General features: G+C 47.7%; 1 protein-coding gene across 2 annotated transcripts; it reads left to right on the forward strand.

The window, feature by feature from the left end:
- Positions 1-14653: 14653 nt before the first annotated feature.
- BAG3 (BAG cochaperone 3) lies at positions 14654-38652 on the forward strand. Of its 2 annotated transcripts, none has more exons than XM_043597702.1 (4): positions 14654-15190; positions 31338-31667; positions 32920-33324; positions 37288-38652. In XM_043597702.1, the coding sequence occupies exons 1-4, from the start codon at positions 15005-15007 to the stop codon at positions 38101-38103; spliced, it is 1737 nt and encodes a 578-aa protein (XP_043453637.1). In that variant the 5' UTR covers positions 14654-15004; the 3' UTR covers positions 38104-38652. The 2 variants fall into 2 exon arrangements, with proteins under 2 accessions (XP_043453637.1, XP_043453636.1); XM_043597701.1 differs by having other exon boundaries at positions 14655-15190; positions 37285-38652.
- The last annotated feature ends 25585 nt before the right edge of the window (positions 38653-64237 follow it).

The raw sequence follows: 64237 nt of genomic DNA on the forward strand, positions 1-64237 counted from the left end.
CAGTGAACAGTGATTTAATGTTATTTCCTTCACATCTTGTCTCTGGGCAACAGAACTATAGATGTTCTATTTTCTGTTTTTCTGCGTTGTCTGAATTACATATGAGTATGTTTTTGTTTTGGTGTTTTTTTCATTTATTTAGTTAGTTAGAGAGTGGGCACACACGCAAGAGGGAGAGGCAGAGAGAGACAGAGGGAGAGAGAGAGAATCCCAAGCAGGCTCCGTGCTGTCGGTGCTGAGCCTGACGTGGGGCTCGATCTCATGAGCTGTGAGATCATGACCCGAGTGGAAATCAGAAGTCAGGCTCTCAACGGACTGAGCCACCCAGGCGCCCCTATCAGTATGTATTTTGAAATGGAAATAAACAAAATAATTTCCCCACTTGGGAACAAAGTGATTCTTACAAGAGTCATTGCCATTTCTTGACCCCTTTTGGTACCAGGTAGGGAATTAATTCTGCCTTAGGTTATAATTCAATAGGAGTACAAGGTGATTTCATTCATTCCACAAATCTTTACTCAACATTGGCTTGTGTTAATGGATTTAGGTGGGCACGGGGAGACACCAGTTTATGGCCCGAGAGGGAGACAGGCATTAGACACATACTCCCACTAACAAGCGTGACCCTTGACAGTCCCATGGAGAAGGCACCCCATGCTAGGAGCACCTGTGTCTCTGAGGTTGGTCCCCTGCTTGGGTCTATTTCCACACATTTCCCCTCCCACAGGCCCTTCCTCCTTTTTCTACCTATTCAGACTTGACCTTGCTTTAGAATCCTGCTCAAATAAATCTTCAGTTCTTGTTCAAGGCCTCCCTGATTGCAGGGGCCCTCACTTCCTCCCTCCTTTCAGCATCTCCCCCCACCTGTGTTGAGTCACACACCACCTTGAAGCTAACGCCACTCACTAGTCATTGGATTAGTCACAGTCCTCCTGAGAAATAGCACCAACAGTGTGTGTATGTGAGTGTGTGTGTGTGTGTGTGTGTATGTGCATGTGTGTGTTGAGAGATTTATTCCATAACCATATGATTATGGAGGTGCGAGTCCAGAATCTGCAGGGGAGCAGTCTGGGGATGCAGAAAAGAGTTGCAGTCCCAGTCCAAAGGCAATCTGCTGGCAGAACTCCTTCTTGCTCAAGAGACTTAAGTCTTTGTTTTCTTAAGTCCCTCAGCTGATTGGATAAGGCCCACCCACATTGTAGAGGGGAATCAGCTTTACTCAAAGTCCACTGGTTAAACATTAATCTCATCCAGAAAACATCCTTACAGACACATCTGGAATAATGTTTGACCAAATGTCTGGGCACCATGGCCAAGTTGACACGTAAAACTAGCCATCACATCATAGTAGTGTTATTTCCCTAACTAGAGTCTACCATCTTGGAAGGCACAGGTTAGCTCTTGTATGTCTGAATCCTCCCACAGGACCTACTTCAGAGATTATTGTCAGGGAGCATTCAATAAATCCCCCAAGAGTGGAAGATAGAACAATGAGACTCACTTGACCAAGTGCGACTTGACATGAGACCTCATGCATCTTCTGAGAACAACAGAGGATGTGTGACCAACATCTGCTTAATCCCCAGAGTGCAAATCACAGGGCAGCAGTCCTCCCAAAGCACAGCACTGATCTGTTCTCTGCTCTGAAAATGACTCTTCAGCCAGACTCAGTCACACTTTCCAAGATAATAATAGATGTAGATAGAAGTGTGTGTTCAGGGGCGCCTGCGTGGCTCAGTCAGTTAGGCGTCGACATCGGCTCAGATCATGATCTTGTAGTTCGTAAGTTCTTGTGCTGCATCGGGCTCTGTGCTGACAGCTCGGAGCCTGGAGCCTGCTTCGGATTCTGTGTCTCCCTCTATCTCTGCCCCTCCCTCACTCGCACTCTGTCTCTCTCTCTCTCTCTCTCAAAAATAAACATTAAAAAAAAAAAAAGAAACGTTTATTCATTTGGATTTGAACTCAGCAGAGCCCCAGCAAGTGAAAGAAAGACAAAAGAACAACACAAAAGCTTATTGTGGCCTAGGAGAAATTTCTGACCCGCATCCTTGACCATCTTTTTATGACATATGTACGTGTTTCAAGCTTCATCTTTCTCTCGACCCTATTACTAATCCTATGCAAAAGTTCCACCTCTTACCTGTTCCCCCAACCCCAAAGCTTAGATCAGCCCCCCTGAGATCAACCAGGTTCAGAAGAAGGCTACTGCTTTCCCAGCCAGTTCATAGTTCAAGCTCAAATGTTCAATTCTAAACCCAGAAACCAGCTCTCAGGCTTCCCGTTGGTTCCCAAGCAGGCTGCTGCTTACACTGGAAGAAGGAGGGAGGCCTGGGCCAGAAATCTCAAGCAGCTGGGGAGTGGGTAGGTCCTCAAGCCATTTTTTAATGCCAGCCCCCATCTGTGTATACTTGCAATTATCTGGTTCCCATTTAAAATTCCTTCTGCATGTGTAAAAATCTTTCTCATTCCTCCTCGGTCCCAGTAGAAAAATGGGCAAAAGATAGGTACAGACTGTTCAAAGAAAAGAAATTCCAAATGTCTCTTAAACACATGAGAAGATGCTCAATTACACTCACAATAATAGAAATGCAAATTAAAAGTACAAGGAGAATATATCAGACTGGCGAAGATCAGAACATTAGATGATGCAGTCTGGTAAGATCGTGGGGAGACAGACCCCGTGGACACTGCTGATACAAGGCTCACCTTCTCTGACCTCCTTGGAGAGCAATTTGGCAAAACGTCTCAAATTTTAAAATGCACTGGTCCGATGACCAAGCACTTCCGCTTCCAGGTATTAATAGATAGATGTACTTGTACATTCATGCAAAATGACGTGTGCCCAAGAATATGCATTGCGGCATTGTTTGTAAGAGCAGAAGACCGGGAACTATCTAAAAGTCTACGAATAGAGGACCAGTTAAATAAATTGACTACCATACGCCACTTAAAGGAATAGGAAGGTCTGTATGGACTGATATGGAAAATTTTGAGTAAGGAGGGTGCCAGTGCACATGGTGTGCTAACATTTGTGAGTGGGAGAGCATATGTGCACATGTATGTTGGTAAATGCATGGAGGACCCCTGGAAGAATGTCCAGGAACCTGGAACACAGGCTGCTTCTAGGGCAGGAACCTGGGAGGCATCGGAAGGAAGGAGGTTTGTTTTTGACTCTGTACCTGCTATGGGTTGAATTGTGACCCATAAAATTGATATGTTGAAGTCCGAACCCTCAGTATCTCAAAATGTGACCTTCTTTGGAAATAGGGGCACTGCTGATGAAATGAGTTAAATTGAGGTCGTACAGGAGTAGGGTGGGTCTCTAATCCAATGTGACATGTATCCTTATACAAAGGGGAAATCTGGACACAGACAGGCACCCAGGCAGGACACCGTGTGACGATGAAGGCAGAGATTGAAGTGATTCTCAGCAAACCACGAGAAGCGGGAGAGAAGCATGGAACAGGTTTCCCCCTCCTGAGAAGCTACAAGCTCGGTCTTGGACGTCTAGTTTCCAGAACAGTGAGACAACAAATTTCCATTGTTCTAAACCACCCTGTTTGTAGTACTTTGCTACAGCAGCCTTGCCAAACTGGTACAGCATCCTTCGGTGCCTTGTGTGTTCTGTATCTTGCACGTGTGTTACCAACTTAAAAAACTGTTTTTTTCCCCATCACATAAATGTTTGTTCCTCCCAGAAACCTTGCCAGATTCACTGGGCTGGGTCAATTGCTCTGTCTTTTGGTCTCTACGAGTATTTTATCTCTGCGACATCATTTACCACATTGTAATATAATTTAATATTCACAGGGTTCTCACGTCCACAAAAAGAGCCAAGTCTACATTTTATTCATTATTAATTTTTTTTTCAACGTTTATTTATTTTTTGGGGACAGAGAGAGACAGAGCACGAACGGGGGAGGGGCAGAGAGAGAGGGAGACACAGAATCGGAAACAGGCTCCAGGCTCCGAGCCATCAGCCCAGAGCCCGACGCGGGGCTCGAACCCACGGACCGCGAGATCGTGACCTGGCTGAAGTCGGACGCTTAACTGACTGCGCCACCCAGGCGCCCCAGCATTTTATTCATTATTATACTCCTAGAGATTGGTCCTCAAATGTTTACTGGAGTGAATGACTAAATGGATAACCAGACATTTTCCCCTGCCTCCCTACATTTCCATCACTATTTATTGATTTTTGGCTTGATAAGCTACCGATTCATTTATATTTTGTCAGGGGGATGTGACTGAAACCTGACCCTGAAATTTGGAGGGTTTTGATTGGTAGAAGGAAAACACATCATTTAAAAACACACATAAGCGTCGGGGCGCCTGGGTGGTTCAGTCGGTTGAGCATCTGACTTCAACTTAGGTCATGATCTCACGGTTCATGGGTTCAAACCCCACATCGGGCTCACTGCTGTCAGCCTGTCAGCACAGAGATTGCTTCAGATCATCTGCCCCCCCTCTCTGTCCCTGCCCTGCTTGGACTCTCCCAAAAAAGAAATAAATATTAAAAAATAAAAAATAGGGCGCCTGGGTGGCGCAGTCAGTTAAGCGTCCGACTTCAGCCAGGTCACGATCTCGCGGTCCGTGAGTTCGAGCCCCGCGTCGGGCTCTGGACTGATGGCTCAGAGCCTGGAGCCTGTTTCCGATTCTGTGTCTCCCTCTCTCTCTGCCCCTCCCCCGTTCATGCTCTGTCTCTCTCTGTCCCAAAAATAAATAAACATTGAAAAAAAAATAAAATAAAAAATAAAAACATATAGGCCTCTGCACAGCAAAGGAAACAATCAACAAAACTAAAAGACAGCCTACGGAAGGGGAGAAGGTATATGCAAATCACATATCCGAGTAAAGGTTAGTATCCAAAATACATAAAGAACTTATACAACTCGACACCAAAAAAATGAATAATCTAATTTTAAAATGTGCAGAAGACATGAACAGATTTTTTCTCCAAAAAAGACATCCAGATGGCCAACAGACACATGAAGAGATGCTCAACATCACCCATCATCAGGGAAATGCAAGCCCAAACCACAATGAGATATCACCTCGCACCTGTCAGAATGGCTAAAATAAAAAACACAAGAACAACAAGTGTTGGTGAGGATGTGGAGAAAAAGGAATCCTCGTGCACTGTTGATAGGAATGCAAACTGGCACAGCCACTGTGGAAAACAGTATGGAGGTTCCTCAGAAAATTAAATAGGACTATCATATGGCCCAGTAAGTCTACTACTGGGTATTTACTCAAAGAATGTGAAAGGAAATTTGAAAAGATATACGCACCCCTGTGTTTATTGCAGCATTATTTACAGTAGCCAAATTATAGCAGCAGACCAAGTGTTCATCGATAGATGAACAGATAAAGGAAATGGGGTATATATACACAATGGAATATTACTCAGCCATAAAAAAGAATGAAATCTTGCCATTTGCAACAACATGGATGGATCTAGAGTATACTATGCTAAGTGAGATAAGTCAGTCAGAGAAAGACAAATACCATATGATTCACTCCTATGTGGAACTTAAGAAACAAAACAAACAAAGCAAAAAAGAGACAAAGTAAAAACAGACTCTTAACTCTAGAGAACAAGCAGATGGTTACCGGCGGTGAGGTGGTGGGAGGGATGGGTGAAATAGATATAGGGGATTCAGAGCACACTTATCATGGGACACCTGGGTGGCTCAGTTGGTTAAGTGTCTTAACTCTTGAGCTCAGCTCAGGTCATGATCTCACAGTTTGTGAGTTTGAGCCCCGCATCGGGCTCTGTGCTGATGGCCTGGAAACTGCTTGGGAATTCTCTTTCTCCCTCTCTCTGCCCCTCCCCAGCTTGTGCTAAACAACAAACAAACAAACAAACTTAAAAAAAAGAGTATACTTATGATGAACACTGAGTGATATATATACAATTATTGAATCACTACATTGTATACCTGAAACAAATATAACACTGCATGTTAACTATACTGAAATTAAAACTTTAAAATAAATACATAAGTAAATAAAAATAAAACCATATATAAGAAGCTCACTTCCAATGAGTTGAGAGTTTAATACCCTTCTGGGGAGATAGTAGTGCCTCAAACAGGAAGAGGGTTGATTTTTGCTTGGTGGGGAGACGAACAATTGAGAAAGGCTTCCTCCGTGCACCACTGTGCTTGATGAGGGGCAAATGAAACAATTTTTGGTCACGCTCCAAAGGGTGCTTCTCCAAAGGAAGCTACCTTTGAGTTGGGTGACAAAGACTGATAGTACGGCTGCTGTATGTGTTTTCCAAGGCTGCCTTAACAAAGTACCACGGGGCGCCCGGGTGGCTCAGTTGGTTAAACGTCCGACTTCAGCTCAGGTCATGATCTCACGGTTTGTGAGTTCGAGCTCAGAGCCTGGGGCTTGCTTCGTTCGGATTCTGTGTCTCCCTCTCTCTCTGCCCCTACCCCACTGACACACTCTCTCTCTCTCTCTCTCAAAAATAAATAAACATTAAAAAAAATTAAAAACAAAGTACCACCAAGTGGGTGGCTTAAAACAACAGAAATGTATTGTCTCACCATGTTCCAGAGGCTACAAGTTGGAAACTGAGGTTTGGGGAGGGCCATGCTCCCTCCGGAAGACTCTAGGGGAGGACCCTTCCTCTTCCATCGTCTGGTGTTTGCTGGAAGTCCCCGGTTCATAGACACAGCTCTCCAATCTTGACTTCATCTTTACCAGGCCTTCTCCCCATATGTCTCTGTGTCCAAATTTTCCTCTTATAAGGATACTGGTCATCATATTAGGGCCTGCCTAATCCAGTATGATGTCATCTTGAGCCCACCTACAAACTGTAAGGTCACATTCTGAGGTTCCTGGTGGATATGAATTTTGGGGGGAACACTATCCAACCTAGTACAGCCGTTCAGCTTGGACTTGCCAAGAATGGAGAAGAAGCAAATGGTAAAGGAGGGCTTAACCTTACGGTTATGCACAGGCCTTGGGATCAGACAGACTTGGTTTCAAACCCTGGCTCTCCCTGCTGGTCAGCTGTGTAAATGGGGGCCAGTTAGTCAACATCTCTAAGCCTATTTCTCATCTGTGCAATGGGTTTAATGCCTGTTAGGTTTGCTGGGCAAAATAAATAAGATCAGATCCTGACCTGCTTAGCACAGCACCTGATATGTTAAAAATTCAGCTTTCGGGGTACCTGGCTGGCTTAGTCAGTGGAGCATGTGACTCTTTTTTTTTTTTTTTTTAAGTTTATTTATTTATTTTGAGAGAGACAGAGACAGACAGCACAAGTAGGGGAGGGGCAGAGAGAGAGAGAGAGAGAGGAGAGAGAGAGAGAGAGAGAATCCCAAGCTCAGGGCTTAAACTCATGAAACTGTGAGATCATGACCTGAACTGAAGCCAGAGAAGGAAGCTCAACTGACAGAGCCACACAAGCGCCCCGATCACGTGACTCTTGATCTTGGAGTTGTAAGTTTCGGCCCCACATTGGGTGTAAAGAGTACTTAAAAAATAAAATCTGGGGCGCCTGGGTGGCTCAGTCGGTTGAGCGTCCGGCTTCGGCTCAGGTCATGAGCTCACAGTTTGTGGGTTCAAGCCCCATATTGGGCTCTGTGCTGACAGCTTAGAGCCTGGAGCCTGCTTCGGATTCTGTGTCTCCCTCTCTCTCTGCTCCTCTCCCGCTCATGCTCTGTCTCCCTCTCTCCTTCAAAAATAAATAAAAACATTACAACAATAAAATAAAATAAAATAAAATAAAATAAAATAAAATAAAATAAAATAAAATAAAATCTGGGGGCTCCTGGGTGGCTCAGTCGGTTAAGTGTCCGACTTTTGATTTGGGCTCAGGTCATGATCTCACAGTCGTGGGATTGAGCCCCAGCTCTGGCTCCACTCTGCGTGCAGCGTGCTTGGGATTCTTTCTCTCCTTCTGCCCCCCTCCCCCACCCATGTTCTCTCTCTCTCTCTCTCTCTCTCTCTCGCAAATAAAATAAATTCAAAATTTTTTAATCTATTTATTTTTTAAAGTTTATTTATTTGAGAAGGAAAGAGAGAAAGAGAGAGAACAAGTGAGAGAGGGGCAGAGAGAGAAGGGGATAGAGGATCCCAAGCGGGCTCTGTGCTGTCAGCAGAGAGCCCAATGTGGGGCTCGAATTCATGAACTGCGAGCTCATGACCTGAGCTGAAATAGGACATGTGACTGACTGAGCCACCCAGGCTTATTTTTTAAAAAATGAGGTCTTTTTTTGTTTGTTTGTTAAGTTTATTGATTTATTTTCAGAGAGAGAATATGTGTGCATGAGTGAGTGAGGGGCAGAGAAAGAGAGGGAGAGAAAGAATCTCAAGCAGGTTCCACACTGTCAGCACAGAGCCTGATGTGGGGCTTGGTCCCACGACCCTGGGATTGTGACCTGAGCCAAAATCAAGAGTCAGATGATTAACTGACTGAGCCACCCAGGCACCCCCAAAATAACATCTTTTAAAAAGTTTAGCTTTTGATGCTCGAGTCCCCATTTCCATGGCTTCTCCAATCCTTTCAGGAGAGTATGAAGACAAAGAGCAGAGCAACATAGTTTATGATGAAAGGCCCAGACCCTTGGTACAGAACGTACTCACCACAGGAGGTCAGAGGGCACAGGGCAACTGGACTTGAGCAGGTGGACTTTAACTTTTAATAACAAACAGATGCAAGGTTAGTGCTGAAATTTAAAATTCTCCAGCTAAGCCATACAGTTGGCCCTTGAACAACATGGGAGTTCGGGGTAGTGCCCCTGCGCGGTATGTAACTGTGTATAACTTTTGACTCCCCCAAAACGTAGCTACGAATAGCCTACTGTTGACCGGAAGCCTTACTGATAAGATAAACAGTCGATTAACACATATTTTTATGTCGTATGTATTCCATACTATAATTCTTACAATGCAGTGAGCTAGAGAAAAGAAAATGTTAAGAAAATCATAAGGAAGAGAAAATACATATACAATCCTGTACTGTGTCTACTGAAAAAAAATCCGTGTCTAACTAGACCCACGCAGTTCAAACCCATGCTGTTCTAGAGCCAACTGTATCCGTTTTTTTCCCCTCCCCCTCCGCCCAGGTATATTTTTAGAGCTTGCCATCAAGGCCTTTATAGCGTCTTCTATTCCCTCTCTGCTCTAACACCTACTGCCTGTGGCTTCTCTCCCCTGATGCACTTGGCCATCAGGACATTTGAGAGAGGTCACAGCTTCCATCCAGGTGTCCCTGGCTTTCCTCGTCTAGGCTGCCCACAGCAGAAGGGTTACACTGGGAGGGGTTGACTGGTGAAGCTGTGCGTGGCTGCATGAGCTGATTTCTGATAACATCCCAACAGCCAACAAAAATGATCTGGGATGATCAGCACTGCACAGATCAGGGAGAACTGGCTGTTCTCTTATGCCGGCCCATGTGTTCCATTAGAAATGGATTAAATTGTTCAGACACTGAAATCTTCTAGGTGACATTTGCATTTGGAACTCACCCTTATAGCCAGCTGTGAGTCTACCCTCTGTGACCTGTGCCGTGAGTCAGGCAGGCCCGGCCCAGCCCAGCCCGGCCCGGCCCGGTCATCCAGGGGCCTGACTTGTGCTCTGCCACAGCAGGCTGGTTGCTGTTCTTGTTTTCTCAGCACTGAGACAAACTTTGTTTCTGAATTGTAGCTTTTTAAATGTTTTCCTTGGTGACTGGTAGGTCTAAGCCATGATCCACTTATATTTACTGAGTGCCTGGTTAGTAGTGTGGGCTCTAGAATCAACTGCCTGAATTCAAACCCCACCTTTACAAATCATGAGCTTTGTGACACTGAGCAACTTACATAAGCAGCTCTAAACCTTAACTGCTTCATCTGCAAAGGGAGAATCATAATAATACCCTCCCGTAGGTCTGTGGAGAGGCCTGTTCCAGGTTTGGTTCCTCTGAAGCAGACTGAGACAGAAGTTAGCAAGCAAGGCTTCTTGAGGGAGTCCTTTTAAGAGCAACCCAGCAACCCCTGTAAAAGGGAGAGCGGGAAGCAGGAATGGGCAGAGAGAGCTGAGCTCTGATGCAGTCCCAAGGAAAGTGGCAAGAAACCCAGAGAATACTCTGGAAATGGGAGAGCTTGTTAGCCCTACCCTGAGTTGAACCAAAAAGGGCAGGGCCCTACAGCCCCTCAGTAGATCAGTCCCTGGACGCAGTTTTCGTCAGCTAAGCCAGTCCCCAAAGGACAAATGAGATCCGTCTTCCTGTAGTATTCTCAGCATCTGGGGGAATATGTTCTTCATTCCTGAAAGGGGACCGCAGTCTCCCCAACAAACGTTAGATGAGATGACCCACACGAAGCTCGTAAGGCCACGACCGGCCTGCAGTAAATACTTAGTAAGTGGCAGCCATTACATTTACTGTTGTTTTTGTAACTGTTATTTGCCAGGCACTGTACCAGAGGCTGGGACACAGCGACTGTTAGGATTCTGCTCCTGCCCTCCAGAAACTCAATCCACAGGCAGACCAGACCAGCAAATAAGCATTTGCGGCACAGTGCGCTTGGTAGGGCAGCACAGGACTCGTAGAAGAGCATGTGGAAGGGACACGTGACCCAGACAGGGAGAGGGAAGGAAGAGTGACGCCAAAGGTGATGCCTGGAGACGAAGAGTTGTCAGCCAGGCAAGGGACTTGCAGGTGCTGGGGGTGGGGAAGAAGGCGGAGCAAGCAGCGTGTGCAGACGAGGGAAGCGTGTGCCTGGTACAGTTCGGCTCGGCCAGAGGTTTGTGTACACCAGGCCGAGGAGTGTGGACGTGGATACAGAGATGGCAATGGGAGCCATGAGATCATGCTAATCAGAGGAAGCACATGGTCCATTCGTGCTTGAACAAGATCACCCTGGCTGCCATGTGGGCAAGGGATTGGGCCTGGACAAAATGAGAGGCCACCGCCTGCGTCCAGATGAGAGATTAGGGTGACCTGGGCCATACTGGTGGTACCGAGGAAATATTGCACAGAGTCAAGGGATATTGAGGAGGTGGAATCGACAGGTTTGGTGATGACCGGGTGGTAAGAGAGCAAGAGGACCATTGCTTAAGCTTCTGACCTGGGCAATCCACAGAAGCCCTGGTGTCTTAGTCCATTCAGGCTGCTATAACAGAATACCAGAGACTGGGTGGCTTATAACGAACAGAAAGTTTATTTCTCACCGCTCTGGAGGATGAGAAGTCTAAGATCAAGGCGTCAGCAGAGCTGGTGCCTGGTTCATAGACAGCCACCTTCTCACTCGGTCCTTTTGTGCTGACAGAGGAGCAGGGAGCTCTCTAGGGTCTTTCTCGCTCTCTCTTTAAAGTTTATTTATTTGTTTTGAGAGAGAGAGAGAGAGAGAGAAAGCGTGAGCTGGGGAGGGGCAGAGAGAGACAGGGAGAGAGAGAGAGACAGAGACAGAGACAGAGACAGAGAGAAATACCAAGCAGGCTCCATACCATCAGTGCAGAGCCTGATGCGGGGCTCAAACCCACGAACCGTGATATCATAACCTGAGCCAAAGTTGGATGCATAACTGACTCAGCCACCAAGGTGCGCCTCTGGGGTCTCCTTTATAAGTGTACTAACCTACTAACCCCAACTATGAGAGTTTCCCCTTCATGACCTAATCATTTCCCAAAGGCCCACCTCCAAATAGCATCACATTGGGAAATAGGTTTCAACATATGAATTTTGGAGGAACACAAAGATTCAGTCTATAGAAACTGGGGAACTAATGTCCTAACATCTAGGGGAAAAAACCGCCACCATGGACAAACTCCTTGTTATTTGGAATGATTTGGGAGCTTCTTTGAGCCGGCTCACCAAGACCTATGGCTCCATTTTAGACAAACCCATTTGAAGCCCCTGATGGAGTACAAGTCTCAGACACAACTAAATTAATCCCAGAGGAAAACTGCTTCCTCTCTGCTTCTTGCTTAACAACAACAACAACAACAACAACAAAGCCAGTAAATAATGCTCTCAGTGTTTAAACTGTCACTGTAATGGAAAGCAAATTGAGCCAAGGAAAAAGAAATACAAACTCACTTTAAATTCACTTTGGATTCAATCTTCAATAAACATCAATATTTATTAAACTCGGGGCGCCTGGGTGGCGCAGCCGGTTAAGCGTCTGACTTCAGCCAGGTCACGATCTCGCGGTCCGGGAGTTCGAGCCCCACATCAAGCTCTGGGCTGATGGCTCAGAGCCTGGAGCCTGTTTCCGATTCTGTGTCTCCCTCTCTCTCTGCCCCTCCCCCGTTCATGCTCTGTCTCTCTCTGTCCCAAAAATAAAAATAAACGTTGAAAAAAAAATTTAAATAAAAAATTAAAAAAAAAATATTTATTAAACTCTGAGCCCAGCCCTGTGCTGAAAGCTTCGAATATATGGATAAAGTAGACACTGACCAGTAAACTTGAGGGTCCAGCTCCTTCAATAGTAATATTTCGTACTGTAAACTGATGCACTGGCATTTGGGTTTATACATTCACCTCTTATGTGTTTGGTGACTTGAGTCAGTCCCTGGGCCTTACTCACTTTGGAGCTTTCACAAAACTGGGTTTTGGATTTCAAAGCTGCCAACCAGACCCATGCAAATGGGAATCATTCCATTGGAAATGATCAGGAGGCCTCTCTTGACTTTGTCCCAAAAGGAGTAATTTGAGGCAGGGAGAGAGATTCCAGGATCTTCTCTGAATTCGAGTTGAAAAATTAGGCCCGAAAAGAAAAGAAAAGAAAAGAAAAGAAAAGAAAAGAAAAGAAAAGGAAAGAAAAGAAAAGAAAAGAAAAGAAAAGAAAAAGAAAAATTAGGCCCAATATTAGCCCAAAGTGATAAAAAACAAAACTCAACCAAGTAAATTTGAAGAGCTGATTGACTTTATTAAAAGATTCATGAATCAGGCAACATCCCATCTAGCAAATATAGAGATGCTTTGAGGAGTTGTACAAAATGGAAAGTTTTTTTTTTTTTTTAATTTTTTTTTTTTTTTAACGTTTTTATTTATTTTTGGGACAGAGAGAGACAGAGCATGAACGGGGTAGGGGCACAGAGAGAGGGAGACACAGAATCGGAAACAGGCTCCAGGCTCCGAGCCATCAGCCCAGAGCCTGACGCGGGGCTCGACTCACGGACCGCGAGATCGTGACCTGGCTGAAGTCAGACGCTCAACCGACTGCGCCACCCAGGCGCCCCCAAAATGGAAAGTTTTTATAAGAAGGAGGGTGGGGCAAGAAAGAAGCGGAAAAAAAAAAAAAGACTATTTCAGACATGATCATCTTCCCATAGGAGGAAGGGCGGGGGGGGGGGGGGGTCTTATGATTCAGATGACTTCATCTTTGAGGGACAGAGAAGCCCCAAGTGACAGATTGCTTCATTGTGCTTATCAGAAAATTCCTGATTGACAGGTTTAGGCTTATATTTCTGGGGGAACGTTGAAACTGAAATTAGGTTAGGCATTAAACCCTGGTTTGGTGACTTGGCCCAAACAATGTCATTTTGCGCCTGTGGTTTTCTTTTTAATGAGAGCAACTTCTCCAAATATTTCTGGGGAGGGGGATGAGTCTACCTAAGAATCTGAAACGGGGTCGCCTAGGTGGCTCAGTTGGTTGAGTGTCAGACTTCCACTCAGGTCATAGTGCCACAGTTTGTGGGTTCGAGCTCTGTGACCAGCTCTGTGCTGACAGCTCAGAGCCTGAAGTCTGCTTTGGACTCTGTGTCTACCTCTCTCTCTCTCTCTGCCCCTTCCCCGCTTGCGTGAGTGCACTGTCTCTCTCTCTTTCAAAACTAAATAAACATTTAAAAAATTAAAAAAAAAAAAAAAGAATCTGAAACGGAACTTTCCCCAAATTCTCCCTCTGGGAGCACATTCCCTCCCAGGGAATTGCTTGGTTTAGTTCACAAAAGCCTCCATCACTGAAGCAACCAAACAATTTTTCATGATTGGATTTGGTCCCTACCTCCCAAATGAAAGGTGAAGATTGAAGATAGCAAGAACCAAACTCTACCATAAAAAAGATCCACGCCCAAAACAATGTGATTTTTCTTTAACGTTGTTCATTGCAGTGATAGTTTGTACATTTGAGATGCAAGGTTTGGGAGCATAAAACCACAGTTGATGCAATCTTTCTTTAGGCTTCAAAAGAAGCCAGGTGAGTTTCTGTTTGCACTTCTATTTTCTCCCAGGCTTTGTTATGGTGTCAGATCAACATTCCAGAGCTCCTTAAGCCCTTGGAAAAAAAGTGATTAAAACGTAATTGAGACGCCAGTGTCCCCGAGTATCAGCATATAAGGGAGCAAAGCAGGGGGTGGGCGAGACTCTAGTTTAAAACAACTTTAAAGGCTCACGATGACTTTGTTTTTATAGGAAGGAGCGGCAGCAGGCACCCAGCAAGGCGAGTCCCAGTCCAGGGAACACCCACTCGGCTCCAGGCTGAGAGAGAGAGTCTGAAAACCGAAACCAGCCCAGCGCACACCGACGACGCCCCTGAGGCTGCCTGCCCCGCCGGCCAGTCTCTGCCCGGGGACACCCGCGCGGGCGGCAGGGCCAGGGTGGAGGGGGAGGAGGAGGGGACGGAGGAGGGAGAGGAAGGGGAGGAGGAGGAAGGAGTGGGGGAGGGGCGGTCGGCAGAGGCCCCGCCCACGCCCCGCCCCGCCCCGATTATAGCCGATGACTCAGGGCGGAGCTCCGCATCCAACCCGCTCGCCGCCAACTTCTCTGGATGGGACCAGAAGTTTCTAGCCGGCCAGTTGCTACCTCCCTTTATCTCCTTCCCCGTTGGCAGCGAGGAGGCTATTTCCAGACACTTCCACCCCTCTCGGGCCACGTCACCCCCTCCTTTAATTCATAAAGGTGCCCGGCGCCGGCTTCCCGGACACGTCGGCGGCGCGCACCGCTCTCGAGCCGGCCGCAGTCAGCGAGCGACTCCGCGCCTGGAGGCCCGGCACCCCACGACCAGGCACCCCGCGACCCGACACCCCGGCGGCCGCCCCTTCGGGCCGACCCCAACCCAACATGAGCGCTGCCACCCACTCGCCCATGGTGCAGATGGCGTCCGGCAGCGGCGCCGGCGACCGCGACCCCCTGCCCCCCGGCTGGGAAATCAAGATCGACCCACAGACCGGCTGGCCCTTCTTCGTGGACCACAACAGCCGCACCACGACGTGGAACGACCCGCGCGTGCCCCCCGAGGGCCCCAAGGTGAGCCGGCCAGCTCGGCGCCCCGGCCGGCGCCCCCCCTCGACGGCGAGCGGCGGGGACCGCTGCACCCGGCCGGGTTGCGGGGTCCCGGAGCGCACCTGCGGGTGGACGCCCGGGCTCGGCCTGCTGTGCCCCGACGAGCCCCCGCTCCGGCCCGCCCTTGGCCGGCGTCGGGGCGAGAGGGAGGCCCCGGAGGGGAGGAAATGTTTCCCCCCTCCGCTGCGTCTGGTTCCCGGGAAGTGCGACCCGCGCAGTGGCGCCAGGTGCCGTCCACCGGCCGGATCCGAGGGACCGAGGACCGGGTGGCTGGAGCGGGCCCGGGCTCCGGAGGGGCGGCCGGCCTGGTCACCTCTGGAGGCCCGGGCCAGGCCCCGCCGCCGCCTCTGCCGCCGCCCGCCGGGGCGGAGGTCCCGGTTTCCCTGCGGTCCGCGCTGCGGCGGACGCCGGCGAGGGGGCCCACTCGCCAGCTTGGGGGAGGTCTCGCAGGTGTCTTGTCTCCTAAAATTCCTCAATTTGCTCGAGGGGCATCTTAACTGGCTCAGGCACAGAGTGACTCAGGGAACTGATGTAAATATACTCCGCCGTTTTTATATCTGAAATTAAAATTGTTTTCTTCTTTGAAACGATTTTCAATAATATATTTTAGTATGATTTGTTGAAAAACAAGGCGTTCTTCTGCCAGGCAATTTCTGAACTAAAGATGTGAGACTGTCCCATGGTTGACCATTGCCTTAGGACATTGCCTCACGCTGGCGTGAGAATGGTTTTTGTTTTTGTTTTTTTTAATGGCATACATTCCCTTCCTTGTTATGGTATTAAAATACTTAGGATTTGTTTCCAGTAGATAACACAACAAATACAGAAACCCTTTCGTGAATGCAGCATACCTTATTTACATATATGCAGAAATATAAACTCTTTAGTCCTTAGGAGCATGAAAATTTGGAAATAGAAAGTTGGGATCAATCTGTTAACTTAAAAAATTACAACTAAGTGTGTTCCTCTTCCAATATTCCACCGATTTGTGCTTTTTCAAAATAAAAGTCTTGGCAAAAAGAAGTACACTTAAAGGGTAATGATATACTGTCTGGGCAAAATTTTAAAAAGCCATAAAGAGCTGGTCAGTTGTTTTGAAGATTTAAAAATTCACAAAATTAAAAATGCTTTATAATTATTTTAGAAGAAATATTTGTATCATCCACTTTCATTTCTAAATGACAAACATTGATAAAAATCTGGTGCCAACAGTGAGACGTAGGGACATTCAGCAACTTCCATTTATAAGAGTTGAATTGTATATTTATATCTGGAAAATTAGTACAAGAGTATGTAATTAGCTGGGATGGGTATAATCATATATACTTTTTTGTATGCCTGCTCAGCCCATTATGGGGTGAAACTAAAGCACATTTCAAACCAGCCCTGTTACTGCAGTCTACATGGATGTCGACCTTTGGTGTGGTGTAAAACTATTAGTTTGAGGTTGAGGCCTCCTTCCTATAGAGACGGGGACTGTCAGAATCTGCCATACCCTTTGTTGTAAGTGAAGGTCAAGTTTGAACATAGCCACTGTTAAGTGCAGTGTAAACCCAGAATGCCAACACTTTGTTTTTAGCATGAGACTCACCCAGCAAGTTGAGATCTTTGTGTACCCATCCGGTGAGTTGGTTAGGCTGTGGTTTCATAAACTCTTTTTAAAGGGGAAAAAACAGGTTAAGTAACTTTCTTTCTTTTTTTTAAAGATTTTATTTTTAAGTAATCTATACCCAACATAGGGTTCAAACACACAACCTTGAGATCAAGAGTCACATGCTCTACCGACTGAACCTGCTAGGCACCCCGGAATTACTAGAATTCTTTTTTTTTCTTAAGTTTACTTATTTATAAATAAATAAGAGAGACAGAGACAGAGTCTCTGAGACTCTCAGAGAGAGAGGAAGACAGAGAATCCCAGGCGAACCCATGAAACCACGAGATCATGACCTGAGCCAAAACCAAGAGTCAGACGCTTAACCGACTGAGCCACCCAGGCGCCCCTATCATTCTTAACAAATAGAAAATATGCCTACTAAATCAGAAGTCTGACCCTGGAAAAGGGGATTTGAAAATTAAGTCAGAATTTTAAAGTCGAAAGGCCCATGAAGATCTCTTAGCTCAATCTCTTTGTTTCACTGAGAAAGAAACCCAGACAATTAAAGTGTGTCTCCAAAGGTCACTCAGTACCAATAGCAAAGAGAACTACACCAGAAAGTCCTGATAAGAAGCAGGGTATCTGTTCAGAAGAAGGTAGAAGTGTCTTGAATTTTTATGGAACTGTGAAGCGTGCAGGCTGGACTACTTCATTGTCTTTGTGTCCTCTAGGCCACCACGTACTAGGTGGCTGACCTCTGTGCTGTGATTACTTGGATGGTGATGACTGGATATGATAACTCAAGAAATGAGTTCTCTTTACTAAATTAACTACTCGAGATTTGTCCGCATGGCACAAAACTTGAGAAAACTGACATTCAGTTTCTTAGCTCCTTGACCTTCGTTGTTCTCATACCTGTGCTTTGATAATACACAGAACATCTGGGTGATTAATTCAGATTCTCTTACACGAATGACACTTTTTCTCCAGACTAAATACAACGGAAAATCTTCAGTACTGTTTCATATTAGAAATTGGCTTCTTACTTCCTGGTAAAAAGGGTCCTGGTGTAAAACAAAGGGCGTTTTGGGGGGAGATGAGCTAAGAGGACCTTTCAAGCATCCTTATTTTCAAGAGGAGATGCCATCAGTCGATAAAGAGGAAGCCCTTTTTTGGGGACGGCAGCTTCTGGGTGTTTATGGTCTAACCTTGCTGGGAAAGGAGTGGCTTTCGTGGAAAGGAAGTGACTACAACTCTGTTTCATTGAGTCTTGTACTCTGTCATTTTAGAGTTGATCCTCCCACATTGCTCTGAAGTAGTGAGAGTGACTGTTTGTCCCTAGTTTTACAGAGGAGGCAAGTGAGAGCAAGCGTCTTGCCCTTCATCGAAGAGGCAGGGCAGCTACAGGCTAAGACATTGGGCTTTACCTGACTCCACTCCATGCACCCGGACCTCCCCACCTGCAGTCTTCCTGGATGTCAATTTTCTGCACTCACGGGCTTGCCACTAATCTTCTGGCAAGTTCATTCTGGTCCAGGCCCCTTCCCTGGCAGAGAGGTTGGTGCTCACTCTGGAGTCTGAAGGTGCACAGCCACCCCTCGCCTGCTCTCCCCTGATTAAACAGAGACCAGATGCTTTGGAGTACTGTGCTGTGCTGCTCTGTCAGAAACCTTCCTGGGACAAGGGGGGAGACCCTTCTCCCTCAGTGAGCAGAGCTTTCTAGCTCTGTAGACCTTAGAGGTCACCAGCACAGAATCCCGAGGCCGGCAGTCTCCTGGGAAGCCTTTTAAGAGCACAGATTACCAGCGGCCTCATCCCTCTATTTGTCCCCTGCCCCCGCCCCCCATGTTTAGTCCACATTGCCCAGAAATCTGTATGTCTGAAAGGTTTCCCTGATCCTTTTGATTTTGCCACGCTGGCATTTGGGAGCCCCTGGTGGATGGTGATCCCATTTTGTAGGGGGAGCTGTGATTTACTGTACCCTTTCCTGCATATGAGCCCTGGAATCCCTCAAGCTGTGCCTGTCTAACATCTAACCTGCATGGCCCTTGCCTGAGGCCCCATTTTCCTTCTTGGTGAAACTCCCTGGTGCCGACTTGCATGAGTATGAACATGGGGATGGCAGTGCCCTGAGTCAGATCCAGGGCAGTCCCAAGACCCTCCTGTACCCCAGAAAGATGTGAGCCAGAGCATTTCCTTCCTGTTTGGCCCTCCCAGCAGAAGCTCACCAGAATAAGCTGACAGATTACATTCAGGCCCTGGAAGAGAGATGTAGAAACATCCTCTCAGAGGAAATTGGAAATGTTTGTAGTTACGATTGAAGTGGAGAGACCCACTTATTCTGCTTCATGTTTAGCAGAGCCTCCTGAATTTTCTTACAGATGAGATCATTTTGCTCTTCGCAGATCGATTAGAAGCTCGTGGGCCTCTCAGCAGAATCAGAACACAATCAGGAAATGAGTGGTCCTTCTCCTCTTTGTATTTCCAGCAAGTTGCAGTAATGGAGGAGCAAATTCCTTTGCGACTGATGAGCAGGGATTTGTTGGGGGGGAGGATGAAGAACGTGGGCCACATGCCTTAATGCCCAGCTCATCCAGGACCTCCATTTTACCCTCCAGAGAACAGGCTGTGTTTGGCAAGAACTGAACATAATTCGTCCCCCGTTTTGCAGCGTAGCTTTGCCCTTTACGAGGGGAAAGCCGGTACACAGGAACTGTGGCGGCATTTGACATTAGCCAGGGCCGAGGAAGGCTTAGCTGTTTGATGCTGTTGGGGCCGGTTGTGAGTCAGAAAGCTCCATACCACCGGTGAGGCTTGATTAGCACTGTCCTCCTGTCCCCATTTCTGGAATGACACACAGTTGCCTTATATAAGGCACTCTACATATCTATTACTTCCTATTGGCATTTATAAACGGTCTGATGCTTATCATCAAAGGTAGGAAACCGTGCATAACCCAAACCTACTCTTCCTCCTTTGCATTTTTGCTGTCGTAATGCTGCTCTTAAATATTTAAGACACCTTACATAGGAAAACTGGGAGCAAAAGACAAAGGCCTTGCTTATTAGGAACCTCTGAGGACCCATTAATGCTGATGAACGCTGAAGAAACCTCTAGCAACCTGATTATGGAATTCTTGAGCCCCTCCCTGCTCCCCATTTCTGGCTCATCAAGCTTCACTGGGTCTCCTCTTGTGCCTCTGATCTCAGACTCAAGGCTTGACTTTTGAAGCTAAGCACTAAATCCCATCCTTTGCAAATGTGGACATTGATTCCCACTGCTTGCTTGGCATTGTGTGACTGCGTGAGATATGTGATGTTACTAAGTCATCACTTATTTCTGTGTAGATTTCTTTGGGGGCCTTAGAAGCCAGGCAGCTTGTGACAGCTTCATTAGGGAGAATTTCTTGAGGATAGAATGAATCTAATATTTTTTTGTCTGCCAACATGTTTGTATAAGTATGTGTATATGCACACACGCGTTTATATTAACATGTCAAACACTGGTTAGGGGCATTACAAACCTTATTTCTTTAAATCCTCAAAACAGGTCTCTAAGATAGAAACTACTAGGTGCTTCTGAGGCCTGTCAGCTGTGATAAAGCGGAAAGACTGTTGTGGCCAGAGGTTTACCCTCACCTTGCCCCCTCTGAGCCTGGCTGCTTCTCAGAACTCCTTTATACTCAGAGCTCACCAGGCACAGCCCCCGTTGATTAGAAACCACTTGTGTCTTGAGTCTGGATCTGACTTAGGAGATGGGCCCAAGTTCTTCATTCATTCATTCCGTCCGAAATTGACAGAGTGCCTGCTCTCTGAAAGTCACAGTGTTCAATGCCATATGGAGGACAGTTCTGTCTCCTTCCGTAGCTTTCTCTGTGCAGAGTTTCTTACGTGTAGATGTCTCCAGTTGGAAGCAGGCTCTCCCTGCCCTGGACTCCACGTCACTTTGATTCAAATCTTTCTTCCAAAAGGCGGCGGCACTTTTCTGCTTTGCCTTAGGGTCATGTCCCTGTGGGCCGAGAGTTCCAGGGGCAGGCTGTGTCTGTCATCTTTCTGTTTCTCAGTGCCTGGCAGGATCTACAGTCTCAGTAAATGATTCTGTGCGGGGAAGGGTAAAACACGGGCTGGGTTCCGGAGTGGACAAGCTGGTAAAAGAAAAGCCACCCTTACTGAAGTACAGTCTTAAGCCCAGAGTGAATGTAAGTTGCCGAAAGCTCTATCTGTTCGTTCCAAAGTACTGCAGTGTTGTCCTGGGCTCCCAAATGTCCCCCAGGAGCCAGTTCCTTTTTACTGTATTTCTAAATGGGCTGTTCTCCACAAAGGACTTAAGTATTGATTCCCTGACTTCATCCTTATGAGTCTGGAGAAGCTCTTTTTTGTCCCTACCAGCAACACAGCATCTTGGAACAGACCTGCTGGAGAGGCTGGGAGCTCACAGCAGCCAGACACTGCTGATGCCCAGCTGCACAGAGAGCAGCCTCAGCACTGTCAAAGGAATCTCTCTCTCTCTCTTTTTTTTTCTCCTTGTGGCTGGCAATAAGACCAGATACTGCACAGTGAAGCTTCTTATTCACTGTCAATTCAGAAAAGCCCAGAATTTCAGATTGCTCACTGCCTACGTCAAGAGCCTGTAAACAGTGTGGCTGCCCAAGAACTCCTAGCACAGAGCTGTGTCCCCAGTGACTAAGGTGAGACTTGCCACTGAAAATTCCCTCGCATCCTGTTGGAGAACAACCATTTCCTATCTTGAAATAACTTCCTCAGTGTTCCTTAGGGTAGAATTGTAGACCTTTGGTTATTTAATTTAATTTAATTTTTTATTTTATTGTTAAATATTTATTTTTGAGAGAGAGAGACAGCGTGTGAGCAGGGGAGGGGCAGAGAGAGAGAGGGAGACACAGAATTTGAAGCAGGCTCCAGGCTCTGAGCCATCAGGACAGAGCCTGACTCGGGGCTTGAACTCACAAATCTCAAGACCATGATATCTGAGCTGAGGTTGCACACTTAACCAACTGAGCAGCCCAGGTGCTCCGATTTTTTGCCAGTTATCTTAAAGATTCTTCTTGGACACTGAATGGATGAATAAATAATTTAAAAAATCCAGGGGTGTCTGGGTGTCTCAGTCAGTTGAGCGTCTGACTTTGGCTCAGGTCACGATCTCACGGTTGGTGGGTTTGAGCCCCATGTCGGGCTCTGCGCTGACAGCGTGAAGTCTGCTTCGGATTCTCTGTCTCCTTACTCAGCCCCTCCCGCACACATTCTCGCTCTCTCTTTCTCTCTCAAAATAATGAACATTTTTAAAAAACCTTTTTTTTTTAATCCAAACATCGGGAGGCTAGGGAAGAATATGTGTGTGCAGAAGACAAGGCAGCTGCATCACTTTTTGACACTTCCAAATTAGTCCCACGGACCCTGAGTGTCAGAGTGGGACCAGCTCTCCTGCCCAGATGGAGCTGGGTTTTCTCCCTCCTGAGGCCCCATGCTGGATGCACAGGGCCGTGGTGACTCAGAACTGAGCGGAGTGCCCTCCCTCTCGCCTGCGGTGCCTCGGCCAGGCAGTGACTCAGCACCAAGCACTGGCTCCCTGGCCCAGAGCACACTTGAACTGAATGTTCCAGGTCTTGAGCCCCAGCCCGGCTCGACTGGGCAAAACGAAATGCTTTCTCCCCTGCTGCGTTTTACCCTGGGAAGATGAAGGGTTTGAAGACAGCCACAGTTATTATCAGAGTGCCCGGTGTGGCAGGAATAGTGAAAGGGTTAATACATCTCTGGTCTTGATGTCAGACACACCTGGGTTGTAGTGATCTCAGATCACTCACTCTCTCCGAGCCTCAGTCTGCCCTTCTGTAAAATGGGAACACAACATTCCCTGTCCAGCAGGATTGTGACGATTAGGGGGATAGTGCATGGAGAGTGATGAGTCAGGGCCTGACTGGACACGTGTGTATAACCCGTGGAAATAGTCACAGCCTCCACTAAGAAGTGGGAGAGGACTCACCACATGGCAGACAGATGTGGCCAGACATGGGTCTGTTGGCTCCCAGGTGGGGCTCCAGTCTTGTTTCTCAGAAGCAAAGGCCTCTTATCCCCCTTGTACCACCTCAGCCGACTCTCTTTCGACCAGTGTCTGGATGCCCTCAGTACCCTCCCCAGGGTTCCCATGCCCCTCATAACTCAGGTACACGTCAGGGGAGTCAAATGAAGGCTGCAGGGCCTACTGGGGCCTCACCCAAACCTACAAACCACAGCCCCAACCGGCCTCACCCCTGATTCATCCCTGATTCCTCAGCCGAGACAGGCCAGGAGGAATTGTGTTTCCTGCACTCTGCTGCACGGGGTGGCGTCTTAACTCTGAATCTCGACTCCTTAAGGGGAGCGTCTCCCTCTGCATCTCTGCACAGGCCCCAAGACAGTTGCCAGGCAGGAACTAGGTGCCCGGTCAAGTGTTGTGGGGAAACTGAGCCATGTTAAAGAGGATCCGGCCGTTTCCATTTGCACAGCTGTTCTGGACCCAGCTCTACGGGGTGGAAATGGCACTGCAGGTGGAAGGAGAGAGGGCAGTTTTCTAATTGCCACCACCCTCTTGGGGGGGAGTGTGACTGTTGGAGGAATGCTTTGAGCAGCTGTTCAGGGCGGGGAGGAGAGTCCCCAGGAATTCCCCTCAAGGAATCATTGAACCAGCTACCCTTGGTTAAAGGGGCCCTTGCCCTAGCTGCTTTGGTGAATTGGAGGCTGGGGTAGGGGACTGTGTTTTGTACAACATGCAGGTCTAGTGAAGCCCTGCACCCTGATACCAGCAAACACTTGCATAGTTGGTGTCTAGCAGACGGTAGAGCCAAGTGATTGATCCGTGTTCCACCACAGCATGAGACAAGTCCTCGAGAAACGCATGGAAATGGACCACGAGGGAGTCTCTTTATCTAATTCGGACAGTTTGCTTCCTGCTGTGGAAATTTCAGGTACTTTTCCATCTGTGATTCGTGATTGCAGATTGATTAGAGCAGGTGTTCCCTACCCCTTTTTTTTTTTTTTTGGAAGAGGAACTAGCTAGTGCTTTTCATTCCCTGAAGCTGTGAACTTCAGGAGTTGGGCATTCAGTGACTGGGGTTCCTGGCTTGGTAACTGCCCCTGTGACCTTGGGCCACATCTGCTACGTGGAATCCTTGAGGAGGGCTCCAGGGGGTGGGGGAAACGGGAAAGCTGGAGGCTGACGCCAAACTGGCCAGCTGTGGCCCATGGTGCCTGGCCCCTGCCCTGGTGGGGGACACACTGAGACTGTCGGTGTGATACCAGCAGATGAATTCTGCTCCCGGCCAGGTCCTCCTGTCCCAGCCTGGCCTGGTTTTTCTCACTAGGTCTTGGGCGGGAGTGCAAGGAGCCCCAATCAGTGTAAGTTGGGTGTGGATTTGTCCTCAGGGCAGGCCCCCTCAGAGTCACTTGACTAGGGCTTTTTGGGGGTGGGGGGGCACAGGGGGGTGGTGGTTAGGGCTCAGGCCCCTGGAGTGTTGGGCTGTGATTGCTTCCAGGTTGGAAAACATAGATACAGTTCCCAGCAGAGAAAATGGCACCCTTGCTAATTAGTGTTCTTAAGACGCTCAGATAAAGGAGCTTCTAACTCTTAGCAGGTTTATTCCTAACTGGTGAGACCACTGAGGTTTTAGGCTTTGTAAACTATGGGCCCAACCAACTGTTTCTCAGAAAAGCTGCATCTACCGATAACTATTTGTGGAATGAAGGAAGCTGATTGTGTAGGGCTCGGAGCACTTAGCTTACAAAGACTTTCTTGTGCCTTATTTTACTTCTATCTTGCAAAAATCCCTGGGAGATGTGGGGACTTTTACTGCCTGAGAAACTGAGTCTTGGTAGCAAGGAATCCTGTCTGAGGGCACATAGCTGGTGAGCAGCAGGGTGGGATTGGAGTTCAGGGTGGCAGCTTGGAGCCCAGGGCTCATGCCGGTTCACTCCTGCTTGTTTGGACACAGCCACAAAGAGAAGAGGTGTTAAGTTTCATCCCTATAGAAAGTTTTCCCCAGTGGGGACACATAGGGACACCCAGCTCAGCGATCCCAGGAGAAAATAATATGTGCTTTGATAACAGGCAATCAGATAAAGCCTGCAGTCACCTGTGGCTGAGTTGCATCTAGAATTTGTGGTCAGCACAGGCTCTTGTCTTACCAGGAGTGTTGTATGGGGATTTCTATGGAGGTGGATTTTGCTTACTGTTCACAATTTACCCGCTATCTATTATGTGCCCCAAACGGGGTTTAGGCGGAGGGAGAGACCCTTTATCACAATCCAGTGGGAACTGGAGGAATTTTGAGTTGGTTGTGGGATATATTAAATTGGCAGTGATAATTTCTATGACCTGAAATACCAAACAGAAAGTTTTGGAAGAATGTTGAAGCTCAGCTATGTGCTCTAGAAGGAGGTTTTTTCTTCTGCTCCGTTTCCTGGCTGCTAGAAGTGAGCCAAGCTACTCAGTTTTGATCCAGGTCCTGCATATATGGGGAGGTCAGGATTCCTGTTTTCCTCCATCTTTTTTTATCTTTGTTTTAGAAGTTTTGAAGTATCATTAGTAAAATTCAAACCCTGACCGTTGTGAAGGCTCTTCTGGCCTAAAAACCCAGTTAATGGATCTGTGTCCTACTTAAGACTCCAGGCCTGTCTAGGCGGAAGTGCTGTGGGGCAGCCCTAAGAGTTACCTTTGTTACTCTTCCCCTTCATTCAGACGTGCTGATGGGAGCTGTAACTTGTAGGTACCAATAACACTTTGAAGAGGGCTGTGCCGTGGAGTTGAGTTTAGGGGTTTTCAGGGATCAGAGGCCACTCAGTGTACAGGGAACTGACTGTGGATGGGTCACGGCAAACCCTGCTCCCCGGCTGTCCCCAAAGCAGCTGAGGCCATGAAAGTGCAATGCCCCAGCACAGTGGTTGGCATATGCCTTGTAGGTACGCAAGAATGTTGTTCTTGCCCTGCTTTTAAGGCACAGGACGTCCTTCTTGGGGGTTGGGGGTCAGCAGCCTCCTCTTCATTTAGGACATGAAACATTAGGGCACTTTGAATCCCAGTGACTTCTGTTATGATTTATGTTTATTCATTTCTTGAGAGAGAGAGAGAGAGTCCGAGCAGGGGAGGGACAGAGAGAGAGGGAGACACAGAATCCGAAGCAGGCTCCAGGCTCTAAGCTGTCAGCACAGAGCCCGATGCAGGGCTCGAACCCACAGGTCATGTGAGATCATGACCTGAGCTGAAGTCAGATGCTTCACCGACTGAGCCACCCAGGTGCCCCTGTTATGATTTAAGTGAACACAGTTAAGAGTGGTCATTTTTAGATTTCCGTGACACCAACTTCTCTTTGTTTTTGAGCTTTATGTAGACGTTTAGAGGTAGAGGGGACCTTGCAATAAGAGCCATGGAGAATGTCAGGGCTGAAAGGAACTTCACTTAGATCGGTGTTTCTCAATGCAGTCCTGGTTAGCTTCACCACACACCTACTGAATCAGACTTCTTGGAGTTGGGCTTGGGGTCTGCATTTTTGTGCATTTTCTGGGTGCTCCTGATGCCCCCTAGAGTCGGAGAACCCCTGCTTTACAGAGCATCTGGGTCTCCCCTTCAATTTTAATAGCTGAGAAAACTAAGGTCCAGAGAGGGGATGTGGGCTGCTTGCATAACAAACATATTTAGGGGCAGATCCAGGATTAGAACCAAGTGCAGTCTCTTTCCACATCTCTTAGCTGCCCCCTTAGCGTACATTGTTATTAAAAACCAGCAAAGTTTAGATGTGCTCTTAAGCAAACAAGACTTGCCGTAGTCCAAGGGCTCACCCAAGCTCAGAATCTGATCCCAGGCTTCTCTGATAATACCTTGTACTTAATAGGGCAAATTTTGACTCATCTGGGGTAATTTTTCCTGCTTTTTATCCTGGCCATCTCCTGGAGTTGTTTAGTGCCCTGAGATATGCCTCAAGATTTTCCTGCAGTGCAAAGCAAGGGAGGAAAATTAACCAATTCATTTTATAAATGAATGCAGTGCGGTTCCTAATTGGATCTTGTATATAGGGATTCCTGATGTCTTTGCCCAAGATATAGATGGTGAGCAGAGCTACACTGGTCCTTACTCCTTAAGAAGCTACACACACAGGACCTTTGAGGGCAGGACCTCTAGTGGCCTGCCTGGTCACATGATCACAGCTCGCCCCTCCCTCCCCGGAAGACTAACCCCAAGGCAGGGGCGATCCCTGGTCCCCACTGAGGTCAGAAGGGGGGCAAGTAGCAAGTGCTATGTTGAGGATGCTGGCATAACCAGTAGGCTTTTTCTGGACGTGCTTGAACTGTGAAAAGACTTCTTAGGAGACTAAAGAGGCATGTTCTAATATTCTAGGAGAATCATAACTGTTATACATTTGTTTCTTTTACTTTTGTCATTTTAAATTTTTATATTTTGAGGCGCCTGAGTGGCTCATCAGGTTAAGCATCCAACTTCAGCTCAGGTCATGATCTCACGGTTTGTGGGTTCAAACCCTGCATCGGGTTCCGCGCTGACAGTGCAGAGCTTGCTTGGGATTCTCTCTCTTCCTCTGTCTCTCTGCCTCATGCTTTCTTTCTCTCTCAAAATAAGTAAACTTGAAAAATTTTTTAAGTTTTATCTTTTTTTTTTACACTCGGTGAAAAACACCATAGAAGTACAGGAAGGGCAATTTAATTCTTTTATGTGGTGCTTTTTTAGTTAGTAAAAACTGAAGCATCTGCTAGTGACAAGACTCTAATGATAGAGTAGACCTGTGAGAAGATGGGTTGGGCTCAGTATTCCTGGTGTGGACCTTACTCTAGGCGGGAGCCTCATTTCTGGTTTAAATTATGCATTCATGTAGAAGCGTTTAGTTTTCTATTCTGTAAAGCTGGTATGGTTTTTCTGCTTACCTAAACCTAGCGTTTTCCTAAACAATACCCCAATCAAAGTGGAAGGGGAATGTTCCTTTATTTATTTATTTTTAGAATGTTTGTTTATTTTTGAGAGGGAGAATGAGCAGAGGAGGGGCAGAGAGAGAGGAAGAGAGGACCCAAAGTAGGCTCTGCACTGACAGCAGAGAGCCCGATGTGGGGCTTGATCCCACGAACCGTGAGATCACGGATCATAACCTGAGCCGGAATCAAGAGTTGGAGCCTTAACCAGCTGAGCCACCCAGGTGCCATGGGGAAGCAGTCTTTTAGATGTGAGGCTCATGAAGAGACATGTGGTTTGTTACTGAATGGCATAGATGGGCCAACTCAGACAGAACCCAGAGTGCAGAACCTCAGGGTCCCCAGGCCACCCTTCCTGTCACGGCCTCCCTGCTCAAGCCAGCAGCCCCCGACACCTGCCAGGCAGCCCCCGACACCTGCCAGGCAGCCCCCGACACCTGCCAGGCAGCCCCAGGCTCAGAACCGGAGTCTTGGTAGCGGCCCCTTTCCCCTCGCTCCGACTGTCTTGCCAGCCTTTCCCTGCACTCTCCTGCTCGCCCTTCTGGGTCACCCTTCATTTCCATGCCCTCGGCTCTGCTTGGCCCACACTTCCTTGCTCTCGTCCCTGACTCTTCCCCTCATTTCCTGCGGCGTCCTGGTTTTTCCTTCTGGCTCCTCCCGTCTTGCCGAGGCATCTCTCATCAGCAGCTCTCAGGATGGTCAGGCCTCTGGGCCTCCAGCCTTACCTTCTTCAGCTCAGCACTCACCTTCATGCGCTGTCCCCTTCCCCTCTGCTGCTCGAACGCCGCATCCTGCCTACAGTGACCACAGCTTTCCTTTACCGACCAAACATGGCACTTCTTCCCAGACCCAGGTGGAAGGAATATTGGCTCCAGGAGGTAGTCTCTGCTGTCACCTCCTCTGGGCAGGCAGAAATACTCTTCCTCCCCTCCCTCCTTCCTTTGTCTTCCCTTTTCTCTTTTAGTTGTACAGAAGATATTCAGCGAGATGCATAAAATGCACAGCTCTTGGCAGGCGGCTGCAGTGCCGTCTGGATCCAGGGGCTTCCCCCAGGAGGCGCCAAGCCTCAGCCAGGCCTATCTTAGGTTTCCAGGCCCTGGAAGGGGCTGAGTTGGAGGCACAGCTAACAGCCGGCTCTGTGGGGGCGGTGGGGTTGGCGGCCCTCACCTGTTGAAGCCGGATAGTGCGGGTGGAGTGTGACAGGGGATGGGCAGTAGGGCAGGGGGAGGTTCAGGGAAGTGTGTATTTCGATAGATCTGTACATAGGCATATACCTGTTTACCAGCATGCAGAAAAAGAACATTTCCATCCTCATGGAAAGGTTCAAGACCCTCCCAGTTACTCCCGTTTCCTACGGGGCAGTCACTACTCTGAATCTTCTATCAGTTAACTTTGCTCTTCAGTTTTGATTGCTTTGACACTTTGGGGTCTGTGCAGCATGACCGTGTGCCTTTTTGGGGAGGGAACTTGCATGTGTTGCTGCCTTCTGGGCATCCCCCTTGGATGTGCCCTCCCAAAACCTCATAGCAGTCCTGCCAGATAGATGAGTGTCTCTAGCCCCGTTTTCTAGGTACGGGCATCAAAGCTCACAGGCTAAGAGAATTCCCCCAGATCACAGAACTGTTACTAACAGAGGTCAGACCGAACTGGCATCCTAGCTAAGACAGCCCCATCCTAGCTAGAAAAGCCCATGCGTTTCCCCCACCCCCTTCCCAGAGCCTCCCAGGCTTTCCCTGTAGTTTTGCTTCCTGTTTGTTTTGTGCGTAAACTGTCTCGAAAGCCCCTAGTCGGCAGGAATGGAGCCTTGCCAGTTTGGTGACCCCCATAGTACCCAGTGCCCGGGTAGCGAGATGGTCACTGGGAGATGGTCGGTGGATGAGGGCTTCCTAACTGCCCTGCTCGAGGATTGTGCAGGCAGCTGAGGCTTGTGTGCATGGCTGGGAGGGAACAGTGAGGCCCCCAGGCAGCCAGCACAGAAAATGCCCAGGACTTGTCCAGGCCCCGGCTTCAGGCTGGAAGGAGGGGTGTCCCAGCGAGGGGATAAGATGCTTAGATGGCGCGTTATGAGTCAGCACTGAGTAGCACTGGGTTTCCACGGCGTCTCTTGGTGCTTTGTCTCAGGCAGGGATCGGGTTTTGAATGTGAGGCCTGGACCCACTCCCTGCTCTTGGGTGACCTGAGAGCTAAACAGGCTGAAGTAATGTCGCCACCCTGAGCACGTGGGTATTCTAATCTGAGAGCGCCTGTCTGCTGGCGTCCCCAAGGACACAGCGACACCCTTGTCTCTTCTGTGTGCAGGAGGCCCTCCCCGGGGCAGGGGCTCAGCAGGAAGGAAGCAGTTGATGGGCCTGAAAGAGCGAAGTTTCAGGGTCCACCACCACTGACTCTTGTGCAGGAACACAAACACAAGGCAAAAATCACAGTGGTCTATCACTCAGAATGCAAATCAGCCCTCAGCTTTCCTTCCTTGTGACTGGTTTTGCAGCAGTGAGAATTCTACCCTGCCAACTCCTGGATCCTCTGTCTTTGCCTCTGTTTGCAGCTCGGCCTTCTTAAGGAAGGGGAGCTCTCCTCCTTAATAGTCAACCTACCCAGATGTGCGTCAGGGGTGCAGTTCTGTAGCTGCCTTCTCTGTAAAGACCCTTCTCGTGTTCCAGGAGATGGTCCAGACTGGAAATCCTGGGGGTCCCTGACTCTGGTTGCCCAGCCTGTGTTTGGTGAGAAAGGACATTGCCCCGTGAGTGACTGACCGGCCTTGTTGTTTGAAACCAGATCTTCCTCTGTGGTACATCTGGAACTTGGCCTTCTCAAAGGGTCCCAAAATAGCCAGGCCGCTGAAGGGACAGCTTCATGCGAGAACATGAGAGGGACCCCGGCCACTCCTCGCCGGAGCAGAGCAGGCTTTGTTGGCCTCCTCAGACCAGCATAATTAATCGTCGGCTTTCATTCTCCCCCTGTGCTGCCCCTGCACTCCTCGTCATCTCCCTTTCTTGCAGCTTGTTCTGAAAACGTCCCCGAGTAGGCAGCCTTGTCCCACAGCCGCTTCTCTGCAGAGGTGTGCCGACTGTGTCCTGTGTTTGGGTCCAGCACAAGTCCGTGTTAGGAAACGCTAGGACCTTTGAGGAAGCGGAGAAGCCGGCTGTGGTGTAGTGAGTTGGACTTGAGTCATCCTCGCACCTTCTGATCTGGGTCTCTGATTTGGGGGACAGTCAGTGGTTCTCCTACGTAACTGCTGCCGCTTGTCACCCATAAAAGGAACCTGTCTGACCAGTTTGGGAAATTGGGACCTCTTGGTGCTCAACGGATACCTTGGCCCAACTGCTTTCTCTTGAGGCCCCTAATTCTTAAACTGCTGGCCATAAGCAGCCGTGTAGGGGATGGGACGTGTGATAGAAACGGGGTGCCTGTGAGCTGTCTGTGCTCAGCTGTCTTGGCTGCTGCTGGGGGGCCCAGAATCACTCTGGGAGATGGGGACCCTTAGCACCACGCTTTTGCCACTTCGGGGTGCTTTCTTCCCAGTTCCTAACCAGTCTGTTTCTCCTTTTTTGTGTTTTAGGAAACACCGTCTTCTGCCAACGGCCCTTCCCAGGAGGGCTCCAAGCTGCTGCCCGCGAGGGAAGGCCACGCTGTGTACCCCCAGCTCCGACCAGGCTACATTGCCATTCCTGTCCACCACGAGGGTGTGGACAGCCGGCAGCCGCGCCCTTCCTTTGTCTGTTCCCAGCCCGGCACACAGCGATTCCGAACTGAGGCGGCCACAGAGGCTCCTCAGAGGTCCCAGTCACCTCTGCGGGGTGTGGTGGAAGCCACCCAGCCAGATAAACAGTGTGGACAGGCGGTGGCAGCAGCTGCGGCGACCCAGCCCCCAGGCTCTCACAGACCTGAGGTAAGGAGAGCAGGCTGTTGTGTTTTGGGGGCAGGCCCCGGACCCTGGGGCTAAAGTGCAGGGCATCCGGGCCTGGCCTGCAGCGGCAGAGGTCACCCAGCAAAGACAGCACTACGGCCACACGGTGTCCCCCCCGCATTTCACAGCTGTGTTGTTTCAAGTGGGCAGGGGTCACGGCTTATCTTTGGGGTTAAGGAATTGGGCTTCACAAGGGTAAACAGCTTGGTCCAGATGCATAAAGGTACAAGTGTGGCATTTCTGGGACCGAAAGCCTGGCCTTCTGGCTCCTAGTCCGGTGCTTCTTCCTCCTACTGGGCTTTCTGCATCAGCACCACAGGGATAGCAATGTGTTCTTTCACTCAGTTCCCTACTTAGGGGTGAGTATTAACTGCATGCAGCTCTGTTGATGGGAAAACGAGGTGGCATGCCTGCCCTCACCGTGTCCCATGGTTTCAAAGGAAACCGAAAATAAAGAGTCCGGAAGCCAGCTGCTTGATGATAGGGTTTTATTTTTAAGCCTGAGGCCAGTGCTTCAGTGCACTAAACTCTAAAGGGTTCTTAATCTAGTTCTTAGCCAGGAATTTGAGGGCTGGTGGACCCCAGTAAGATTCCTGAGCAGTAAGTAAGCCGTTCTGGGTTTCCTGTCTGCAGATTATCCGGCTGTATCCACTGGCACTGTTTTTGAGCACAAATCCTCCGCTCCGTGTCTGTGCCCAGAGTTGGCATTGCCTCCCTCAGCCCTACTCTTTTCCCTTTTCAGAGTAGTACCTATGTATGTAATATTTTTGTTGTCAAAATCAAAAGTGACGCATCAGAGAAATCTTACCAAATTTGAGCTGACAGGACCCTTTGGAGCCAGCTGAGGAAATACGCACCTGGCTTTCTAGGTGGTCCAGGGGCTGGCCACGTGGGATGTGCTGCTTCCGGTGCTTAGCTCGTTCTCTGTAGATGAGCAGAGAAAGGGTTAAGGAAAGACGTGACCTGCAGTGACCACAGGTGCGGCAGCAGTCAGAACCAGCAGGTTGAGCACCACCGCGTGCAGCCCAGGTGCCGAAGCATATCCAGAGACTGTCTTACCGAATCTTCTAGTCACCTCGGGGAGGGAAGGGGCATCTGCTCCATACTGTAGATGGGGCTCAGAAGGCGATGGAGCTGGTAAGAATTGGAACACTCCAGACTCTAGAGGCGAGGTTAGAGCACCTGGGTAGAGGGTCACTCATGGAGCCATGTCTCTACGCTTTGTGTCTCGTAGCGATCTCAGTCTCCAGCTGCTTCGGACTGCTCGTCCTCGTCCTCCTCGGCCAGCCTGCCCTCCTCCTCCAGCAGGAGCGGCCTGGGCAGCCACCAGCTCCCCCGGGGCTACATCCCCATCCCCGTGATACACGAGCAGAATGTCACCCGGCCGGCAGCCCAGCCTTCCTTCCACCAAGCCCAGAAGACCCACTACCCAGCTCAGCAGGGTGAATACCAGACCTACCAGCCCATGTACCACAGGGCCCCGGGGGATGACTGGGAGCCGCGGCCCATGCCGGCAGCGTCCCCGTTTCGGTCTCCCGTCCGGGGTGCATCCAGCCGGGAGGGCTCCCCGGCCAGAAGCGGCACACCGGTGCACTCCCCTTCGCCTCACCGTGTACACACCGTGGTCGACAGGCCTCAGGTATGGAGTTGGTGTCAGCAGACTGACTATGGCAGCCCCTCTCCAGGGGCTGAGGAGCTCTTTGCAGGGGCCCTGGTTCCTCCACTGGTTGTGACCAGTTCACACACGTGTTACTGGGGGAAAGGGAGATCCTGGAAATGGCTGATCACCAGCAGAAGTGCAGGACAAGTGCTGGGAACTCTCAGTACTGTCTGTAGCTTTTGCTCATTTTTCAGTGTGGCTGCCTTTGGGGCAGAACTTCAGCCACCGTGAAATGGCTGGACAGCAAGTAGAGTGTCACCCACACACGCTGTCTCAGTGTTTCAGTGCTCACCACGCTTTGTTAAGGCGCTTCATAACCCTTCCGCATCCTAGCCGCAGCCTCGTCTCCAGTGCTCCAGACGGCTTGTCTCCTCCTCACGGGTACCCCTTCTCCACTCTTTCCATTCTTGTCGCCTCTGTGCCTTTGCTCATGCTGAACCAGCCCCCTGCGATGCCATCGCGATCCAGGTTTTCCCCATCCTGCAGGGGACAAGCCAGTGTTGCCTCTTCCATGAAGCCTACTCCTCTTTCTCATGGCACCTCATCACAGTCCCTTACAGCTCGGCCTGTGAGCACTCTGTGCATTTCGGAAGTGCTCATCTTACCTGTTTAGCTCAGCTCGGAGCTTGATGACAAGGACACGTCTTCCACCTCTCTCCCTGATGGCAAAGGACCGAGTTGCCTGACTGATGATGAGCCGGCTGGCTGGCTGGGAAACATTCCAGTCTGCTGAAGTTGCAGGCACAGACCTGCTCATTCTTCAGGGGCAACTCGTGGGCACGTCCTGGAGGAGGGGGTCGCTGGTGTCAGTAAGCTTGGAGCTTAGCAGAGCCTTGAGCAGCCCTGGGACCCCACCTTGAGCAGCCGAGTTCGTTTTCTGCCACAGTTTTTAGAGGGAAAGCCCCTTGTAGACAAATGCGGGGTGTCTTACTATAAATGGTGACAGCATCGTGGTGTGGTTCTTTTTTTAGCTTCTTTGTATAGGAAAGAATTTCAGCCTTACAGAGGAGTTATAAGAATCATACAAAGAAACCCAGTCTACCCTTCATCCATATTCACTGTTAACATCTTGCTGTATTTGCTTTGCCATTTCTTCTCTCTGTATGTATCGTCCACGTGGTTTCTTTGTTGGAGATTTAATTGTAGATATCATGCTCTTTTACCCATGAATAATTCAGCAAATATTGCCCTAAGAAGGACCTTTTCATTCATAACCACAGTACAGTTACCAGAATCGGGACACTTAACCTCCTTACGTTGTTACCTGATACACAGTCCACTTTCAAATCTCCTTGAGAGCAGTTTCTCCTGCTCCAGGATCTAATCTAGGATCACGAGCGCTGCATTTAGGTATCATTTCTCTTCAGTCTGCTTCAATCTGGAACAGTTCTTCGGCCTTCCTTTGCTTTCATGACCTTGACATTTTCAAAGAGGACACGCCATAGAGCAGTCCCTCTTAGGAGTTTCTAAAGTCATTTTTCTCAGGGCGCCTGGGTGGCTCAGTCAGGTAAGCGTCTGACTCTTGATCTCAGCTCAGGTCATGATCTCACAGTTCGTGAATTTGAGCCCCGTGTCGGCCTCTGCGCTGACAGTGTGGAGCCTGCTTGGGATTCTGTTTCTTCTTCTCTTTACCCCTCCCCTGCTCTCTCGTTCTCTCAAATAAATTTGAAAAAATAATGAGTCATTTTTCATACCCAGCCCTTTTAAGCCCAAAGAGGGGTGTGTGGCTGGTTCCTGAATGGTAAGGGCCAGATTTGAGGTCATGTGCATTGGCAAAAGAATCTGATGGAAAAGGATGTTGCTGGCATTCAGATGGCTAAGTAGCCACAGGTCCTTCCTTGGGCTCAGGAATCCCAGGAAAGAAATGCCCATCTGCAGTGCTAGAAAAGCTTCCCCTCATGTCTTTCCCATATATTTCCCATAGTCGGTGAAATAATATTTAATCCTGTTTCTGCTTCCCATAACCTTGTTTATGGTGCCCTCCTTTTTAGTGCTTGTTCAGATTTCTTTTTGAACATGTGCAAAGATTTGACCTAACCGAACATTATAGTGGAATTTAGTATTTTAGTATTAGTATCTCTTATTTCCCAGTTCATGGAATTAGGGTGTCAGTTTTGTTTTTTTTTTAAGTTTATTTATTTTGAGAGAGAGAGCCAGTGGGGGATGGGGCAGAGAGAGAGGGAGAGAGAGAGAGAGAGAGAGAGAGAGAGAGAGAGAGAGGGAGAATCTCAAGCAGGCTCTGCACTGTCAGTGCAGAATGACATGGGGTTCAAACCCACGAACCGTGAGATCATGACCTGAGCTGAAATCAAGAGTCAGACACTTAACCGACTGAGCCACCCAGACACCCTAGGGTATGTGAGATTTTTAAAGGGTTTTGGCAAAAAGACTAATTCAAAACAGTATACAACTCTATGTGTATTGAAACATTATTTACGATAGCCAAGATATGGAAGCAGCCCAAGTGTCCATTATGAAGAAAATGTGGCATACACACACACACACACTGGACTATTACTCAGCCGTGAAAAGGAATGGAATCTTGCCATTTGTACCAACATGGATGAACTTAGAGGGTATTATGCTAAGTGAAATAAGTCAAATGGAGAAAGGGAAATATCATACGATTTCACTACTGTGTGGAATCTAAAAAATAAAACAAAAGCACAAGCAAAAAGCCAAACGGGCTCTTAAATGCAGAGCACAATCTGATGGTTGTCAGAGGGGAGGTGGATGGGGGGGATGGGCAAAATAGGTGAAGGCCATTATGAGGTATAAACTTCCAGTTATAAGATAAGCTGCAGAGATGAAAAGTACAGCGTAGGGAATATTGTGGCGACATGTGGTGACAGCTGGGGAGTGCGCTTACTGTGGTGAGCACCTGTAATGTGTGGAAGTGTCGAATCACTGTGCAGTACACCAGAAACAGTGTAACACTGTGTGTCAGCGACATACGCATAATAAAGAAGCGGGGTGAGGTATTCACCTAGATGCTAGGAAAGCTAAGATACTTGGTTGAAGCATAGCGCTTTTTAAAAAATACCGCTTGTGGTCACATTAAAAAGTACGGGTGGCCAGGAGTCTGTGCAGAGATGCGCAGCTGAGTGTTGGCTCTGGGCATAAATGTGCGCGGCAAAATCCTCAGAGTTAACTATTTTAGGCACCTTGCTTATTCTCAAAAAATAGATCAGTCTGGGCAGAAACTGCTAGGCTGTCATAGCTTTAAAAAAAAAAAAAAGATCAGGGAAGCCTGGGTGGCTCAGTCGGTTGAGTGTCCGACTTCGGCTCAGGTCATGATCTCGCGGTGCGTGAGTTCAAGCCCCGCGTTGGGCTCTGTGCTGACAGCCCAGAGCCTGGAACCTACTTCAGATTCTATGTCTTCCTCTCTCTCTGCTCCTCGCCTGCTCATGCTCTGTCTCTCTTTCAAAATAATAAATATACATTAAAAAAAGATTACAACTCTTCTGAAACGGGAGATGAGACTGTCACACCCTGAACAGAACTGTCCACACAGTGTAAGGAAGGGCACATGTGGCAATCATTCCTCCATGGCTGTGCCACCGAGATTCTGAGTCACCCAGGACTTTGCTTTGGGCTAAACTAGCTCAGCAGTCAGCGAGTTTTTTGATATTTTCATTTTGAATACTACGTTGGTGTTCTTTTCGTTGCCCTAAGAATACCATCTACAGAAAAATTCAGTGAATGGTGACAGCCCCACACAGTCCAAGGTGATGGGTGATGAGTGGAAACAAATGGTTTGGTCACGTTACAGGATCAATATGTTTTTATTTTGTGACAGTATTTGGTCGACTTTGAAAATCTCTTTTATACGTTAAAGCCATTCCCCAGTTTTCTTTATGGTCTGTACTCACTACAAACAACTGCCTGTGACTCTCAGCCAGTTATTAAAAATATCTCTGTGTCCTTGCCTCCTCTCAGCAGCCCATGACTCATCGAGAATCTTCACCTGTTCCCCAACCTGAACACAAACCCGAAAGCAAGCCAGGCCCAGTTGGACCAGATCTCCTTCCTGGACACGTCCCGATTCAGGTGATCCGCAAGGAGGCAGATTCCCAACCTGTTTCCCAGAAGCCCCCACCCGCCTCTGAGAGGGTGGAAGTAAAGGTTCCCGCTGCTCCGGTTCCCCATCCTCCCAGCCCCGCCCCTTCTGCTGTCCCCTCGTCCCCCAAGAATGTGGCTGCAGAAGAGAGGGCAGCCCCCAGCCCCGCCCCTGCAGAGGCTGCACCTCCCAAGTCAGGAGAAGCTGAGGCGCCCCCAAAACATCCAGGCGTGCTGAAAGTGGAAGCCATCCTGCAGAACGTGCAAGGGCTGGAGCAGGCCGTGGACAACTTTGAAGGCAAGAAGACGGACAAAAAGTACCTAATGATCGAAGAGTATTTGACCAAAGAGCTACTGGCCCTGGATTCAGTAGACCCTGAAGGACGAGCTGATGTCCGTCAGGCCAGGAGAGATGGTGTCAGGAAGGTTCAGACCATCCTGGAAAAACTTGAACAGAAAGCGATAGATGTCCCAGGTCAAGTCCAGGTTTATGAACTCCAGCCTAGCTCCCTTGAATCCGATCGGCCGCTGCAGGAAATCATGGAGATGGGTGCCACGGCCACAGACAAGAGTAAGAAAAGTGCGGGAAACGGAGAAGATCCCAAAACTGAAACCCAGCAGCCGCCAGAAGCCAAAGAAGCAGCGACGGCAAACCCCGGCAGCACGACGGACACAGCTGGTAACGCAGCGGCACCGTAGTCTCCACTGGACACAGAGCAGACCCGGGGACTGGGAGCTGGCGGTGTGCTTTAGGGAATTTTAAGTTGCATGCATTTCAGGGACTTTGAATCCGTTTGTTTTTACTTTTCATAGGCGCTTGGTACGCAGTAACTTGGGTGGAGGCCACACACACTAATTAAAGGGCTAAAAAGAAAATGATGCTCTTCTGTATTCTTACTCTGTACAAATGCAGCAGTTGCTCGTTTCAGAACTTTCACTCCATTGCTTGGTGGCGGGGCCCCATCTGTGCGCGGGCACCACGTGTGAGCCACGCTTGTACTCTGTCTTTGCGCAGCTCTGGACCGAGGGAGGCGTTTGGCTGGTGGATGGGCTGTTGATTTCCCATCACACAAACACGAAACCCATTTTTCGGAATTGTTGCTCTTTTGTTGGGATGATCTTCATCTCCTAGCTAAAATACCTAACCTCAGATAGAATAAAATGTGCAAGGAGCCCAGGAATATCTGTATGCTGGATGACTTTAATGCAACATTTAAGAAAAGTAAAATAAAGTAATAATCAAACTCACAATGTTTTTTGGTGATTTCTGAAGTGCTGAGGAGTGTCAGCATCAAGATTGTGTCTCCCTGGCTTCAGTGACAGTCAGCGACAGACACGTTTACTAGCCGGCTCTGGGATCCACATGGATCCTGGCCCACGTCGTGAGAATGAGGGTCCATCACTTTTGCATCCTCAGATGGCAGCTGTTTCCTGGGAAGACTCCGGGCTGTGCACCCAGGTGATGGGACTGGACCGGCCACACCTCTCAGGATTGACCCAGCCCAGGGATCACTCGGGCAGCATCTCTGCTCACCCGGGCCACCCTCAGGCCTCAGGGAAGGGCTGGGCTGGTTCAAAAGCGCAGGAGAAAATCAGTCCCTGGTGTTGCCGGAGGCTGACCAAAGTGTTCTGTGAAGTCCAGGTCACTGGGGGGTGGGGAATGTGTTCTGTGAGAGCCTTGGGGTCATCTTTATCTGACACTTCTCTGAGTCATCTAACCAGCCTGGGTTTATCTTCCCAGATTGGGTTCCTAGAAGCCATTGGGGTTAAGATCAGATTTACTCAAACTGCTGGGTAGAAGATCCCTCTTTGTATGCCCGTGTGTTTTGAAAGCTTGGGAAGGACCACAGCCCCTGAATGGGCTAGATTTTGGTGTTTTAATTGCTTGCACATAAACCAAAAATGGAAGAGAAGGATAGTCCTGAGACCTTGGAACTCCCATCGCATGCTGACTTAGAGGCCCCGTGCCGAATTCCTCACGACTGTATTGAGTTTAATATTGGTGCCTGACGATACTGCACAAAAATACATGCTGGTGTCGTTGCCACTCTTAGCTCGCTGAGAAAGGCTGAAGTCATTCTGATGGGAACCCGCCAGCATCATTCCTGGGTGAACTAGTTTGGGGAGTACAAACTGCTGATGACACACCATTGATTCTAGAAACTTGAAAATGTGCAAATAGGAAAACGGGCCTCCTGGGCTGTTTTTAAAATGAACCAAAGATAAAGAATGGGACCATTTCTTTTTGGTACTTGGGCGTCTGTTCTCAGTGGACCTTAACATTAAGTTTCCCTGGGTGATTATGAATTGGACCGATGTTATTTTTATCACTAAACACCTGTAGACCTTCACTGTAGTTAGAATATATTTTCAATCATCCAAATTAGATGGTACCTGGGTATCAGAGCAGGAATTATCTGGCATGTGTTGGTCGTCCCTGGGCCCTGGATGGAGGCAACAGGCCCTGTAGAGCTGGCTGCAGGGTTCTTGCCAACATAACTGTCTTGGCCTCTGTAGGAGTCAGGGGACAGATACCCACTAAGTATCTGTTTGGTGTCAGGGGGTTTCTGCTTATGCACCCATCCAAGTGCCCTTTAGAGAACATCATTTTCAGAACACAGGCTTGAATCAGAACTCTTGGGTTCGGGGCGCCTGGGTGGCTCAGTTGGTTGAGCAGCCGACTCCGGCTCAGGTCACGATCTCGTGGTTCGTGAGTTCGAGCCCCGCATCGGGGTCTGTGCTGACAGCTCAGAGCCTGGAGCCTGCTTCAGATTCTGTGTCCCCCTCTGTCTCCACCCCACTCCTGCTTGTGCTCTGTCTCTCTCTGTCTTTCAAAAATGAATAAACATTAAAAAAATAATAAAAAGAACTCTTGGGTTCAATTACAGCTTCTTGTAACAGTCCTGGGACAATGGGCAAGTCACATAGCCTTTTCCTTCCTTGCTTTCTCACTTGTAAAATGGGGGAGTGGGGGATGATTAAATTGAATTCAGACATGTGAGGCAGTGGAAGCTGTTCCTGGCATGTAACAACCGTAGGCTATTCTGAACATTCTCACGCGGTGGGTGAGGAGACCAGAAGTGACTTGCCCGCAGAGCCAGCAGCAGAGGCAGAATTTGAATCCAGTCCCAGCAGACAGGCCACTTGAGTCTGACTACAGCGTGCCGTCTTCTGTAGCACCAAGTGGGCAGTGGTGGCCAAGAGGAGCAGGACTATCTAAGGACCACAGAAATTTGAAAATAACCTCTCGCCTCTTCCTAGGACAGAGCGTTTAAAATTACATATATTGTGTCAAAATACTGCGAAATTATTCTTGTCGCCTGGGTGAAGCAAATGACTTGGAAATAGCAAGTAATGGCGTCCGCAACAAAAGCCACTTGCAGCCTCAATGCTGGCAGCCCAGGTACCTGGGTTTGGTGTCCAGAGCTTTCTAGAGCACCCCCCATTTCCTCTCGTCTCAGGGTCTGCACCCCTCCAGCCCCTTCCCACCTTTGAGATTGTCCTTGCCTCTTGTCCAGATCTTGCTGGACACCCGTGAGCACCCTTGAGCCCGCCATTTTGTGAACCCTTCCCTACTTGGACAGAACTTTCCTTCTCAGACTTTCCTTCCTCCAAACTGCGTGCCTTCTGCCTGTTTGCCAGGGCCCAGTTGTCTTCCAGCTCTTTGAATGCCTCCAGCCATTTCCTGAGCAAGACTGTAAATCCCCTGAGGCAGTCCATTTTGAAACCTCCTAATTCCCACATTGTTGTCCAGACCTGGGCACGGAGGCACCCTTGATGGGCCCGGAGACCCTGAAAGTCCCTTTGACATAAGAGCTTATGATTCCAAGGCTAAGGTGACATTTCAAAATAAGCATCAGTATTAGTTGATGGGTGTGTAGGGTCCCCAGATGCGTCAAGTGTGGGCAAGTTTCCTTTCTCCTTTCCTTTCTCTCTCCATATGAAAGGTGGACATTGACCAGAGCCCCTCGTGGCGACCTGGTTGGTTCTGGTGAGTCTATACTTCTTATTCTCATGGTCTCTATGCTTATATTTCTGTCTCTGCAGCATGGATCTCCAAGTGGGGCTGTGCATTCCTGCAGCTCCTGTGTGAGTGTGGCCACTTTGCCCACTGTTCTGTAACATTATACAAATGTAATCATATGCCAAGGAACAGGATCCAGAGTTGCAGTTATTTTGGGATATGCAGGAGCCTGTGGGAAAATGCTGGAACATATCTGAGTCACTCAGGCAAATACCTTTCTTTTCCGTGTTCCAGCATGTTTTGAACTTCCAGGCGGCACAAAAAAGCAGGTGCACACGCCCCTTGTGTTGGGCCTGCCCTTCCTGACCAGCACTCCCTGTTTCTCGGCTGTGCTATCACATTCTCTGAGCTCTGAAAAGTTAGTGCAGAGGGGTGAGGGGCAGGGCTCGATTAAGCCCTGGAGGCCTTAAGCGTGGAAAAAACTGTGGTGACTCTCTCCATAAGTGATTCAAAATAGGGACACCCTGGTGGCTCGGTTAAGCGTCCACAACTTGGGCTCAGGTCATGGTCTCACGGTCTGTGGGTTCGAGCCCCGCATCGGACTCTGTGCTGACAGCTCGGAGCCTGGAGCCTGCTTTGGATTCTGTGTCTCCCTCTCTCTCTGCCCCTCCCCCACTCGTTCTCTGTCTCTCTCCCTCTCTCAAAAATGAATAAACATTAAAACAAATTTTTTAAAAAGTGATTCAAAATAAAAACAAGCCCCAACGTAAGTATAGGGATGATCTGAATTTGCCATGTTATATACTCCGTTGCTTTTTTAAAAATGGAAGATTAAGTTCTCCCAGTTTGTGTGTGTGTGTGCGTGCACTTGAGTGTGGTCTTGCTTTCCTGGTACTCAGTCTGCCTGCTGTCCAGCACTGCCCACTAGGAACCAGTGCAGATGAGAAGGAGCCGCTTCCATCGCAGGGGAGGGCTCTGGGCAGGGAGAGCAGGGACCGGAGCAGGGAAAGCCAGCGATGCTCCCATCCTGCTTTCAGGGAAAGGGAGAGGAAGCAGCCACAGGTTCTGTAGACGGGTCCTCCCCAACCTCAGGAGCCCAGAAGAACGGGGCCAGAGCTCTGGGTGCATGGAAGCTGGCCTCAAGCGGTGCAGGGAGGTCGAGAGGGGGTTGGAAACGCTTTCCAGGTAGAACTCTCCCCTTCCTGCCCCTGCCTGCTGTAGCCAGAGCTTGCCCTGATGTCCTCGGTTGCCCGTGTGAAGGCTGGGCTTTGTCTACAGCCCTGTTACTGAGGAAGGAGCTCTTCTGTTGTCCAATCAGGAGTCCAACCATCCGTCTCTCCCTGGTTTTCTTCCGCTTCATCTCTCTTTCTCACGACAGGCTCCTTCCTCCGCCTTGGCGTATAAAAAGCACAAACCAGAAGGAAACCTTTCCTCCTTGCTCCTCAGTTTTACCCTCTTTATTATGAAACATCTTGAATGAACCAAAGTCACCACCTGGTCTCCCATACACTGCATTCCCCCCTGCATTCGCCTGCCCCCGCCCCCCACCACCCTGCGGGCCCAGAGCTGCACACAGTCATTGGAGCCACACCTCCCCATGCTCCTCTGCCAGACTCCCCTTCCTCCCCTCCCCACCCCCCACTCCTGAACAGGGAGGTCTCCCGCACCCCCTTCCTCCACCTGCTCTTATCACTGTGTGATGGCTACCTTGGTGTCAACCAGGCTAGCTGATAGCACCAAGATACTTAATCAAACGCTAGTCAAAGAGTCACTGTGGAGGAGTTTTGTAGATGGGGTTAATATCTACAGTCAGTTGACTTAAAGGAGATTACCCACGGTAATGGGGGGTGGGCCTCATACAATCAGTTGAAGGCCTTAAGAGCAAAAGCAGTTTTTGTGGAAACGAAGAATTCTGCCTCCAAACTGCAGCATCAGCTCCTGCCTGGGTTTCCAGGCTGCCTGCCTGCCCCACAGTCGTGTGAGCCAAGTCCTTAAAATAAATCTCTTTAAAACACACACGCACACACACACTGTATTTGCTCTGGACAACCCTGACTGAGATACAGTTTACGCTCTCACTGGGTCACTGGCTTCCACTTTCCAGACCCCAGTCACTTCTGGGTGTAAGTTTCTGATACTCTCTTTGTCCTGTATACCAAACTTACATGATAGTCGCCTACAGGATACACAGGCGAGATGAATAGAAGTCAAGTTCCAGGGTTCCCTTAGCACCAAATCAGATCCGTTCCAGCACACGCCCTCCTTGGGGTGTGATCTCAAATACTCGCAGAGGTCACCAGGTGGAGGAATGACAGAGCCAGCTGTCACAGTTGGGGGGGGAGGGGGGTACACAGAGGCTGCTGCTCAGCCCCAGCCAGTAGTTGTGTAGGAACATGGGTCTGGTGTTGTGAGGGTTTTCCAATGTTCAAGAAAGGCCAGAAATCTGTTCATGTGAAATCTCTCAATTTTAAAATATTTTTAAATGTTTTTTTAAAACCCAGCAGGCCCAACAAACCCATCTGCAGGCCAGATCTGGCCTTTGGGCTGCCAATTAGCAAGTTCCAAGTCCCACTGTGCTGTAAATACTTAATTCTTTTTATTTATTTATTTTTTAAAAAAATTGTTTTTTATTTTAAGTAGGCTCCACACCCAGCATGGGGCTTGAACTCACAACCCTGAGATCACGAGTCACATGCTCTACTGACTGAGCCAGCCAGGTGTCCCTGTTAAATACTTAATTCTGTCCCCCGTCCCTTCTGTGCCTCCCTCTTCTTTGAAGTGAGAGAGTGAGGACTGAGGCCCAGGGCCCTTTGACCCCACTGTAGCCCACTTGGGATGAAGTAAGTCAACAGGAGAAGTGGTGCCCAAGGGAAGGGACTTGGTTCCCTGCTCCCTTTCCTCCATCTTGCTGACATCGTGTTCATCCACCGCTCCCCCCCCCACCCCCGCACCCATCCAAGGCTTTCATCCTGTCACTCAAAGACCGCCAAAGGCACTTTGTTGAGTCTAGTTCAGAGTTGGCCTGCCTTCAAGGTACCCATTCCAGAGAAGTCAGTGGATGCCTCCAGGCCCCCTGTGTAAACAAAACTCAAACTCATCCCAGTCACTCCCGCTGTCTTACTGGCCTGCACTGGTCACAGGCATGTTGAGGGCAGTGGTGTCAGATAGGCTGGGAGGGAATTCCAATCCCAGCTTCCTCACTCAGTACCTCTGCGAATTCGGCAGGCTCCTCGCCTTTTTGAGCCTCAGTTTGTCCCCTAGTTAGTGGTGACAGTAAGAGTGCCAGACTCCACTTGAGTAACACGTTCCGTCCTGAGGACAACAACTCCCTCGAGATGGTCAGTGACCGGGCGCACTGTCCCCAGCATTCTTCCCTCCATACCACCAATGCCAAGGGGAAAGGGGCAGGGACGGGTCCACGATGTTGGTCCTTCTGGTCTCCAATCTCAAGATGGTATTTGAACAGAGTCCAGGGGAGGGGCCATTACACCCCATGCCAGTTTCTTCCCTCCCTCTCCACCTGTGTAACCTGCCAGTTCAAGTGTGGATGACATCTCTACAGTGCATTCCGGGCAGGGAATTTATGGTTGCAAGAAATAGGGAACAGAGACAACCCCCTGCCCCCGCGCCAAAGGACCTCAAGCAACAGGGTTTACAGCCAAGATCTCTGAGCCCTGGAACCTAGGAAATACCCAGGCCAGGCCTCGAGAGGAGCAGGCACTGAAGGAAGGCAGAGATCCCGGGGCCCAGGGTCTGCCATTGAACTAAACCACCAGCTCTTCCTGAAGTGCCCTGCTCTTCTCTCCCTACCAATGATTAGGACATCAGAGTCAGGGCACGTGATGCCATCAGGGGAGCGCTCAAGTTGGTAACCACTGGCCATTCCAGAGGTGGGCCTTCAGGGAGAATGGCTTCAGCAAAGGGAGATCAGGAGGCAGCGTGGTTCCCAGGAGCTGGAACCACTGTGGGGAAACACAAAAGAATATAGAAATAGGGCTGTAAGAGCCTACTGGCAGTTAATGCTCCTGGCGGTTGGTGCCCAACATGACAGTCACCCTTCAGGGCCCCTCAGCAGGGTGTCATGTTTGAGGAGGACAGTCCAACTCCAAAACTGAGACATAAAAAGAACGCCCCTTTCTACATCTATAAATAAAATGGAAGCAAATTCACCCCTAGGCGGTGGGATGTTGAGCTAGACAGAGCAGATGTGAGGGCCGGCCCCTGACCTGGAGCCTTGAAGGCGTCCGCGCTCAGCTGCGCATAATCCACATGGCTGCCCTCCTACCAGCCCTCCACTGACACAGGAAGGGTGGGGCATAGTAGACAAACTTCCGGCAAAAAGGACTCGGTTGAGAATCAGTCATGTGGAAATTCACAGTGGACAAGCTCCAGGAATGTGGCCCTAAATTTATGAGCTACAGATTCTTGAAACTTCTTAGTTTCAAATGACCACTGCAGTGTGGGAACGATATGAACAGTGGAGTTGACTCTCAAGGCTGTGTTGGAGCTGACGTATTGCATCCGGGAAGACACGGCTGTGCTTCTGTGTGCTTCTGTCAGCGTATAGCTGTGTGAGGCAGAGGGTTCTGGAAAGTTGTAGACGAGTCTTCAGAGGTGGTGGCAACTGCATTGGTAGCAGTGAAATCATCTAGCTTTGGAAGGGCTTCTGATCCCCAACGTCGTCCTTCAATCCCTCCCCGGGACACAGCTTCTGTATACATGGAACTCTGGCTTACATGGCCTCTCCACCACCACGTGGCCTCCCTGTATATCTGAACCTTTTCGTTTTCTCTCCCACTGCTCACTGTTTCATTCTCTGTTTTTTGCTTTTAATTTCAGCCTCCTTGAGATAGAATTCACATACCAAACAATTAGCCCATTTAAAGTATACGATTTAACGTTTTTTAGTATATTCATAGAGCTGTGCACCCAAAACCACGTCAGCTTTAAAGCATTTTCATCATCCCAAGAGGAAACCCCATACTCATGAGCATTTATTCCCCAGTCCCCCTAACCCTCCCCATACTCCCAGACCCTGGCAACCAGTAAGGTACTTTTGGTCTTTATAGGCTAGACTCTATTCCAGTCATTTCGTGTAAATTATATAATATGTGGTCTTGTGTGACTGGCTTCTTTCACTTAGCATAATGTATCCAAGGTTCATCCCTGTTACAGCATGTGTTAGTACTTCGCTCCTTTTTTTTTTAATATGAAATTTATTGTCAATTGGTTTCCATACAACACCCAGTGCTCATCCCAACAAGTGCCCTCCTCAATACTCATCACCCACCCTCCCCACCCTCCCACCCCCCATCAACCCTCAGTTTGTTCTCAGTTTTTAAGAGTCTCTTATGGTTTGGCTGTCTCCCTCTCTAACTTTTTTTCCCCTTTCCCTCCCCCTTGGTCTTCTGTTAAGCTTCTCAGGATCCACATAAGAGTGAAAACACGTGGTATCTGTCTTTCTCTGTATGACTTATTTCACTGAGCATAACACTCTCCGGTTCCATCCACATTGCTACAAAAGGCCATATTTTGTTCTTTCTCATTGCCACGTAGTATTCCATTGTGTATATAAACCACAATTTCTTTATCCATTCATCAGTTGATGGACGTTTAGGCTCTTTCCATAATTTGGCTATTGTTGAAAGTGCTGCTGTAAACATTGGGGTACAAGTGCCCCGATGCATCAGCACTCCTGTGTCCCTTGGGGAAATTCCTAGCAGTGCTATTGCTGGGGTGTAGGGTAGATCTATTTTTAATTTTTTGAGGAACCTCCACACTGTTTTCCAGAGCGGCTGCACCAGTTTGCATTCCCACCAACAGTGCAAGAGGGTTCCTGTTTCTCCACATCCTTCCAGCATCTATAGTCTCCTGATTTGTTCATTTTACCCACTCTGACCAGTGTGAGGTGATATCTCAGTGTGGTTTTGATTTGTATTTCCCTGATGAGGAGCGACATTGAGCATCTTTTCATGTGCCTAGTACTTCACTCCTTTTTATGGCTGAAAAATATCTATTGTGTGGATGGACCACATTTTATTTATCCATTCATCAGCTGATGGACTGATTATATACAAATTATGCTGCTATGAACATTCATGTACAAATTTTTGCGTGGACGTATGTTTTTCTTTCACTGGAGAACATACCTAGGAGTGGAATTGCTGGGTCACGTGGTAACTCTATGTTTAACTTTCTGAGGAACTGCCAGACCATTTTCCAAAGTGGCCGCACCGTCTTCCATTCCTGCCAGCAGTGTGGGAAGGTTCTAATTATTCCCCATCTCATCCTTGACCTATCTCAGTTAAAATGTTTGGCAGCATAGATTCGACTGACTGCTCATCTCTTAGCACCAGATGATACAGTTCACTGACTAGGTCATGGGTTGTCTGCCTCGTGCCGGGTACTCTGCACTGGGCAGATCAGCTAGGGCCAGAGTGATGAAGCAGAGAAACACGGTTCAGCACACGGCTACTGAACACCCATCCCTGCCGCAGAGTCTCTGGGAAAGAGAAGAGGTCTGAACAACATGATTTCCTGAAGACGCAGTACTTGAGGGTGGTACCAGCTTCATCCAAGTCCCAGGGCCATGTGCGTGAAGAGGGCAGTGGACTGAGAAAGAAATAGGTATTGCTTTTCTTGGGTCTTGAAATGAGGCAACTTAGAGGAGACCTTGTAACTAGTTTGATCTGCTTCAACCAACACTTTGGGGCTACAAGAGTCAGTTCTAATTTTTCCAAGTAGTTGCTTGAGTGCCTGCATCCTCTTAGGAGCAGGAAGTCTAGGGTCTTCTTTTTTTTTTTTTTTTTTAACTGGGGAGTCCCAGGGACTGCTACTGGGGGCCTGAGGGGTCAAGAGGCATAGGAGGGGATCTGAGCCCCGGTACCTGGAGGTCTGAGGACCAAAGACCAGGGTTTTCTTCCTTCCTCCCTGAGTTGTCCAAGGACCTCAGGGGTGTACCCACTCAGGTCAGTGGGAGTCAATCCTGCTACAGGTGCAGGGAGACAGAGAGAACAGGAGGTGTGATTTGTTCACCAGCTAGTGCCTCAGAGGTACCCTCAGGTTTGCTGTTGAAAGGGGGCCCTTCCTTGTTGGATAGACACTTGCTCCTTTTGCAGAGACCTGGCCTGGATCCCTAAGGCCTCCACTTAAGGCTGCTCTAGGCATCAAGTTCAAAGATTTCTTGGATCACAACGATACACCCAGCAGTTGGATCCAGAGCTTCCTCCTCGACTTACCCTGTGCAAGAACCGGCATGTGATCTTCATGAAGACTCCTCCCAGGCTCGAGGCCCAGGAGGAATGGATATGGACCTTTCCAGTTCATTGAATTGCAAACTCACATACCTGTCAGTATAAGCACGTAAACAATTTACTTAGCATAAACAATATGGCTGCTCAGAGGGGAATAAGATGTGTAAAAGACGTAGGGGTAAGAGTGGAGTCTATAAATCCATGTTATCAGTCAAGTGGCAAAACCAGGAGGGGCCCTGAGAAGCCCTTCATTGGGCAGCACGTTGACCTTTTACATCCCCTCTATGTGTGATGCTGAGGAGGTACTTGTCACCATAACAAGACTCTTCTGAAAGAGAGAAAGTCTTGTTCACCTGAACAAGAGTCTAAGCCAACTTTAACAGAACACAACCAAATACTGTCAACCAATTTTTACCTGTGGCCTCCAAGTATGACCTCCCACAAACCCTCACTCGGCTCCCTTCCAGCCTCCCATCCTCACACCCCAACCCCCTGGTCTCCATTTTGGATTTCTCCCATAGAGTTTCCTTGGGCTGGGCGGGGTGTGCTTCAGTATTCCTTTCTGTCAGTGACCTTACATCTATCCCAAACAGCTTTTCTGATCTTTGAATCTCAGAGAGAAAGGGCTGGGATCTGGAGATTTTGCCTCCAGAAGGTTCCATGACTGTTGGACACTTTTCCACTCTTTCTCCCCGGCAACCAGCTTTATGTGGCAAGAGGTATGAAGGGCAGGCTTCCTCAACTCTTTAAAAAGCTTTCTACCACTTTCCACTCAGGGCAGCAAAGGCCTACTTGCCCTACATTTTCATAATCAAAAGAATCCACCCAAAGATTCTTACCTGAATAATGAAAGTTCTGAGATGGCTTTGGGCCTACCCTCTGACATAGAAGCAGCTGGCGTCATTTAGAAATTTCTCCCAACAGGTATCTAGTTATATTAACATTTTTGGAGAGAATTTTGACAAATTATTGGATCATAAAGTTCTTTCAGACAAAAAAGATCATTATCTAAAAACATGTTTAAACCCTCAGGATTTAAAAATATTAAAACTATGGTAACTCTTCCATTTTGAGTTTTTGTTCATTACATTGCACCCTAATGATCAACATATCAGAAAATATATACTTTAAAAATAAAATGACACTTCATGGGGCGCCTGGGTGGCTCAGTTAAGCGACTGATGCTTGGTTTCCACTCAGGTCTTGATCTCATAGTTCGTGAGATCAAGCCTCACGTCAGGGTCTGTGCTGACAACTCAGAACCTGCTTGGGATTCTCTCTCTCCCTCTCTCTCTACCCCTCCCTCACTCAGGAGTGCATACATGCTCGCACTCTGGCTCTCAAAATAAATAAGTAAACTTAAAAAAAAGATATTTCATAATTATTTCATGAACGGTTTTAAGGATAAATTTTCTCAGAATGACAGGAGAGAGAGAGAGAGAGCGAGGAGAGGAGAGGATAAGTAGAAAGGGAGGAAGTGGGTCCCAAGAATAACTTATTAATTAGTACAAAATATGGGGCTGAAATGGTTGATTTTGGATTAATGTGATTTTTTGGTGATACATTGTAATATGAAACTCAAAAACCTTTCTTTATAGCTAAGGCTTTACCAAAGCTATTTAAAGTTTTGAAATCACTGGGGGTGGGAGCGGGGTGGGGGTGGGGGGAATTAATTTACGGTACAGGTTAAGACTATGCAGCCTCTGGTCTCGGTGGACTGTGGCTGTTAAATTGGCCCCTGGAGTCCTCAGATCCTGGCTCTTCACCCCCAGCACACACACACACCCCCACCTCCGGTAACTCACTGTGTGTTTTAGCAAGCCAGTTCCCCTTGGACTCACAAAATTCTGCTTCAGTTCTGTAATTCTTAAATAGAATTCAACCACACAAATTATTAAAATCTGCGGTGAGGTAGCCCCTCTTGACCAGTAGGGGGCGACGGGTGACTATGCCTTCCATTTTTACCCTCTCCACCGCCCCCTACCCCTCCTTCCCCCCCAGAGGAAACTTGCCCACTTTCTCTGGAAGTCATTCCTATGATTGGGGTCTCCATTTTGGAATGAATTACCACTTTAATTATTTTTTATTTCTTATAATATGAATGATACCCTAACAAAGACTAAGGCCTTATTTGAAAACCAAATTTAAGGAAGAAAGTACAGGGATGAGGTGCTGATCTAAAGATTAGAGCACATATGTGCATTCATTCACTCTTTCGTTCCATGAATGAGTGACCCCCCCCCCTTTTCTAAAATTGGGGAGATTTGCGAATCAGAGATAATCAAATTCACAATCTGATTAACATTCCATTCAAAAAATGGAAACTGACTGCACCCACCTGAGATCTGGCCCAGTCACCATTGGCTTGGTTTTCTAGCAATGGAAGCCAGACTTTAGGGGGAAAGGCAGATTTCTCAAGCACTTTAATGCCAAGTTTATTCTTTCATAAGGAGTGGGGTCAAGATAATGTTGACAGGAAAAAATAGGATTTCCTTCTATGAGACTGGACTATTTTACCCTTGTATGAGAATGGAAAAATTAACAACGAGACATGTTTGTTTCTTAGATAATTAGTAAGAAAGAGCCCCCCCACCCCTGATAACACCACCACTACTAGCTGTCTCCCATAGCTCATGCTGGTGGCAGCAATTACAGGAAATCAGAGCACCCACCCACCGTCTTGCCCCATCTTAGGACTGGAGCTGCCTCCCTCTAGGGAGAATGAACAAAGTGTGGGCAGAGAAGAAACAACATTGTGGTAAAGCCTAAAGCCTGCATTTGAAACATGGAAGGCAGAGTGAGAACAACTTCTTTCTGTAGAGAGAGGTGCTTCCAGTGAGGTAGATTGGCAGTCCAACCCTCCTATCAAGAACAGCTAGAAAAACTGGATGAATCATATAAGATGTGTCTTTGAAAATGAGCTACCATGGTGGTGAGGGTTTGAGGGCCAAGATCCTGGAGAGAAAGGTTAGCAGAGAGATCAGCTTTGAGGCATTTGCCCATTCTCAAGAGGCAGAGACGCTTCCAACGTTTTATGCTAAAGAGACAAAAATTAGAGTTCAGGCACACCAAGCGGGAGGAGGCTAGGTAAACCCTTCAGGCTTTCAGCTGGGACATCCCAAGAGGAAGAGGTGATGATAGAAAAACCCTCACAAAGATTGAAGCCCCATTTCCAATCAGCTCAATTTTTGATCATTATTGTTATTATTATTTTTACTGATTATTCAACTTCAGTGCTATTGTCATTTTGTGCCAGCTAATTCTCTGTTGTGGGGAATGTCCCACCCCATGCACTGTAGAATGTTTAGCAGCATCCCTGGCCTCTACCCAGTGGCACCCCCACATACGTACCAAGTTCAGACAACCCAAATTGTCTCCAGATATTGCCAAATGTTTCCTGGGGGGCAAAACTGCCTCCATTTGTTTGTTTAGAATTGTTTAGGTTTATTTATCTATTTTGAGAGCACACGCACGAGTGGGGGAGGGACAGAAAGAGGGGGAAGAGAGAGAGAATCCCAAGCAGGCTCTGTATTGTCCGCGCAGAGCCCGACGTGGGGCTTGAACCCATGAACCATGAGATCGTGAGCTGAGCTGAAATCAAGAGTCATCACTTAACCAACTGAGCCACCCAGGCGCCCCAAATTGCCCCTGTTTTAAAACCAGAGTTTGCCAGGGTGGCTCAGTCAATTGAGTGTCTGACTCTTGATTTTGGTTCTGGTCATGATCCCAGAGTCATGGGATCAAGCCCCACATTGGGCTCTGAGCTGAGCGTGGAGCCTGCTTGAGACTCTCTCTCTCTCTCCCTCTCTCTCTCTCTCCCTCTCTCTCTCTCTCTCCCCCTCTGCCCTTCTCCCCTGCTCACACTTTCTCTCTAAAAACAAAACAAAACAAACAAACTCAAGTTTAAGGGTACCTGCCCAGACTGCCTGGCCAGAAGCAAAATAAATGTTTTATCACCTCAGATTATATCCATAGTTTTTCATTCATGATATCCAGCACCTAATAAATAAATAAATAAATAAATAACTTCTTAAGCGATGATAAAGTTGACAGACATAAAAAGACAAACCCACAATCATAGTGGGAGATTTTAGGACACATTTCTCAGGAAGTGATGGACTAAGCCAGAAAAAAAAAAAAAAAAAAAAAAAAAATCAACCAGATCTGGACAACAGCCTTCAACTGTGAAGAGGGGGAGTCTCTGGCAAGGGTATCAGGTCTAGATGAAAGAGGGAATTCCGCGAGAAAAGGCAATGATACTGTGATTTATAATAAATACATATTTGGTCTTGGACTCTGTTCCTGGCACAGTTAGTTCTTAAACACTTGTAACTTTCTAAGTGTTAAGAAGATAAGGTGTCTTTTGTCATGTGAATGAGGTGACTTTTGGAAAGCCTTAGTTCACCTAAGGATGGGGACTGGCCACCAGAGGAACCAACCATGTGATAAAGGAGGTGGAACTTTCGGAACTGCTCCCACCCCTCTAGGGAGGGGAGAGGGGCTGGAGACTGCATTGAGTCACCAATGGCTAGTGATTTCATTGGTCATGCCTACCTAAGGAAGCCTCCATGAAAACCCAAAAGGAAGCGGTCTGGGGAGCTTCCCAGTTGGTGAACATGTGGAGATTTGGGGAGAGTGTTGCACTTGGAGAGTGCACAGAAGCTCTGTGCCCTTTCCCCATACCTTCTATGTATCTCTTCCATCTGGCTATTTCTGAGTTATATCCTTTTATAATAAGCCAGTAATCCAGTAAGTAAAATGTTAAGTCTCTGAGCTCTGTGAGTCACTCTAGCAAATGAATTGAACCCAAGAAGGGGTCACGGGAACCTCCAATCTGTAGCCTCTTGGCCAGAAGCACAGTTGATTATCTGGACTTGTGATTGGTATTAGAAGGGTGGGGGCAGGTGGTGAAGGCAGTCTTGTAGGACTGAATCCCTTGACCTGTGGAATCTGACGCCCTCTCCAGGTCAGTAGTTTCAGAATTGACTTGAATTGTAGGACAGCCAGCTGCTGTGGGAGAATTGCTTGATAGTATGGAAAAAACCCACACATCAGAAGTGGGCGTAGCAATAATAGGGGCGTTGTGGGGAGACGTACAGAGATGGCGAGAAAAGGAATGTCTCCGTGGGCCCCCTCTTTCCGGAGGCCTAAGGTTATAAGACCTCTTTTCTATGGGTGGCACAAGTTTGTGGCATTCGTACAGATGTTTCTTTTTTGTTCCTTCCTCTAAAGATTATACCGGCTGCCTCCATCATAGCTCAGTCATGTTTGGGTCAGAAAAGACTAGTAAGGCAGGCAAAAGGCAGGCGGTAAGCACTTTCTAATCAACTGGGAGGTGTCTCCAACAGCCAAAGTCCTCTCCCGCTCCTACCATTAAGGTACCACCAGGTATCACCAGACTCAAAGAGTCCAGTATCTGAGGGCAGTCACTGAATTGGGAGAAAGTAGGACTGAATATCTGATTTCTGTCTCCACTCTCCCCTCGATATTTTGGCAAGAAGTACTCTGGCACAAAGAAGAGGGGCCTACATTATTGATACCTGCTACATGGCAGACATTCTTTTTTTTTTTTTTTTTAATTTTTTTAACGTTTATTTATTATTGAGAGACAGAGAGAGACAGAGCACGAGCATGGAAGGGGCAGAGAGAGGAGGAGACAGAATCTGAAGGAGGCTCCAGGCTCTGAGCTGTTAGCACAGAGCCTGACGCAGGGCTCAAACTCACAAACCCAGCGAGATCATGACCTGAGCCGAAGTCAGACGCTCAACCAACTGAGCCACCCCGGAACCCCAGACATTATTCTAATTGTGGCTAAGACACAGAGAGGGTAAGATTGGGGTAAGAGCTGGATAAGACGTATCCTTTGCCTTCAGGGAGCTCCTTTCAGCCTAGAAGGGTGATTGGCAATAAAAAAAGTAAAGCAGTAGTTTGAATACAGTGTGCTGGGGCAATGCCTGGCAGAACATAATTTGCTGATAAGATACAGATGTAATCGGGACTCTTATGAGTGGTTCATGGAGAGAGAGGACAGTAGATTAGAGGAATCTAGTTAAGACGTTGAGCATCTTCTGGGGGAACAGGGTTAACATGAACAAAAAAGCCTGCAGGGGGAAAAATATGAAGAGTATTCAGGGAAAATTTTATTCGACAGTGACTGAGAGCCTACTCTATACCAGGCACCGGGCTAAGAGCCAGATGTCCATCAGCAAACAAGACTCAGTCCATCCCCCCATGTTCCTCTGGGCTGATCTAGTAGGGCAGATTGAAAAAGAAAGAAGTAATTTAAGGGCCTGATGGGAAGAAGTTCCCTGGCGAGCTGTCTGGAAAAGCTAGGACACAGAGCACAGTAAAACTTTCGATTGTGAGTAACTTGTTCTGTGAGTGTTCCGCAAGACAAGCAAACATTTTTTTTTTACTTTTTTTTTAAATGTTTATTTATTTTTGAGAGAGAAAAAGAGACAGAGTGCAGGCGGGGGAGGGGCAGAGAGAGAGGAAGACACAGAATCTGAAACGGGCTCCAGGCTCTGAGCTGCCAGCACGGAGCCCGACGCGGGGCTCGAACTCACAAACCGTGAGATCATGACCTGGGCTGAAGTCGGATACCTAACGGACTGAGCCACCCAGGTGCCCTGACAAGCAAACATTTCTGATACATTTTAACTTGATAAATAAGCTCTGTCTTGCGAGACGAGTAGTGCCACCTGCAGTGGTGGCCGCCAAATGTCACATGATCACAATTCAGCCAATGGTTCTCTCTCTCTCCCTGCAGGATTGTGGGTGGTCGCCAACGCAATGTCACATTTCCATGAACTCCTCAAAAGGAGACGAAAGCAAGTGTCATTGATTAGGTTCCTTGTTAAAGTTGCACAAAAAGAAAAACATTCCATTGAGCCAACAGATAGCAGTGATTCCATGGGTGATAGTGAAAGTCATCCTATACACTAACCCTCCTCTCTCTTGTCTCCCTCACAGCAGCCACGAAGGTTTTCAAAGGTAAGGGCAGGTGAATTTGTTTATTTTTTTAAATTTTGTGTTTTCTTTATTAATTTGTATTATTTTACCCTGTCATAATCATTTTTATAGGAATATTTTTGGGTTATGGAATGAATCATCTGAGTTTCCATTATTTCTTATGGGGAAATTCGCTTTGATATATAAGTGCTTGGGTTACAACCATGTGTCTGGAATGAATTATGCTCACAAACCAAAGTTTTACTGTATGTATGTGTATATATATATATTTTTTTCTGATTTTAGAAGTAATGTATTTCCATTGAAAAAAATTTAGAATACAAAAAAATATATATAAAGAAAAATATTTTCCGTATGGTTAACACCCTGGGATAATTGCTATTAGCATTATATTTCCTTTTATTATTTTTTTCTATGCATATGTGCTCTACAAAATTATATGGCCTTATATTCAGCTTTGAGTATTGTTCAATGAAAAGGCAAGCTGTAGGGGCACCTGGGTGGCTCAGTCGGTTAAGCATCTGACTTCGGCTCAGGTCATGATCTCACAACTCGTGAGTTCGAGCCCTGCGTGGGCTCTGTGCTGACAGCTCAGAACCTGAAGCCTGCTTCAGGTTCTGTGTCTTCCTCTCTCTCTGTTCCTCTGCCACTCGCACTCTGTCTCTCTCTCAAAAAGAAATAAGCATTAAAAACATTAAAGAAAGAAAGAAAGAAAGAAAGAAAGAAAGAAAGAAAGAAAGAAAAGGCAAGCTGTAGAAGAGAAGCTGAATGATAGCATTTAGGTTGCATTTACGTATATATCTTATGTTAGTCCTCTCAGGTCTGGGAAACATAGGTCATAGTATAAATAGACATTTTCCATTTGCAACTACGTGGATGGAACTGGAGGGTATTCTGCTAAGTGAAATTAGTCAGTCAGAGAAAGACAAAAATCATATGACTTCACTCCTATGAGGACTTTAAGAGACAAAACAGATGAACATAAGGGAAGGGAAACAAAAAGAATATAAAAACAGGGAGGGGGACAAAACAGAAGAGACTCATACATATGGAAAACAAACTGAGGGTTGCTGGTGGGGGGAGGGGGGATGGGCTAAATGGGTAAGGGGCATTAAGGAATCTACTCCTGAAATCGTTGTTGCACTAGATGCTAACTAATTGGGATGTTAATTTTATAAAATAAAAAATTAAATTAAAAAAAAGAAGCTAAAAAAATAGACATTTTCTCTGGAAACAAAATACAGAAAACTTACTTTGTAAGTCCGACATTTCAGTACTCTTTCAACTTTTTGGAAAAACTACGGGTTTCCTTTGTCATCTGAATAAAGAGAGGGGCAATTTCCTTAGCATCAATTCCTCACTCCATGTTTAATACATACGCAGATGACCATTGCTATTTGCTCCCTGGCTCATCTGTCAAAAGCAGTGTTTATAAAGTTTGAGTAAGCTGTATCATAGAGCACAGAGGATTGACTGATACAGCTAGAAACAGCCAGAATATGGCACTCTGTCTTTGAAGCTCTGTATTAGAGCCAGGTGCTCCTTAAGTCCAATGGTAAGCAATCGTATACAGCAGTTCAGCGCCTGCAGGCAGTGACTTAGCAAGTCTGTGAGGCATTTGACATGATATTTTACACATCGAACCCAAGCTGCTAAAGGCCTGATAGAATGGTACCTCGGACTAAGGCAGAGCAACGGGGTCATTGTGGCTCCCCTCTTACCAGGCAGGCATGGGCAGAAAGGCAGAGGAGACCCACCCTGTCCTGGGCAGGGGGGGGGGGGGTGGGGGCTGGTGCACAGAGCTCCATCATTGGTGCTGAGGACACCGAGCTGAGGGGCTCTGTTTGAGGATGATCTCACCACCTGCCTCTTCTGAGACCCTGCTTTAACCATTATCCCAGCTCTCTTACGTGTTTAACTTCCGTGTCTCTTGATTTTCCCAGGAGCATTAAACTTACTCTCAGCACTCCATTTAGTTATCCTCCCTCGCAAAACCAAATTTCTTTTCTTTTTTTTTTTTTAATTTTTTTTTCAACGTTTATTTATTTTTGGGACAGAGAGAGACAGAGCATGAACGGGGGAGGGGCAGAGAGAGAAGGAGACACAGAATCTGAAACAGGCTCCAGCCTCTAAGCCATCAGCCCAGAGCCTGACGCGGGGCTCGAACTCCCGGACCGCGAGATCGTGACCTGGCTGAAGTCGGACGCTTAACCGACTGTGCCACCCAGGCGCCCCAAAACCAAATTTCTTAAAGGAGTTGTCTACACTCACCACCTCTGCTTTCTTACTTCCTGTTTTGCTCAAGTTTCTTGGGAGTAGAGACACATCTGGCTGGCTCAAGGGAACTGCCTATTGCAGGGACACGTTGGAAAGCATGTGCAAGTCTAGAGATGGCCTCATAGAAACTTGGAATGGGGACTGTCAGCCCATCAGGATCAGGTATTCCTCATCTCCCCTTCCCTCCCCTCCTTTTCCTCTCCTTCTCTGTTTCTCTCTGGACATCTTTCCATTCTCCCCCTCTCTCTACTTCTCATCTCATCCCATAATGCCCACTCCAACGCCAGTCAACCTCAGGATCTTCAGCTCCCACTGTCAACAGAGGCCCAAGAGAGATGGAACTTAATTAGCCTGGTAATTTCCTCACTTGAGGAGACAAGTCATAGGTCACTGGCCTCATATTATAGGATACAGCTATTTCAGGCCCCAGGATCATGGACAGAGCAACCTGCCTTAGAAGGGACTGTGGAGAGAAGAGCAGTCAGTGAGAAGCATCTTTGTTTTCCTCCCATTCACTCTTTAACCCAAGGCAATTGGTTTATGTGCTTGGCAGCCTGGAAGCTGCTCTCACTGAGGTCATAAACAACGTCTTTGTTGTTGAATCCAATAGATAGTTTCATTTATTTCTGTATATGAATGTTCAGCAGCTTTTGAATTGATTGACCCTTCTCCTGCTCCTTTGTCTATGACTTGCATGAAATATACACTCGTCTTAGTTCTCTTCCTGCTTTTCTGTCTGCTTCCTTCCTGCCTGTCTTGTGGGCTCCTGTTCCTCTACCTCTCCTCTCAAGGCTGGCCTTCCTCTGGGCCCATATTTTCCTTTCCTCTCCAGAGTCCTCTCTTCCTTTCTAGTAGCTCTCCAGGCCATCTCGTTCTCCCACATGTTCACGGTCACCTGCTCTGTCCTAATAGGTTCTAACTTTATATGTCTGCCTGACCTCCGCCCAGACCCCTTCACCAACTGGACAGCTCCACCTGGATGCCCCAACAGAAACGTCAAAGTCATTTTGTGTACATTTGAACTCACCACCTTCTTCCTCAAACTTCCTCCTCCTCTGTTGTTTTCTACTTCTGCCGATGGCGCCACCCACTTGCCTGAGCCAGAAACTGGACACCATATCCAATGCCCACCTCTCCATCACTCTCCACATCCAAACAACAACACAAAAGAATTGACAATAAGTTTTTAATAGACCCAACACCCAGTGGTCCACTTCCTAAGTATCCATCTTTTCTTTCTCCTTCCTGCCATCACTATCATTCCTGGGTCCTTCAAACAGCCTCCTAACTGGGCTCTGTACCTTCATTTTTTCAAACCCTAATCCAGTTACCCCACAATGGCCTGAGTATTCTTTTCTTTCCTCCTTTTTATTGTTTGCTTATTTTTTTTTAATTTTTTTTCAACGTTTTTATTTATTTTTTTGGGACAGAGAGAGACAGAGCATGAACGGGGGAGGGGCAGAGAGAGAGGGAGACACAGAATCGGAAACAGGCTCCAGGCTCCGAGCCATCCGCCCAGAGCCTGACACGGGGCTCGAACTCACGGACCGCGAGATCGTGACCTGGCTGAAGTCGGACGCTTAACCAACTGAGCCACCCAGGCGCCCCTGTTTATTTATTTTTAAGTAAGCTCAACGCCCAAAGTGGGGCTTGAACTCACGACCCCAAAATCGAGTCACATGGTCTACCAACTGAGCTAGCCAGGTGCTCCTCCTTCCTCCTTTTTAAAGGAAATATAGTTTTAGTATTTTTATGTATACACAAAGACCCAAATCACTACCAAACAATGAAGGCATGACAGCTTTATCTTTTTTTTAAAGCTTGCTTATTTTGGGGGCACCTGGGTGGCTCAGTCAGTTCAGTGTCCGACTTTGGCTCAGGTCATGATCTCACAGTTCGTAGGTTCAAGCCCTGCATCAGGTTCTTTGCTGACAGCTCAGAGCCTGGAGCCTGCTTTGGATTCTGTGTCCCCCTCTCTCTCTGCCCCTCCACTGTTCACGTGCTATCTCTCTGTCTCAAAAATAAATAAACATTAAGAAATATTTTAAGTTTGTTTATTTTTGAGAGAGAGAGAGAGAGAACAATTGGGAGACAGGCAGAGAGAAAGGGGATAGAGAATCCCAAGCAGGCTCCCCGATGCCAGTGCAGAGCCCGATGTGGGGCTCGAACCCACAATCTGCAAGATCATGACCTGAGCCAAAGTCAAGAATTGGATGCTTAACACACTGAGCCACCCAGGGGCCCCAAGACAGGTTTAATATAACTATATTTGTTGCCTTTTTAACTTCTTGCTGTGAATAATTTTTAACATACACTAAAGGAGACAGATTATTATTATTTTTAGTTTCTCTATTTATTTTGAGAAAGAGACAGAGAGTGCAAGCAAGGAAAGGGCCAAGAGAGGGGGAGAGAATCCCAAGCAGGCTCTGTGCCATCAGCTCAGAGCACAACGCGGGGCCCAAACTCACAAACTGTGAGATCATGACCTGAGCCTAAATCAAGAGTAGGATGCTTAACCAATTGAACCACCCAGGCACCCCTAAAGGAGACAGATTATAATGTTCTTAAGTTCCCACCCCTCTAGCCCCAACAACCAGCAACCGAGGCTAGGCCTGCCCTATCCCTATCCCAGCCCACTCCCCTCTCACATAATATTTTGAAGCAAAGCCCATATATCCTATCATTTCATTCATAAATATTTCAGGATGAATTTATAAAAGATAGAGATTTTTAAAAATACCATCAGCACACCTAAAAAGAATTCATAATTCTTTACATCATTAAATATCTACTGTTCAGATTTCCAATTGTCTCATAAATGTCATACATTTTTTTAAAACTTGGGATCGGGGCACCTGGGTGGCGCAGTCGGTTAAGCGTCCGACTTCAGCCAGGTCACGATCTCGCGGTCCGTGAGTTCGAGCCCCGCATCAGGCTCTGGGCTGATGGCTCAGAGCCTGGAGCCTGTTTCCGATTCTGTGTCTCCCTCTCTCTCTGCCCCTCCCCCGTTCATGCTCTGTCTCTCTCTGTCCCAAAAATAAATAAACGTTGAAAAAAAAAAAAAAAACTTGGGACCTAAATCAGGTGCATACATTGTAATTGATTGCTGTGTCTTTAAATGTCTTTTGCTCTGTTGGTTCTCCCATCTCTTTCTTTTCCTTGCAGTTTATTTACAGAAAGAAAAAACAGAAACATGTTGTCTGTTCTGTAGAGTTTGCTTGCCTGGGTTTTTATTGATTGCATCCCCTGGTGTCATGGAACTAGATCCTGGCTTCTGCATTTTCTATATATTGGTAATTGGGTTTAGAGAATATCTTAGCCAGGTTAAGCTGCCATAACAAAATACTGTGGATTAACCAATAAAAACTTACTTCTTATAGTTCTGGAGGCTGGAAAGTCCAAGCACAGGGTGCCAGCATAGCTGCGTTACATGAAGACTTTCTTCCTGGCTTGCAGACAATTCCCTTCTTGCTATGTTCTTACATGGTGGAGAGTAGCCCTGAGCTCTCTTCCTCTTCTTATAAGGACATTAATCCCATCATGGGGGCCCCACTTTTATGACCTCATCTAAACCTTATTACCTCCCCAAGGCCCCACCCCCAAATGTCATCATATGGTAGGGGGTTAGGGCTTCAACATATGAGTTCTGGGGGACACAAACATTCACATCATAACAGAATACCTTTTTTTATTAGTGGCATCATTGCATCAGACTCTTAATATACTGGGTCTTACAGTTTATTGATTTTCCTTAGCAATTCAAACGGCTAGGGCAAGTAAATGTTTCTAAATAGATTATGTCCTCTCCTATGTAAAATCCTATGGCAACTCCCCATTGTTTTTAGGCTAAAGTTCAAAGGAGTGATCATGTGACTATCCCCTGGCCACTGTGACTGACCAAGGAGTGAACATGTGACCCAAGTTGGGCCAATCAGAGCCCTTTACCAGCTTTTTCTGCTGGAGCTGGGGGCATCTCTTTTGCTTTGAACTGACCCTAAGGGAGGTTCAGAGGAATTCCTCTGGAAGTTCTCTGGTTTCCATGAGAGGACTTCTGTTAGTATAATGGTGTTTAATCCTGGCTGCACAAAAAGAGAGATTTAAAAAAATACACAGGTCCATGCAAAAAGCCAGACACAGAAGGCCACATCTTATATGATTCCATTTATTTTATTTATTTTTTTTTTTTAATTTTTTTTTTCAACATTTTTTTAATTTATTTTTGGGACAGAGAGAGACAGAGCATGAACGGGGGAGGGGCAGAGAGAGAGGGAGACACAGAATCGGAAACAGGCTCCAGGCTCTGAGCCATCAGCCCAGAGCCCGACGCGGGGCTCGAACTCACGGACCGCGAGATCGTGACCTGGCTGAAGTCGGACGCTTAACCGACTGCGCCACCCAGGCGCCCCTTATATGATTCCATTTATAAGAATGTCCCACACAGGCAAATCTATAGAGAAAGAAAGTAAATTGATAGTTGCCAGAGATAGGGGGAAGGAGGAGTGAGGAGTGACTGCTGATGGGTCTGAGACTTCTTTTTGGGATGATGAAAATGTTCTGGAATTCGATATCAGTAATAACTGTGCAACTTTAAGAAGGTACATTTTATGGCATGTGAAGTATATCTCAATTTTAAAAGGTACCCAAGGCCAGACTCCCCTACATCAATTAACTAAAAAATTCTGCGGGTGGGGTCCAGGAGTTGACAATTTTGTAAAGCTCCCCAGGTTATTCTAATGAGCGGCCGGCCTTGAGAACCACTGTTAGATTAACACATCTGCTCTCTTTCTTCCCCACTCACTCCTCCCGAGGGTAAGTAGAGAAAATGGGGAGGGAGTGCTTAGCATGCTTGCTTGAATTGTTCTGTTTCTCTCCCTTTCTCTTCCCTCTCTTAGATCAGTTCAGAAGAGAAGATATCCAGAAGCTCAGTTATGACCACTGGGTCTTACGGTTTATTGATTTTCCTTAGCAATTCAAACGGCTAGAGCTTAGTCTCTGTTATTAATTGAATTGCGTCTCCCCAAAATTCATACATCGAAGCCCTAATCCTCGGTGTGACTGTGTTTGGGCACATGAAGAAATAATTAAGGTACATGAAGTCATAAGGGTGGCGCCCTGTCTTCATAAGAGTAAGGGACACCAGGGATGAGCTCACACAGAGAAAAGACTGTGTGAGGACACAGAGAGAAGGCACCCAAGGAGAGAGGCCTCAGGAAAATCCCTGCTGACACCTTGAACATGGACTTCCAGACTCCAGAACTTGAGAAAATAAATTTGTGTTGTTGAAGCCACCAGCCTCTGGTATTTTGTTACGGCAGCACAAGCTGACCGGTGCAGTCTCCAATTCAGCTGTTTCTGTAATAGAGCAAGAGAAAGGCAGTCATATCTGTAAATAAGTTTGTCTCATCTTTTCCAATTGTTACACCTCCTATTCTTTTTTTATTGGGTCACTGCATTGTCTAGAATCTCCAGAAAAATGCTGAATATCAAGAATAACAGACTTCCTTGTCCTGTTCCTTAAGTTAATGAGAATGCTTCTGGTATTTCATGGATAAATACGACGTTTGCTTTTCATTTTTGATTTCTGTCTCAGTCCACCCAGGCTGCTATAATAAAGTACCACAGGCTGGGTAGCTTATAATTCACAGAATTTTATTTCTCCCATTTGTGGAGACCGGGAGTCCTAAATCAGGGCACCAGCAGGGTTGAATGAAGGCCCTCCTCTGGGTTACAGACTTCGCTGTGCCTTCATATGGTGGAAAGGGCTGGGGATCTCTCTTGAGCCTCTCCTTCCAGGGCACTAATCTCCTTCATGAGGACTCCACCTCACGATCTATTGATCTATTGATCAACTGATGATCTATTGATCAACTCTCCTCCTTCATGAGGACTCCACCTCATCACCTCATGACCTGTCAAAACCCCACCTACTAATACCATCACATTGGGGGTGAGGATTTCAACATATGAATTTTGGGAGGATACAAGTATTGACCCCATAGCAGATATGTTTCTTCAAATTAGTAAGTCTTGACAAACTGTCTTGTTCCTACTCCCTGACCAGATACTCATGTTGCTTTCTCTGCACACTCACTATGCTTTAAACAAACTTAACTACAGACTATTTTTCTGGACTTGCCATGCTCTTTCATGGCTCCATAGCTTTGTACATCCTCTTCTTCAGCTAGGAACACCCTCCCCAACCTTCCAATGCCTGGAAGCTTAGAACTAGATACAGCTGTAGTTCCTCTTGAGACCCAGGATGCAGGGAAGAAGATTCTTGCTTCTCTCCCCATTAGAGAGAATATCAGAGAAAAGAATCCCACCACTCTCCTCCTCTCCCTTAATTGGAGAGGTGGCCAGCCTGACT

This window comes from Prionailurus bengalensis, chromosome D2 (genome assembly GCF_016509475.1).
Source record: "Prionailurus bengalensis isolate Pbe53 chromosome D2, Fcat_Pben_1.1_paternal_pri, whole genome shotgun sequence".
NCBI lineage: Eukaryota > Metazoa > Chordata > Mammalia > Carnivora > Felidae > Prionailurus > Prionailurus bengalensis.

What these genes read in the sequence shown, in the direction of transcription:
- BAG3 (XM_043597701.1), top strand. Translation starts at nt 15,005, where the DNA reads ATGAGCGCTGCCACCCACTCGCCCATGGTGCAGATGGCGTCCGGCAGC. An exon ending in CAGGCTCTCACAGACCTGAG is followed by an intron (nt 31,668 to 32,919) that starts GTAAGGAGAGCA and finishes TGTGTCTCGTAG; the next exon opens with CGATCTCAGTCTCCAGCTGC. An exon ending in CCGTGGTCGACAGGCCTCAG is followed by an intron (nt 33,325 to 37,284) that starts GTATGGAGTTGG and finishes GCCTCCTCTCAG; the next exon opens with CAGCCCATGACTCATCGAGA.